This window comes from Helianthus annuus, chromosome 3 (genome assembly GCF_002127325.2).
Source record: "Helianthus annuus cultivar XRQ/B chromosome 3, HanXRQr2.0-SUNRISE, whole genome shotgun sequence".
NCBI classification, from domain to species: domain Eukaryota; kingdom Viridiplantae; phylum Streptophyta; class Magnoliopsida; order Asterales; family Asteraceae; genus Helianthus; species Helianthus annuus.
This window is the reverse complement of record NC_035435.2, coordinates 53,887,594-53,947,999: the sequence shown is the minus strand read 5'-3', so window position 1 is coordinate 53,947,999 and position 60,406 is coordinate 53,887,594. Positions and strand designations below refer to the sequence as shown.

The 60,406-nt window shown below is 37.6% G+C and overlaps 1 protein-coding gene across 1 annotated transcript; it reads left to right on the top strand.

Annotated features, from left to right (window-relative positions):
- Positions 1-1,209: 1,209 nt before the first annotated feature.
- Positions 1,210-48,556, top strand: LOC118490406. Its single transcript, XM_035988031.1, has 3 exons — positions 1,210-1,802; positions 1,928-2,331; positions 48,534-48,556. Exons 1-3 carry the CDS (start codon positions 1,210-1,212, stop codon positions 48,554-48,556), a joined length of 1,020 nt encoding a protein of 339 aa, XP_035843924.1.
- The last annotated feature ends 11,850 nt before the right edge of the window (positions 48,557-60,406 follow it).

Sequence of the window (60,406 nt, the reverse complement as noted above, 5' to 3'; positions counted from 1 at the left end):
GATGGTTCCACAAGATGAGCCAACGGTTCTATTAGTTGAGAAATTGTAGTTTTAAGAGTTCTAGTAGTCGACAATGGCGACAACAATCACAATGGCATTTAAACTATGAAATTGGTAAGAAATGCGGGTGATAACAAGCCTCGGATGTTGGGCATAAGGCACCATAGGGTTATTAGATAGATGGTTGCAAAAATGTGTAAGGATAGAATGGGTCGAATAATTACATAGTGATATTTGATCTTTCGGTCCATAAAATTTAAATTCTTGGGTATCAAATTTATAATAGTTACGTAGATATTGAATTTACAGACGTATAGGAAAAAGAATCACCTAAAACGGGCTTACGAGTCAAAAGATATGATAGTTTTAAGTTTGTAACTGAGATTAGTGATGTTGAACTGATATACAACAACCAGCAACAACCTTCTGTCGAAATTAGGTCGTTGCGCTGCGCGACGGATGAGAACAAAACTCGTCGCACTACGCGACGGGTGGTGGCGCTACGCGACCACCTTGGGTTGTCCTCGTCGCGCTCCGCGACCATCCAGGGTGCTTAGATTTTGTTGTTTTTGCATATTTTTGAGTTTGGAACTTAACCGGACTTATATTTAAGGTGTCAAAACTAATCTTTTGTGTGGTTTTGACCATAGGTGACGATGGACCTAATCCGGATGGTGATCAAGCATCTTTTCAAGAACCGAACACTACATTCTGAAGCTTCCGCAATGTTTTAAATAATTAATAGACTTTGTGTATGGGTTGTAAACAATTTCTAAACTACTTTTGGAACGTTTTTAACTTAGTCATTAGTTGACTAAGGTGGATACTATTTATGAACTTCTTTAATGAAAGTTATGTTATTTAAGTAATATTTTATTTGAAATGTTATGATTTACTATTAAAATCAAGTAAAATTAGACGGGTGTTACAAGTTGGTAATCAGAGCTTAAGGTTGTCAACAAAGTGTTCGGTTCAAGCTTGATCGAGCGTCCGGTAAGAATTAACTTATCATGTTAACAAGTTATGTCTTATGTAATGAATGATAAACGAGTTGATATGCATGGGAAGAGCGTGTTAACACACTCAAACCCGGAAAGTGCATTAAATGTGAACGGTTAAAGCAAGTTAGGAACTTGGCTAAACTGAAACAAACGAAGCAATGTCATGAGTGAAATGTTTAACGTTTGATGTAAACATTTCAGTTTCAAGATGTCGAAAGGGAGCAATAATGATCCGGTGCCGACGAGTACCGAACAAATGAAAGAAATAATTGCCGAAGAAGTAGGAAAGGCAATTGAAGGAAGTCTATCCGGGTTTATAGACAAGATTCAAAGCACGGTGTTGTCGCTTGTTGAAGAGCGAGTTAAAAGGTTGGAGGATACTGTCAACCTTATGAAAGACAAAACTGGAGAACGTAAAGGGTGCTCATGTAAGGAATTCATGGCGTGTAAACCACCAATCTATAACGGGAAAGTCGACCCGATAATTTGCCAAAGATGGTTGAGTGACGTCGAAGGAGTGTTTGAACGAACCCACTGTGACGTAGGTGACTTTGTTGCTTACGGAACCGGCCAATTGAGAAATCAAGCCAAGGATTGGTGGGACAATAAGAAGAAGGAGATCGGAGCCGAAGCGGCAAGGGTTATGACTTGGGATGAGTTTAAGGTGCCGTTCCTTAAACACCATAGCCCCAAGGCAGTTATCAATAGGATCAAGGAGGAATTTATCCAGTTAAGACAAAGGGGAGAATCGATTGATAAGATCACGAACATTTTCATGGATAAGCTGAGGTTTTGTGACGAGTTAGTCACCACGGAAGAGCAGAAGATATACTATTATTACAACATGTTAAGTGCTGAATATAGGGAGTTTATGACTCCTTCAAAATACGAGACCCTTACCGAGATCATAACGTTGCTCGGGAAAGGGAAATCGAGTTGAAGAAGCAAGTCAAAAGAGGTGAACGAAGGGCACATGATGTGAATCCAAGCCCGACAAAGAAAGCCCGAACTGGAGAATCGGGAAAGAAGGTGGATACTAACGGTGGGTCGCCAAGTTGTAAAGTGTGCGGGAAGGGACACAAAGGGGAGTGTCGGTTCAGCGACAAGCCATGCCCCATATGCAATAAGACGGGGCACACGGCCTCGCTATGCCCGGGAAAAGTCTTTGTTTGCTACAAATGTTATCAACCCGGCCACAAAAAGTCCGAATGTCCGGACTTAGTTGGAAAGAGAGATGTTAAAGAATCCCCAGCAGAAGCTCCCAAAGCGAAGGCTAGGTCCTTCCAACTCACCGCGGCTGAAGCAAAGACAGAACCCGATGTGGTTTCAGGTATATTCACAATTAACTCAATTCCAGCACGTGTATTGTTTGATACGGGTGCGAATAAATCCTTCATTTCGCATGGATTTATTCGACATCCTTCATTTGTATTGACGAAATTACCTGTGACCTTAGAAGTTGAAATAGGGGACAACAAAAGTTTTGTAGTTTGTGATGTTTGTCGAGACTGCAAATTAAGCATCGACAAAGAGGAATACTTGATAGACTTAATCCCGATGTCAATGGGAGAATTTCAAGTAGTCGTTGGGATGGATTGGCTAGCCCAGCACCATGCAAAAGTCGTGTGTTTTCGTAAAGAGATAAAACTAATATCTCCGAGCGGGAAACACGTCACCATTTATGGCGAAAAAGGAGGTAACCCCATAGTGTGTTCAATGTTGAAAGCTCACAAGCTTATGAAGCGAGGATGCAAGGCCTTCATGATATACGCAAATGAGCCCGAGAAAGAATTGCCAAGAATTGGAGACGTACCCGTAGTGCGTGACTTTGAAGACGAATTTCCGGATGATTTACCGGGAATGCCGCCCGAGCGGGAGGTGGTGTCACGGCCCCCGACCCGGTTTGACCCGTTTCAGGAGCCGCGGGACAGGAATCCTGTGGTATTTAATTTAGGCGACAGCAGAAGTCTTTTTAAAAACAGGATCTTTCAATAATTTAAACTGCTCGTTTTATAATTTAGAGATAAGTTCCCGAAATTTACAATAATGTGATTTCACAGAGAAATCTTTATTTTCAAAACTTGTTCATTTATTTATTTACATTGAGCCACTTTTCTAAGCTGGGAGTGCTCCACGGCACTTTTCTTTGCTCATACCAGATCACCTGAAACATGTTTGAAAAAGGTTTTGTCAGCGGGGAAATACTGAGTGAATCATTCAGTTTACTGAAAACGACACATTTGTTATAATCTAAAGTATTAAGGGGAATTACAATGTTTCTGATATCAAACCAACTACCCACAGTATTTGTCACTCGACCATCCATTGGCTAGCCCATTTGTCCAATGGTGTCTGTGACTGTGGTCAGATCACCCCTTGGCCACCCGTTTGTCCAAGTGTGACGGGAAATAAGTAATGTATACAAAACCCCACATACCGGCTGTAACTTGGTGATTACATAGACTTAATCACTGTAACTATAACTTTAAAAATATCTTGGAGTTTTGTAAAACAGTTTGATAAAAAGAAAATGTCTCACAAACTGTGAGAAAAGAATTTATAAAAGAGGAATGACTCACATTGCAGATTTACGAGCAGAGTATAAGCTTTACTGATTAACCTTCAAACTTAATTTAAATAACAATGCACACACAAACGGGATTAGTAACTAATTCAGCAGTTACGTCAATTCACGAGATTAAACCCTCACAACCATTATCAAGTGCGATACTTAACAATTCAATGAATTCACAACGAATGACAGAGCATAGTCCGAATTCGAACAGCACTCAAACATTCAAGTTGAAATCACAATGAATAATAAAGTACAAGCTCAATTTGAGCAGCACTCGGACAATCGTTGGATAGTTATAATCGATCGGACGTTGAATCGTAATAGCGATCGAGTTATTACCCTGATTGCGGCAGCACTTCGTGATCGTGTGTGTGTTTATTGTGGTATTATGGCCTTAACTCGACGTACAGACAGCAACTTTACGTCGTTTTAACTTCTACAGGTGAGTGCCAAGGTCGGCTATTTATAGCCAGAATTTGGCCTTGCTTACGGACCGTAAGCCTGATCCCTTACGGTCCGTAAGGGATACCTAAATGTCCTAGACTTGCCATGCACGGGAGTAGCTTGGGTGAATCAAAACAATTGGCCAATCAGAAGTTTGCAACGTTTTATTTTAGATAATTATCAACTAGGGTTTGCCCCCCTCGAGTTTTAGGGGCCCTGATCCTGATTCCGATCATTCTGAAAATTTTAGGGCTAGTGCAGAATTAATTGGGTGTCTCAATTAGGGTTTTCTTATTGACTAATTATTGTCCTAATTATTGATTTTAGTGGCAGTTGTTACATCCTCCCCACCTTAAGAAAAATCTCGTCCTCGAGATTTACTAAAATAGATGAGGGTACTTTCGCTTCATTTCTGATTCCAGTTCCCAAGTGTACTCGAGTCCTCTCCTGGATTCCCATTTGACTTTTACTAACACTAGTCGTTTGTGTTTGAGAAACTTAATCTTCCGATCTTCTATTGGTAGGGGTTTCTCTACAAATTTCAGCTTTTCATTTACCTCTACATCTTGAAGAGGTACTACCAGGGATTCGTCTGATAAACATTTCTTGAGATTGGATACATGAAACACATCATGTACTCCAGCTAATTCTTCTGGTAGTTGTAAACGATAAGCTACTGGTCCTATTCGTTGGATTACTGGGAATGGTCCAACATATCTGGGACTCAGTTTTCCTTTCTTACCAAATCGTACCACTCCTTTCCAAGGAGATACTTTTAATAGTACTTTGTCTCCAACTTGAAATTCTAATGGCTTACGGCGATTGTCTGCATAGCTCTTCTGACGATCTCTAGCAGTCTTCAGTCTTTCCTTGATTTGTGATATCTTGTCAGTAGTTTCTTGCACAATCTCTGGACCTGATAATTGACTTTCTCCTATTTCTGCCCAACAAACGGGAGTTCTGCACTTGCGTCCATACAGTGCTTCGAATGGAGCAGCTTCGATGCTCGAATGATAACTATTGTTATAGGAGAATTCAATTAATGGTAAATGGCTATCCCAATTGTAGGACCGGTTTTGCGACCGTTCGATTGCGTAACGAACGTTTCACGTGCGGAATCCGTGAATGAACGTGACCGAACACACGATAACGTACTACTAACGTGATTTCATTGAGAGATGTGACAATTCGGTACAAGATATCATGTTTACACTACTTTCTCTCTCTACTTTCTCTCTCTAGAAAGTCTCCTCTCCAAGTCTTCTAAAAACTCCTCCAAAAGTCTACCAAAGTCTCTAAAAAACTATGACATAACTCCTATTTATATGGTCAAGGTAACTAAATGAAAGTTCACACTAATTACAAGATTGCCACCTTGCCATTTCTAACTAAATATGACAATACGCGCATGATTCCTTCCGGCTTTTCACTACAACTCGGATTGACGAAGGCGATAGACATTAAGTGCATCAACAATCTCCCCCTTGGATATTGCCGTAGTCAATCTGTAGTGAAACTCGTAGCGACTAGACTTTCTCTTCTCTTTAAGACTCGAACGAAGATGTAGACGACAGACAACTGCACTAACAAACTCCCCCTTGAATGTTGACGGAATCTTTAGTGAGAGTCTTCAAATACTCTTGCTCGAACAGAATCCCAGAGGATCTGTATTTTCTTCAGAATCTTCAGGCTCCCCCTTTCGTCAAGCTTCCGTGCTTTTGGGATCGACACCTGGCTTTCCAGATACAAGCTCCTTTAGTGTTGAGCTCGTCTTCAGACTCCCCCTTAGACTTGGCTGTCAGGATCGTAGTCTGGCTTTTTGTAGCAACAAAAATTTGAAACCTGCACATCTCAAACATTCTATTACAAACCAAAAAGTTGTGATTCAACTTAATGAATCAACTAAACGTTTGAGAATTATTTTCATTTAAAACTTATCACAAATTTTACACATTCCAATTTCTGATTCAAATTAATGAATCATCTTAAACATTTCAAATCAATTAACCAACCTGTCTGTTCATCATGTTTAGCCTTTGAGATTTTGAATGTCAGCTTTTCAACATCAGTTGTCGAAAATCTTTTTGGATTTTTGAAAATAAGAAACATAAATGCAAATACAGAAATTAAATGCAGAAATGAAATATGTACAAACATATTTTTGTGAGTTTGTGTAAGAGGATCATATCAGTTTTTGAGACACATCACAAGCATCGTTAAGCTTTTAGACATTTTAAGTTCTAAACGATTCACGTTGATTGACGATATCGTTGTCCACTTAAGCTCAATCTAAAAACTTTCGAAATGCTTACCGATACGTTAAGGTATATTAATTATGCACTAAGTTCTTATGGACCCCACGATCTCAGCATATCCCCTCATCATGCAATACACTAACTCAAGTAATGCCTTTAAACTTTCATCAACTGTGATTTGTGCGAAAACAAAGCAGAATGTTTAAACATTAACAATCAGGTCGATACTTCCGTATACGCAGAGGAGGTCCAAAGCTTAAACGAAACACCAAAGAAAATAAAGCAGAACGTTTAGGCAACAACATCCAGGTCGATACTCACGTATACGCAGAGGATGTCCGATGCTTAAACAAAATAAAGAAATCAAACAAGTTTAGATTTTTGCAAAATGAAATGCACAATCACAGCGATTTTTCAGCAAAGTAGTGAAAGTTCACAAACTTAACCAGTTTTATGTCTTTCGACAATCAGCGTTTACTGAGCAGGCACACAGTCAAGAAGGACAAAACTAACTACTATACTTTCAACCATGTTTCCCACTAGAACTAGACTTTTTCATTTATATTTGTATCGTTATCGCAAATCTACTAGTCTAGCTGAGCCTATCGTCACATCTTTAGTGAGATCGTTTATCACATTTGACATTTCATTTCCTTAGCATGCTGTGATAGTCCACTGATTTACTATCATTTCCTCTTTTATCAACAAAACTCATTTTTAAATTTTTCGATGTTTTTGACTTTTTCAAATTTTCTAATTTTTTTAAAATTTTTCTCCCCCTAAAATCAAAATATGTTTCAATTTTGATTTTCTGAGAAAATTTGAAACAAACTGTACAAAGTTGACAACTTGATGAGAATCACTTCAATTCTCCATCCACTTGGCGTAAACAATCAGAACTCCCCCTCACAACAAACTATTTTCCCATTATGATTTCAAAACACTTAAGTTTGTTTTAATCAAAATGGTTTTTCCGGAAAATTAGTTTTGTGTGACATTTCATAAACTCGGGGTTTCATCACATTGTTTTACATATTACTATTCGTAGGAAAGATGAATCAAGTACAACTTAATGTCCCTGATTTATCTTTTGAAGACGAAAAATCACCAGAGTGAAATTTCTCAAGAAATGTGCCGATTCATGTTCCACGCTTACCAACCTGGGAACTCCGGCAAGTCAGGATTTTAAGCAACGAATGTAGGCACCCAAGCCTGACCAGCCTTGGGTGTATTTGAGTTATTTTCACTCGGGGTTTGAACATTCCTTTTTGTTTCATAAAATTCTTTAACCCCTTTAACCTTTCCCTCAACCATCTTTCCAAAAATATTTTTCACTTTTCCATTAAAAGCCTTTTCGACATCAAATTCTTTCTTTTCAGAATAGAATTTATTCGAAATTTTCACTTTACCATCTTTTTGTTTAAAATTTTCAGTTCGCAATGGTGGAAAGTTTGTGTCATCCATTGGCGGAACTGAATTTTCACTTTTGAGCTCAACTTGTGGCTCCTCTGATTTTGACGAATCAGAATCATCGCCTGAAGGTGGCTTGTCTGACTTCGGCACGTCAGATTCATCGCCGACCTTTTCCTTCTTCTTTTCCTTTTTCGTCCTCAGATTTGCATCTGACGAATTCGGTTTACTTGACTTTGCAGTTGAGTGAATCGATTCATCAGCACTCTTATTCGATTTGTCGGGTGAACCCGAGGACAAAATCTTCTCGAGATACTCTCGTGCTTTCTTCCTCTTCTTCCTCAGTTTGTCTTTCTGCCCTTGAGAAAGCTTCACTTTCGTTTCTTGAACTTTAGGTTCTTGGACCTTCTGTTCTTTGACATTCTGTTCTGAAACTTTCAGTTTCTTGGGCTTGACAGTGACTGGTTTCTTTGCCAACTTCTGAGAATTAGCCCTCAATCTTTCACTTGATTTCCTAGGGCAATCCCTGGCAATGTGTCCTTGGATTTGACAATTATAGCATCTTCTTGTCTCAAATCTCTGTCTCTGGCAGTTAACAGCAATGTGTCCTTGATATCCACATTTGTAGCACATTCTGTTATCGTACCAATCACCATTTTCATACCAAACGCTTAGATCAAAGCATTGTCTAGCGTGGTGATACTCCTTCCTCCTCTTGATTGTTGGATTTGGCTTTTGAGCACTGTGGTCTGACCTGCACCACTTATTACCAACAATTTTTGAGTTTTCGTTTTTCAATTTTTGTACTTTTTGATTGCGATTGGATGATCGATCTGATGAGCTTTTATTATCTTTTTGAACAATTTTCAAATTTTTACCTTTTTGTTTTTGTTCTACAATCTTCTTAACAGGTTTCTGCTTTGAACATTCACCTATTTCAGTAGATTGCAAAACAGTATTTTTGAATTTTTCTTTTAATTCTAAAAACAATTTTTGTTTTTCAATTTTTGTATTTTCATCATCAGATTTCTCATCGCAATCTTCAACTTTGACATTGTCAAAGTTTGTGACACTGTCACTTATTGGAACAGAGTTGATTGGTTTAGGACAAGGAAAACTCATCACAAAACCCTTCAACTTCTTTTCAAGTTCTTCTATCTTGATCCTGGAATTCTTAGCTTCTTCCTCAAGCTTAGATATTCTCTCAAGATGAGACTTGATTGATTTTTCATTCTCCTTTTTCAAATTTTCAAGAACAGACTTTTCATTTTCCAAAGCTTTTATCTGTTCTTGAAATTTTGATTCATTAGCTTTCAAATTCTTATTCTCAAGTTTTATCCAGAAATCTTCATTTTCTGAGGATTTCTTTTTGCTTTCAAAGTTTTTTTCTTTCTCTTTCAAAACTTTGTTTTCTGATGTCAAACTGTTCAAATTACCCAACAGTTTGTCATTTTCAACTTTTAGTTTCTCACACATTTCCTGAATCATAAGAATCTGTTTATCATCAGCTTGCTTCTCATCTGTCAACTTCTTGATCTCCAATGCCAAACTTTTTGCAATTTCTTCGAGTTTGTCATTATAAGTCTTAAAGTTGTCACATTTGAAACACACTGATGCATTCTTCACAGATTCTCCAACTCTTGAATCCTTTTCTTCCTTTGCCCTTTGATCACTATTTTCGTTTTTCTTCTTTTCATCATTAATCCTCATATGTTCTTCAATTCTTTCAACGAGTGGACAAATCGTCAGTTGAGAAAATTCTCCAGAACTCTTCAGGTTCAAGATGTAATCTCCCCATTCATCTTTCGGTAAAGCACTGACAAACTTTTCAACTCATTCTGCTGGTTCTTTAGTTATACCAACTTCATACATTGAACGAACAAGAAGTCTATATCTCCCGATGATATCCTTAGTGTTTTCTCCTGGATAACCTGAAAATAAATCAAATTCTTTCTTTAATACATTTCTTTTATCAACTGTTTCTCGAGTCATATTAAAGAAATCTATATCCATGATTCGGTTAAGCGAAACTGCACGATGGACACTTGGATCAGACTTTACTGATATGCGGTCCAGATAAGTTCGGATGAGCGGTCCAGGAACTGATCAAAAGGCGATCCAGATAAATGTCTAATAAGCGATCTACACTTTGTTCGATCGAGCGGGCCCGATTGTCACTTCGAGCGGACCAACAATCTATCTTTCGAGCGAACCCAACTATCTTTCGATCAAATAGAACTGATCCTTCGAGTGGATCACACGATCTTTCGAGCGATCCTGATTCTTCCGAATAAGCGGTTTCAACCGACCGGATAAGCAATCCCAAAAGTTGTTTGTATAAGCGATCCAATGATGTTCAAATAAGCGGATCAATACTCTGATGTATGAGCGGTTCCAAGGTTGACCAATAAGCGGTTCACACGGAGGTTAGAAAAGCGATTCACACATCTGAAATACGAGCGGTTCTACACCTTAGACTCATGAGCGGTTCCAGCACTTAACATACGAGCGGTTCATAGCTGAAATTTTGGAGCGGTTCCACATCAATCAATTACGAGCGATTCAAGACATTGATTTCGAGCGGTTCCAGTCCTGAATTTACGAGCGGTTCCAGATGTTCGCAAAGGCGGTTCCAAGCTGAAAGTTTACGCAAATTCGGACAGAAAAATCGCGATTACTCCTAAACAGCTCGGAATTTCGAGCTGAAACTTGGTAGGGTTTTGATTCTATGTATTTCGCACAATATATCCAAAAATCAGACGAAATGGACCGTGTTTACCCGTTCAATTTGATGAAAACCGATGAAAAATGTAAGAAATGAGTAGAAGATGAAGTAATCAACGAAATCGGATCTGATTTGGCTCTGAATCGGCTGAAATCTGTACGAGAACGACGTGTTTGACCAAGCAATCGAGCTCCTAGCTCTGATACCACTTGTAGGACCGGTTTTGCGACCGTTCGATTGCGTAACGAACGTTTCACGTGCGGAATCCGTGAACGAACGTGACCGAACACACGATAACGTACTACTAACGTGATTTCATTGAGAGATGTGACAATTCGGTACAAGATATCATGTTTACACTACTTTCTCTCTCTACTTTCTCTCTCTAGAAAGTCTCCTCTCCAAGTCTTCTAAAAACTCCTCCAAAAGTCTACCAAAGTCTCTAAAAAACTATGACATAACTCCTATTTATATGGTCAAGGTAACTAAATGAAAGTTCACACTAATTACAAGATTGCCACCTTGCCATTTCTAACTAAATATGACAATACGCGCATGATTCCTTCCGGCTTTTCACTACAACTCGGATTGACGAAGGCGATAGACATTAAGTGCATCAACACCAATTACCACCAAAGTCAATTACACATGCTCGGAGCATGTCTTCCAGGGTTTGTATCGTCCTTTCACTTTGTCCGTCCGTTTGAGGATGATATGCAGTACTTAAATTAAGTCGAGTTCCCATTGCTTCTTGGAAACTTGTCCAGAAACGGGAAGTAAAACGACTATCTCTATCCGATACAATGGAGAGTGGGACTCCATGTAAGGATACTACTTCATCTACATACAACTTGGTTAACCTTTCCATGCTAAAGGTTTCCTTCATTGGTAGAAAATGAGCTGATTTGGTTAATCGATCCACAATTACCCAAATAGCATCATTACCTTTTCTGGTTTTGGGTAACTTAGTAACAAAATCCATTGTTATGAGTTCCCATTTCCATACAGGCATTTCTAACTGTTGTAGTAGTCTTGAAGGTTTCTGGTGTTCGGCTTTAACTTGTGAACAGGTTAGACATTTAGATACGTATTCGGCTATATCCTTTTTCATTCCTATCCACCAAAAATTATTTCTTAAATCTTGGTACATCTTATTATTTCCTAGATGTACAGTATACCTAGATTTATGAGATTCTTCTAAAATCTTATTTCTTAATTCTCCTTGCTTAGGTACCCAAATTCGTTTCTTGTGGAATCTCCAAATTCCATCTTTTCCTTGTTCTAATTCCTTTAGGTAACCTTTCATTCCTTCGGCATCGTCCTTGATTGCCGTTCCTTGAACTTCCTTTATTTGTTCCATTAAATCTAATTGTAGATTTAACCTAAGAGCACGGACTCGCTTTTGCTTTTCATGATATTTACGACTTAAGGCGTCTGCGACTACGTTCGCTTTTCCTTCGTGATATTGAATATCACAGTCGTAATCACTTAGGATTTCCATCCACCTTCTTTGCCTCATATTTAACTCTTTTTGCCCAAATATATACCTTAAACTCTTATGGTCCGTATAGATAGTAAACTTACTTCCATACAGATAATGTTTCCAAATCTTAAGAGCGAAAATTATGGCTCCTAACTCTAGGTCATGAGTCGTGTAATTTTCTTCGTGCTTTTTCAATTGCCTAGAGGCATACGCAATTACCTTTTTGCGTTGCATCAATACACATCCATATCCTAATTTTGAAGCATCACAATATACTTCAAAATCCTCAGTTCCTTCGGGTAAAGCTAAAATTGGAGCATTTGTCAATTGGTGCTTTAGAATCCTAAAAGCTTCCTCTTGTCTAGATCCCCATTCAAACTTAACGGCTTTACAGGTTAGCTTAGTTAAAGGTACAACTATCCTAGAGAAATCTTTAATAAATCGTCTATATTATCCAGCTAAGCCTAGAAAACTTCTAACTTCCATAGTCGTTCGTGGAGCTTTCCAATTTGTGATTGCTTCTATTTTAGCAGGATCTACGTGAATTCCTTCGTGATTCACCATATGACCTAAAAATTGCACTTCTTGTAGCCAGAATTCACACTTTGAGAATTTGGCATAAAGCTTTTCCTTTCTTAATAAAGTTAAGAGTGCATGTAAGTGCTCACAATGTTCCTCCTGACTTTTGGAATAAATGAGTATATCGTCAATGAACACGATTACAAATTTATCCAAGTATGGTTTACAGATTCTATTCATCATGTCCATAAATGCGGCTGGAGCATTTGTAAATCCAAAGGGCATGACTGTAAACTCATAATGACCATACCTAGTTCTGAAAGCAGTTTTAGGTATGTCCTCCTCTTGTATTTTCAATTGGTGATATCCAGATCTTAAATCTATCTTAGAGAAATACCTAGCTCCTTGCAATTGATCAAAAAGATCATCAATCCTAGGTAATGGGTATCGGTTCTTAATTGTGACTTTATTCAATTCTCTATAATCAATACACATTCTCATCGATCCATCTTTCTTTTTCACAAACAACACTGGTGCACCCCAAGGGGATGAACTAGGTTGTATGAATCCATTGCTTAGTAATTCATCTAATTGCTTTTTCAAGTCTAGCATTTCGGTAGGTGCTAATCGATAAGGTGTCTTAGCTATTGGTGTAGTACCTGGAATTAAATGAATTCTAAACTCTACTTCTCTATCAGGTGGTAAACCAGGTAATTCTTCAGGAAAAACATCTGGGTATTCTAAAACTATAGGGATGTCCTGGAGTTCCTTAATTTTAGTGTTAATGATTACAGAAATCATATACACCATTTCTTGTTTCCTTGAATAACTAGCCAATTTCATTACTGAAATGAATTTCAGTGGCTTTCGAGGTCTATCTCCTGTAATTAGGATTACTTCTCCTGTGGGGGTACGGATTTCTACGGAATTCTTATCACACAGGATTCGAGCATGGTTGGCTATTAACCAATCCATTCCTAACACTACATCGAATCCGGCTAAATTCATAGGTAACAGGTTTGCAGAAAACTTATGACCTAACAATTCTATCTTTCCTTCTTGCAAAACCATGTCTATGTTGACAGAACTTCCATCTGCCGTTTCAACAGTAAAGATCTGCCTAAGGGTAGTTAGAGGTAAGTTAAGAGCTTGGCAGAATGCAGTATTAATGAAACTTTGGTTTGCACCAGAATCAAATAATACTTTTGCATAGACGTTATGCACTAAGAACGTACCCGCTATCACGTCTGGAATGAGTTCGGCTTCTTGAGTGGTCAGCTGGAATGCTCGTGCATTTTTCTTAGTAGTTCCTTCGGTTGTTTTAGCTCTACTGTCTGCTGGTTTAGCTAACTTAGGACATTCAGACTGGAAATGTCCTGTTTCTCTGCAGTTATAACAAATTCTTGTTTTCCTTCTGCAGTCCTCTTCCCGATGTCCTTTCGCCTTGCAGAAGTTGCAAAATATATTGCACTGTCCATAGTGTTTCTTTTTGCAATTTCTGCAGAAAGGAGGTGATGAGGATTGCCCTGTTCCCCTCTTTTTGAACTTATTGTTACTATTACCCACGCGAAATCCTTGGGTAATCTTCTGAGCCAATTCCTTCTTGCGATCTTCCTCTCTGGTGCGGACTAGTTCATCTGTTAAGGTATTAGCTAATTCCACAGCATCGTCAATCGTGCGTGGTCTCGCAGCTTTAACGAAGTTACGGATTTCTCCGATTAATCCCCAAATATAACGGGAAATAAGTACCGGTTCTGGCGAAGCCAGGGAAGGTACCACTCTCGCATATTCGAAGAATGTCGAAGTATATCCTCGACAGTCTACACCTATCATACGATGACTCAGGAACCTGTTTGCCATTTGTTCCTTTTCGTATTCGGGACAGAATTTTCTTTCGACAAGACTCTTAAATTCTTCCCAATTCATCGCATAGGCCACCCTTCTTCCTTTTGCTTGTAGCACCGTGTTCCACCATTCTAGCGCCCCTTCTTTGAACAAGTTTGATGCATACATCACTTGATCTTCTTCAGCACATTTACTTATTGCAATTACTGCCTCGGTTTTCTCTAACCAACGCAGTGTTGCAGTTGCCCCTTCATTACCTGCAAATTCTGCGGGTTTACAGGCAAGAAATTCTTTGTAAGTGCAACCAGGCGTTGCAGCTTTCATTTTCTTAGGGAGTGGGGCCTGTTGTGGATCATGATCATCATGATTGCTACCTCCATTTATGCTGTTACTGCCGTTATCTTCCGGAGTACGTTTACTAGGAATTAATTGTGGTTCAGCAGGTTTCTGAACAGCAGCCACAATTTCTGGAATAGCATTGGCTATCCCTTGAGCAATAAAGTGCTCAATATCTTGTCTACTTATATATTGATCTTCCTGATTTTGCTCAGACTGATTTACTTCATTAACTGGTTCACTATTAGCGTTTTCCATCTGCTAATTAGTTTTAATAGAAATTATTAGTTTTTAATTATTGATAACAAAATCACAGATAAACACATAGATCAGTATAACATGCAAGCATAGCCAAAATTGTCGATGCCTCGACTTCTGTTTTGTTTTATATATTATACCTGCTTTAATACACACTTTTTATCTTACAGTGTTTTATTGCCCATTTTACAGAATCAGTTTTACTATATTAGTTATAATACAAACAAACTTCTCCAAACCCCTCCTATCTTTTGGTTTGCTGGCAGTTTCAGTAACGACGCTCCCTCTCGTCGTACTTCCAAGAGATCTGCTCCCCCATTTCCCGGATCCTATTCCCGGTGCCTATCAGTTCTTCACCAAACTGACGTAGTTCAGCTAAATTTTCATAGCTCATTGGCGGATTAGGGATAGGTTCTGGATCAAATTGTGGGAGAAAACTATAGGGACTATTAACTATATTTTGGAATTGCCAGTCATTGGTCCACCATTCCTCCATTTGGCCTAATGGTCGGGTGTGAACTAGTGGGTCTGGAATAGCTGGTCCTAGGTTTATTGGAAATTGGGCTGTAGCAGGATAAGAGAAGAGATTATCGTTGATAGGCTCTAGAACATCACAATTATCCAGTAGGCGGTCTATTTCGTCCTGGAATGTGATTTCCTCAGACTGTTTAGAGCTTTCTCCAATCTCTATTCCCTTTGCTTTAGGTCTATCCCTATTTCTGCTGGCTTGGAACTTTCTCTGGTTTCTATTTCTTTTCCCTTGCTCACACTAATTTTCTATTTTAGGGATTCTTCTAGGTTTCCTTCTGCGCACTTTTCGCCACCCTACATATCTTCTCTTCTTTTTAGGTTTTGCTTTTTCCAGCGGTGGAGCTTGGAATTCTTGCGGTTCCTCTATGTCAGCAACGTAACCAGTGAAGTTGTGGGAGACTTCAATTGGCACAGGATAGAGGTTGAGATTCTGAAATGCTTCTGACATCTCATTCATGCTGTACGGCATATATGCAAAATGCACAAAATGCTAAGTTAAAACTTTGGAACAAAGCTTAACAAATAAACATTTTTATTGCACACCAACTTGTACAACATAACAGCAAGCAGAACACACTCAGATCTATTTATTTATTTACTGGGAAGTACTTATTTCTAGATTTAGAGCTTAAAGATTTGCATTTTCTGCTACAGTAGCGAGCAGATACAGATTTGCCCATTTTTCATCTAAGTTATTTTCCCCTGGTGGATTACTGTTAATTTCCTGAATTTCTGGGTTAAACCTCACTCTCTTGGTTTGGGGTTTCTTTTTCTCTTGACCCTTCCTAATAATCAAATTCCTTTTCTCTGGTGTAAGTGAGTTTTCATAATTTGCCTTACGGACAAAGATTCCTTCCTCTGACTTGACGGAAGTTTTGGAGGAAGAGGTTCCCTGTTCTTTAGGTGTACTATCTAATTTGCGATAGATAGCAGAAATCTTTTGTTTACCCATACTGTAATTTTAACAATTAATCAGTTAATAAGCATATATTCACAGAATGTCAAATAAAATTTTCAATAAACTTAAATTAATTAGAACAGTGAACTTAATCAGTAAGCTTAAAACAGTGGCTCTGATACCACCTTTTTCCTGTCACGGCCCCCGACCCGGTTTGACCCGTTTCAGGAGCCGCGGGACAGGAATCCCGTGGTATTTAATTTAGGCGACAGCGGAAGTCTTTTTAAAAACAGGATCTTTCAATAATTTAAACTGCTCGTTTTATAATGTAGGGATAAGTTCCCGAAATTTACAATAATGTGATTTCACAGAGAAATCTTTATTTTCAAAACATGTTCATTTATTTATTTACATTGAGCCACTTTTCTAAGCTGGGAGTGCTCCACGGCACTTTTCTTTGCTCATACCAGATCACCTGAAACATGTTTGAAAAAGGTTTTGTCAGCGGGGAAATACTGAGTGAATCATTCAGTTTACTGAAAACGACACATTTGTTATAATCTACAGTATTAAGGGGAATTACAATGTTTCTGATATCAAACCAACTACCCACAGTATTTGTCACTCGACCATCCATTGCCTAGCCCATTTGTCCAATGGTGTCTGTGACTGTGGTCAGATCACCCCTTGGCCACCCGTTTGTCCAAGTGTGACGGGAAATAAGTAATGTATACAAAACCCCACATACCGGCTGTAACTTGGTGATTACATAGACTTAATCACTGTAACTATAACTTTAAAAATATCTTGGAGTTTTGTAAAACAGTTTGATAAAAAGAAAATGTCTCACAAACTGTGAGAAAAGAGTTTATAAAAGAGGAATGACTCACATTGCAGATTTACGAGCAGAGTATAAGCTTTACTGATTAACCTTCTAACTTAATTTAAATAACAATGCACACACAAACGGGATTAGTAACTAATTCAGCAGTTACGTCAATTCACGAGATTAAACCCTCACAACCATTATCAAGTGCGATACTTAACAATTCAATGAATTCACAACGAATGACAGAGCATAGTCCGAATTCGAACAGCACTCAAACATTCAAGTTGAAATCACAATGAATAATAAAGTACAAGCTCAATTTGAGCAGCACTCGGACAATCGTTGGATAGTTATAATCGATCGGACGTTGAATCGTAATAGCGATCGAGTTATTACCCTGATTGCGGCAGCACTTCGTGATCGTGTGTGTGTTTATTGTGGTATTATGGCCTTAACTCGACGTACAGACAGCAACTTTATGTCGTTTTAACTTCTACAGGTGAGTGCCAAGGTCGGCTATTTATAGCCAGAATTTGGCCTTGCTTACGGACCGTAAGCCTGATCCCTTACGGTCCGTAAGGGATACCTAAATGTCCTAGACTTGCCATGCATGGGAGTAGCTTGGGTGAATCAAAACAATTGGCCAATCAGAAGTTTGCAACGTTTTATTTTAGATAATTATCAACTAGGGTTTGCCCCCCTCGAGTTTTAGGGGCCCTGATCCTGATTCCGATCATTCTGAAAATTTTAGGGCTAGTGCAGAATTAATTGGGTGTCTCAATTAGGGTTTTCTTATTGACTAATTATTGTCCTAATTATTGATTTTAGTGGCAGTTGTTACAGGTGGAGTTCGGAATCGAGTTAATTCCGGGCGCAAAACCCGTAGCTAAGGCACCATACCGACTCGCGCCTTCGGAATTACAAGAATTAATGTCCCAAATTCAAGATCTACTTGACAAGGGATTTATAAGGCCGAGTGTGTCTCCTTGGGGCGCACCGGTACTGTTCGTGAGAAAGAAAGACGGGAGCATGCGGATGTGTATCGATTACCGGGAGTTAAACTAATTCACGGTAAAGAACCGATACCCGCTCCCGAGGATAGATGATTTATTCGACCAATTACAAGGTGCGAACTGGTTTTCAAAAATCGACCTTAGATCTGGGTATCACCAACTAAAGGTCAAAGAAGAAGATGTACCGAAGACAGCTTTCCGCACGAGGTACGAACATTACGAATTCCTCGTGATGTCCTTTGGGCTAACAAATGCACCCGCAGCTTTCATGGACCTCATGAACCAGGTTTGCAAGCCAATGTTGGATAAGTCGGTCATCGTGTTTATCGATGATATTTTGGTGTATTCGAGAAGTGAAGCTGAACACGCACATCACTTGCAAGAAGTGTTAGAGACACTTAGACGAGAAAAGCTGTATGCGAAATTCTCTAAGTGTGCCTTTTGGTTACGAGAGGTACAATTCTTGGGCCACATCATAAGTGCCGACGGAGTATTGGTGGATCCGTCCAAGATCGAGGCGGTGTCAAAATGGAGTCCCCCGAAGAACCCTTCGGAAATTAGAAGCTTTTTGGGACTCGCAGGATACTATAGGAGATTCATTCAAGATTTCTCCAAGATTGCTTCACCACTAACAAAGCTAAACCGGAAGGAAGAAAAGTTCGTTTGGGGTGTCGATCAAGAAAGAGCGTTTCAAACGCTAAAAGAGAAGTTAACACAAGCTCCGGTGCTGACATTGCCAGACGGAGTTGAAGACTTAGTAGTTTATTCCGATGCTTCACTATCGGGGCTCGGATGCGTTTTGATGCTACGCGGCAAAGTTATAGCTTATGCCTCGAGGCAATTGAAGACATACGAGAAGAAATATCCCACGCACGACCTTGAGCTGGCTGCGGTGATATTTGCCTTAAAAATATGGAGGAACTACTTATATGGGGTAAAGTGCACCATATTCACCGATCACAAGAGCTTAAAATACTTCTTCGATCAAAGGGAGTTAAATATGCGACAACGGCGATGGTAGGAAACGGTGAAAGATTTCGACTGCGAAATACATTACCACCCCGGGAAGGCAAATGTGGTAGCGGATGCTCTGAGCAGAAAAGCGGACTATGTCCCAATACGAGTAAGATCGATGTAGCTTGTGGTGACCTCGGGCATACTTGAACGTATCCGAGAGGCGCAATCAGAAGCGGTAAAAGAAGAGAATTGGAAGAAAGAAAGAATAATTGGTCAGTTGAAAGATTTATCGGATGGGAATAACGGGCTGAAGACTCGATCCGGGAGGATATGGGTTCCAAATACTTGTGGGGTAAAGACGCTTCTACTGAATGAAGCTCATAAATCCCGATATTCAATTCATCCGGGTGCGACCAAGATGTATAATGATTTAAAACAAAACTATTGGTGGCCCGGGATGAAAAGAGATATTGTGAAATATGTGGAGAAGTGTCTAACCTGTTTGCAAGTCAAAGCGGAGCACCAGAAACCATATGGTAAGTTACAACCATTGGACATCCCAGTTTGGAAATGGGAACAACTCACCATGGATTTGTTGACCAAATTGCCCAAAACCAACCGTGGGTTCGATGCTATATGGGTAGTCGTAGACAGATTGACGAAAAGTGCTCACTTTATTCCGATACGTGAGACTTACACATCCGAGAAGATGTCGGAGGTGTATACCAATGAAATTATAGCACGTCATGGAGTACCGATATCCATCGTATCGAACCGAGATACTCGATTTACTTCAAATTTTTGGCGCGAGTTCCAAGAACAAATGGGAACCAAGCTGTTTATTAGCACCGCTTACCATCCACAAATGGATGGGCAGAGCGAAAGAACAATTCAAACGTTGGAGGATATGCTACGGGCCTGCATTATCGACTTCGGAGGTAGTTGGGATGTCTATCTACCCTTAGTCGAATTTTCATATAACAATAGCTATCACGCAAGCATTAAGATGGCCCCGTATGAGATGTTATATGGTAGAAAGTGCCGAACTCCGGTGTGTTGGGGAGAAGTGGGCCCACGAGGACTAGCACCCACGGATATAATCCGAAGTACTAATGAGAAAATTGAAGTGGTGCGAGCCCATTTGAAGGCGGCCCAAGATAGACAAAAATCTTATGCCGACAAAAGACGAAGACCGATTGAGTTTCAGTTGGGTGATATGGTGATGCTAAAGGTTTCCCCATGGAAGGGCGTTATCAGATTCAGAAAAAGAGGAAAACTAAGCCCGAGGTTTATTGGGCCATTCAAAATCATCGAGCGGGTCGGCAAAGTAGCTTACCGCCTGGAACTACCGGAAGAGTTGAATGGAATACATGGCACGTTTCACGTGTCGCAATTGCGAAAGTGCCTAGCGGACGAAACGGCTTATATCCATTACGACGATATCGAAGTGGATAATAGCCTGAATTATGCGGTGAGACCGGTGGAAATTTTAGATCGAAAGGTCAAATACTTACGAAATAGACAAATCGATCAAGTCAGAATCAAACGGGAGCATAGGAAAGGTTCAGACACTACGTGGGAGTCTGAAGAGGAAATGCGACGTCTCTACTCTACATTATTTGGTACGTACTTCGGTTTCAGGGACGAAACCCTTTTTAAGGGGGGTGGACTTGTAACACCCCGAAAATATAAAACTTTATATTAGAATTATAAAGTATAAATAAACGAAGAAATTACTAACTAGGAATTTTAACCTAGTTAGTTACAAGTCTAGAAATAACTTATAGTAGGGTTAAAAATGCAACTAACTTAATGTTAATCAAAGTGAGGGGCTTAAGTTGTACAAATTGAAACTTAATGTTAATTAAGTCACTGAAATAAACCAAACACCCCCAAAAGAGGGTGCATGATCGTACAAGAACCACAGGGGGCGATCCCCACTCTCTCAAAAACCCTAACCTCACAAAATTGATCAATTGAAGGCTAATCCTTGTTCCAAATCAAAATCTGGATATAGATTCGTGATCCTCATCACAAGGGGGTTACAAGGTATGTAAAAATTTCATGAAAACCCTCAACTTGAATTTCTCATGTAATTGGGAAAAATCTGGATTGTTATTTGCATGTATGTTATTTGGTTAGATTAGGGATAATATAGTGTCTAGAAGTGAAACCTAGACAAATACATGTGAAATCATGCTCAAATTCAGAAAATTCATGAACACCTTGAAGGTGGGTTGTGGGTTTTACAAGATAATGATGAACATTAGGGTTTGAGTTAATAGCCAAAATGGTCCCTGAGGTTTGCTCACTTTTGCCACTTTAGTCCAAAATCCAAAATTTTTAAATCTGGGTCCCTGAGGTTTGCATTTTATTGCCATTTTAGTCCAAATTTCAAAAAGTCCCTTTTTGACTGTTGCAACCAGCCTATTTTATCCTTTTGTGCAGAGGTATTTTGGTCATTTTTATGAGTTATTATAACAAACTGAGATCAAGAACCCAGAATACCCCTGCGCAAAAGGACAAAATAGGCTGGTTGCAACAGTAAAAAAAGGGGGGTTTTGAAATTTGGACTAAAATGGCAACAAAATGCAAACCTCAAGGACCCAGATTTAAAAATTTTGGGTTTTGGACTAAAGTGGCAAAAGTGAGCAAACCTCAGGGACCATTTTGGCTATTAACTCTTAGAGTTTAGAATGATTATCCTAGTGTAATTTGATTATAGAAAGTGATTTCAGAAAAGTATGATGTTTAAATGCTATATGGGGACTTTATTGATGTTAAGTTAGCTAATTAGCAAGCGATGAATTTGAATACAAAAGATATAAAAGATTCTGCCTCTATAGTGTTTGTTGAAATGCCTCAAAGAGGGCTTGAAACTGAATTTTTAAGTTAAAAACGCATAGTTATGATGTATGACAAAATGTGCGTTATATATATGTGAAACCAAGAGTTCTAAACATAAGGTGATTGAACTCTATAGGAAAGGAGGCCGGGGCATCTAGCGGGCAAACCGGTGTGGACGCACGTTTGAAAGGTCTACTTTGAAGGTACGTAACTTGATTAGTTACATTAAACGAGTTATTGATAAGCTTTGTAAAATCTTATCGTTGAATCGAAATTTGCGTTGAATTTATGTTGGTCATGATAGTAATATGAATTAATAGACTTAGTGTAGTCAACGAACCAAATTGGTAGTCATCATAAGTGGATGGTTCCACAAGATGAGCCAACGGTTCTATTAGTTGAGAAATTGTAGTTTTAAGCGTTCTAGTAGTCGACAATGGCGACAACAATCACAATGGCATTTAAACCATGAAATTGGTAAGAAATGCGGGTGATAACAAGCCTCGGATGTTGGGCATAAGGCGCCATAGGGTTATTAGATAGATGGTTGCAAAAATGTGTAAGGATAGAATGGGTCAAATAATTACATAGTGATATTTGATCTTTCGGTCCGTAAAAGTTAAATTCTTGGGTATCAAATTTATAATAGTTATGTAGATATTGAATTTACAGACGCCTAGGAAAAAGAATCACCTAAAACAGGCTTACGAGTCAAAAGATATGATAGTTTTAAGTTTGTAAACTGAGATTAGTGATGCTGAACTGATATACAGCAACCAGCAACAACCTTCTGTCAAAATTAGGTCGTCGCGCTGCGCGACGGATGAGAACAAAACTCGTCGCGCTACGCGACGGGTGGTGGCGCTACGCGACCACCTTGGGTGGTCCTCGTCGTGCTAAGCGACCATCCATGGTGCTTGGATTTTGTTGTTTTTGCATATTTTTGAGTTTGGAACTTAACCGAACTTATATTTAAGGTGTCAAAACTAATCTTTTGTGTGGTTTTGACCATAGGTGACGATGGACCTAATCCAGATGGCGATCAAGCATCACCGAACACTACATTCTGAAGCTTCCGCAATGTTTTAAATAATTAATAGACTTTGTGTATGGGTTGTAAACAATTTCTAAACTACTTTTGGAACGTTTTTAACTTAGTCGTTAGTTGACTAAGGTGCATACTATTTATGAACTTCTTTAATGAAAGTTATGTTATTTAAGTAATATTTTATTTGAAATGGTATGATTTACTATTAAAATCAAGTAAAATTAGACGGGTGTTACAAATATTTTGTAAGTTACGTTCTTGCGTTCGGTTTCACAATATTATGTGTGTAACTTATATATTTATTCCTTGTGATTTTTGGTAATATTTTAGGATTGTAAATTTCTTGGTATTTGTTAAGTTATATTATTTTAAATCCTAAAATAATATAACTAATACATAAAGTATACAAATAATCACACACAATGTGTCTTTAATGTAAATATATATTCTAAATACATATTTATCCATTTTTATTTATAAAACCAACCTCCAATATTTGTATTTTTTTGTAACAAAATCTATGGCAAGGTTTATATTGAAAACTCATGATCAAAATACACTTGTAAATATTGGTTTGAAAATATTTTTCTAAGTGTTTATATTTTTAGAAAATTTTGCCATAGTTTCCCCTAAAAATGGAGGTGTCCATGCTATTAAAGCATATCATTTTCTTTTTAAAAATCATCACAAACAATCAATAATCAATCTTAGACAACTTACACTTACCAAGTGCCAAAACAATTCTATTTACATACTAATCATGAACTTGAACTTTCATAAAAACTTGTATTAACTTACTAGGGCTTTTAGTAGGTTTAGTTACCCTTTAAAATGTATTTACTTCTTTAAAAATCTCATTTTGAAAGATTTAGGTGTTTACAACTTACTAGATGATTTTTACAAAAATCATTCTTTTGAATTTTTCTTGTAAACAATGTATTCTTATACTTGTTTCACCACTAGAAACATGGTTAGTTTCTTTAAAAACAATATTTATGTAAATCTTGTGATTTAACTTAGTTTCTTGAGAAACTAGTTTTGAAATCATCCAAGTTTATGACTAGTAAACATGTTGCATACTACATCATACACAAAATCATTTTCATTTTTCAAGTTCATGAAAACATATAGCATGATGATCTTGATCTTTCACAAGATCATCACCTTAACTTACTAGATCATGTGTTTAATCACAATCTAGTAGGTTTCTTATGATGTCTAACATCACTAACACAAATCATCAATCATCAAGAAGCAAATCAACACAAATCAACATGTATTCGTATGTTAATAAGCTTATGTTAAAGATTCATGATTATCTTCTTTAGTGTTCTTCAAGATTAACAATGTTCATCATCTATTAACCATCAAAATATGAAGTAACAAGAGATCATAAGGGCCTTACTACTAGCTCTATGGCTAGGGATGAACACAAGATGTTGAAGATGACAAATGGGTTGGATAATAGTGTCACGCTCTTATTTTCCACGTGTCACCGGTGGGCCCGGTGGGGGTTCCGTGACGTAGTTGATATCGTCATAGTCAAACATACAATATATAAATGCACATCGGAAGCAAAGAAAGATTTATTTCAACTTAATAATATTGTAATATCCAAGTATCACAAAATAGTCGAAATAGATCTACAGGCGGATCCAAACAAAAAGGAAACTTTATTTCAACAGACTTCATGCATCCTAAGCTTGCGAGACTTCTACGGATGCTAAGGAGTGGCCAGCCTATTACGCGTAGTACCTGCACTTAGCCTTTTTGGAAAATACGTCAGTTTACACTGGTAAATACAATTTAACTGACACATTTTGAAAATGTTTAAAATTGATTTAAATGCCCGTGGCACAAAACTTTTTATAACTTGGGATAATTATTTGCTTAATAATCTTGTAAAAGAGTTACATGTCTGTTATGCGTTCAGTTGCCCGGGTCATGCATGGTTAAAGATTAATAGACACACCACTTAATATAATTCCGCCGCGAGACTTCTCTCGACCGAAGAGTATACTTATTGAAATGCACTACGGGTGTACGCCTACACCCGTGTGCTAAGGTCGTGGCCATTCTTTGAATGATGCCAAGGATATCCGGGACATGGTCATTAAACCCCCAAAGGCGTTAAACAAACAAAACAGCATTTTCAAACGGGTTAATTTCACAACACTTAACCACCGACTGGTTAAGGTCAATTCCCCGACCAAGCGGTATTTTATATACCGTACCCCAAGCCCGTATAGGGAAAATAAGTTAAATGTATTTACCTGAGTAAAGTATAAATCAAATACAGCAAGTGCACGTAGCTTTTACTGGGCTCCTAGATCTGGAAATTAAGGTTGTAATAACCTATTAGAATCCTAACGGGTCTTAAGCTTAGACCGGTTAGATTTATATAAAGATTACGGTTTTAAACGCACGATAAGGCAAAGACCGTTTTAGAATGTGGTTTTGACCCAACAAGCTTGCATGCTTGTTTAATATGGGTAACATAATCACATTCTGTATTTTGAGACCAAAATGATATGGTTTGACCCGTTCTGGCTAAAATGAGTAAACCAGTTACATAAGCCGATCCGAACGCGTAAAGTGCATAACGAGTAACCATAAGAGTCAAATACAAGTTTCTGAAGTTAATATGCCTAAAATATGTTGTGATATCAGAATGATACCTTCCATTATGCCCCGAATGGTTTTAAACCCAAACTATGCCTCACAAGGGCATTTTGGTCATTTTAAAGGGTGTAAAAGAGTTTAAATAATAACCTGAGTTACAGGTCTGATTAATTTAGTAAATATGCTTAATTTACTAAGTCATAACAGTAGGGTATCAAGTATATGTGAAATTTATCACTTCTAACCATTCTATGCTCCGAAGGGCATTTTGGTAATTTCACCTAGGCCTAAAAGGTCAAAACTGGAAATCTGAGTTTAAATTATTTTCCTACTGTTCAAAATATAAAAATTTACTGATTAAATCAATAGGTTTCAACCCCTTATGCTTGTCACGTCCCCCGACCCCATCTGGCCGGAATCGGTGACGTGAGCAGTCCAGTGGTACCGGTGATTATTTTGAAAAACATTGCAGCGGAAATTTCATCAGGACCGTGAGTTAGGAAAAATATCAGAGTTTAGAAACACCGGATTTTATTTAAATAGATGGAATAAATTCCATGTTTTACAAAGGTAGCTTTTTAATAAAAACAATATTTCTTAATTTGATTTAATTAATAAAATAAGCCACTTCTTGAAGTCTTTTAGTGCCGGATCCAATCCTTACTCCAATCTACTGTAATTACCTGAAACGCGTTTTAAAAAGGTTTTGTCAGCGGGAAATACTGAGTGAATCATTCAGTTTACTAAAATGACTCATTTATTATAATTTACAGTATTAAGAGTTTTTACATATGTTTCAGATATCAACCAACTACCCACAGTATTTGTCACTCGACCGTATCTGTGACTGTGGTCATATCACCATTGGCTGCCCCAATGAATGATGTATATCACTTAATTTTAGGTTCGCCCACCTAATGTGATTAAAACAGTAGTAATGTGCACAATACCCCACATACTGGCTGTAATTTGGTGATTACATAAACTTAATCACTGTAATTATAATTCTGAAAATAATTTGGAGTATTGTAAAACAATTGATAAAAAGAGAATGACTCACTTTATAAGCATGCAAGATTGAGTTAACAAACTTCTTGATTCTACTTCTTCCGATAATTAAGCATGCACTTTATTATTCTGGATCTTCTGATGTTTTAATAGTTTGTTTGATTGCGAGTGTGTAGTGGGGAGTATTTTCAGTAGTTAAACATATAGTTTAACAGAATGGAATACGTATTTGTGTATAACCCAAATCAAACCTTAACGGTAGTCACGAGATTCGAACCTTAACGAAATTCACAAAGTATAGTCTTGTTTAGACAGCATTTTGGCATCCGTTTTAACGAACTCACAAAATACAATACTTTGGCATCCGTTAGTTGGTTCATGAATCGATCGGACAGAACATCGCATCGGTGATTATTGGTTAGAACACCAACGTATAGAGAGAAGAAGAAAGAAATGAGCAAAGAAAAATGAATCCTAAGCTTCCTATTTATAGGTAGAAAATAGGAAATTTCTAGGAAGTTTCCCTTGTATTTCTAGGAAGTTTCCCTTGTATTTCTAGAAAGTTTCCTATAGCTTTTCTAGGAAGTTACTTATATCTTCTAGGAAGCTTCCTATCCACAGATATCTATCCTCTTACACCTTCCTAGCACCTTCCTTCGGTATTATCTATTATATATTTATATATATTTCTATTTAGGTGATTAGTAGATCTTACATAGCTTAATTAATCTTGCTTAACTCAATTAATCGTACTTAACTTAATTAATCTAGTTTAACTTAATTAATCTGGATTAACTTAATTAATCTTGATTAACTAATTAATTAATCATACTTAATTTAATTAACAGATTAATTAATCTACTCAGCTAACTTAATTGCTTAGTTTATTTAACTATTAAGTATTCTAGCAGTTTCCTGATTACGAATTCTAATTTCTAGACACAATGGAACTCGTATTAGTGTATTAACTCAATTCAACTTTAACGATAATAACGAAATAAAACCCTCACAACGATTTACAAGTGCAATACTTAACAATTCAGCGGATTCACAACGAATGACAGAGTATAGCCCGAGTTCGGACAGCACTCAAACATTCAAGTCGAAATCACGATGAATAACAAAGTATAACTCAATTTGAGTAGCACTCAGATAATCGTTGGATAGTTATTATCGATCGGATAAAGTATCGTACCAGTGATTAGAGTTATTACCCTAATAACGGGCAGAGTTTAGCCTATTGATTTAGCCTTGTAACCTAGTGCACACGAACTAGGTAGGTAACTTAATACAGCATTTACGATAACTCACGAGATCAAATTCTCACAACGAACGACAAAGTGCTATACTTAAACATCCATCGAATTAACGACGAACGACAAAGTATAACGCTAATGTGGGCGGCACTTAAGCATCCATTGGATATATTGATCGGTCGGAAAATGAATCGTAATAGCGATCGAGTTAATACCCGGTATTGTAGCAGCACCCCGCTACACTAATTTGTGATTTGTGTGTGTTTAATTGTACTACTACTGCTCTAATTCGACGTACACAGTGAGAATTGACGTCGTTTCAATCACAGAAAGCAAGTGCCAATGTCTACTATTTATACACGAAATTTGGCAGGCTTACGGACCGTAAGCCATATCCCTTACGGTCCGTAAGGGACGCAATCTAATTTATAGGCTGCCTAGGTTCGGGACTAGCTTTGCTGAGTTGACACTTTTCTCAAACGAATTTTAGACAGCGAGAATTGTTGATAATCGTCACTAGGGTTTACCCCCCTTGAGTTTTAGGGGCCCTGATCCTGATTCCGATTGTTCTGAAAATTTTAGGGATTGTGTAGAATCACTTGGGTGTCTTAATTAGGGTTTCCATAATAGATAATTATCATCCTAATTTATTGATTTTAGTGAGAGTTGTTACATCCTCCCCACCTTAATAAAAATCTCGTCCTCGAGATTTGGACTATGATATTTTCTTGGGATTATGTTTCTTCTTTTAATTTAAGAGAAATAATGTATCGTGGAATGGAATCAAAAGATATTTTGAGGGGTAAGCATTTTGAAAATTTCAAGGAGGCGAATCTGGATATTTCAAAAGATGGGACATTCCGATGAAATGATATAGTTTCCAAGGTGATTATGTTTAAGCCAAAAGATATATGATCGATAGATTTTTAAAATGAATGTGAAGAACTTTTTGGAATTAATATATTTTTTTTTGTCAGAAGAAAACTTACTTGATTGGTACTTAAGGAAGATTGACAGGTTCAAAATGAAATGAAAATATGAAAATGATTCGTCAAATATTGAATTATGATATGAGAAATTCAATGTGCTGTAATGGGTGATTTGTAAGAATACATGAAAAGACAATAAAGTTAGTGTATTTTCGTCTTAATACATAATTGTATTCAGATGATTTTAATCAAAATGTTTGATTAAAGATAGATGATATTTTGATTTACTAAATACCTTTTCCTTTTATGTTATCATAAAGTAGAATAATAAATAGATATAGATAGGTTTAAAATATCAAATCCGTGGTAAATTTTGACAAAATAATGATATATGTTTTATAAATAGGTTTACCCAAGATTCTAGAACTTACGATTATCATTTTTAAGTGTGTTTAACTATAAAATTTTATAATAGGGCATTTTAATAAATGTTTATTTTAATATCAAGCATACTTAAATATTGGCTTGCGTAAATAACATTTGATATTTTAATATATATATATATATATATTATAAAAGAATATTTCTATAAGTATTTAATGGTTTTATGAAAAATATGTCTTCTCTTTACAGTACAAAGTATATATATTTCTATATATATAATAAAAATATTTTTTATATATAATTGAAATTTACTGAATAAGTATGATGACTTTTATAAATAGTTATTATCATGGTTGGATATTGGTTAGTGCTGCCTTGTTTAAGCATAGGTGGCCAGTCCATGCCTAACTAAGGCTAGTCTACCCAATACCTGTCCTTGACAATAATAATATTAACACCATTATTATTAATATTTTATTACAAATATTATTTAAAAATAATAATAATCTTTAAACGAGATTAGCGAAATCTTCAAATTTTGTGAAAAATGTCACCACAAGGTGATCGTAAAATGATTTGATGAATTCAAAGACTAAACAAGCATGTTATGGTTCAAGAGAATTGAAATGCTTGTTGGGACTATTTTGAATATGATGGCTTCAATCCATCATATGGGACTTTGAATTGAATATGTAATGCGAGCAAGTTCAAACAATTGAACTTGGTGTAAACAAAACGAGTTCATGTATCAATAAGAAATTTTGGATATGGTTACAACAAAAACCATGTATGCTAAAGGAAATTGAATTTTTCCAGAAACTTATTGACTCGATATCAAAGAGTCAACATTTTGCAATAAACGTGTTTTATAAATGCAAAAATCAAGTATACTGACATGATATTTGAACTTTTGATAAAAATAACAAATTGGGATGATGCCCTCCTATGATTTTCATAATTCAAATGAACCACATGCGCAACAAACAGTGCATGTGTAGCGTGTGGATTTATCAAGAAATGAAATGGATCAATATTTGCTACTATGAAAGAAATCTTTATGGTATGATAACCAGAAGTAGAAACACGAAAGAATTGCACCGATAGAAATATAAGAACTTTATCTGGAACTTCGTGTGATAACCTTTGTTAAGTGACATTACCAAAGAATGTCGAATGAAATGAAATAGGGAATTTGCAAAGGTATATGACTTCTTTTGTAGTGCCAATAATTATGACTATAATTAGACTGTGCACCGATGGTTGTGAAATATTGTTCCAACGTACCTCAGCGATATTTTGATCGTTTGTAACATCAGGTGGCAAAGTGCCGCTTTTTGATTTAGGAGTTCTTTTACTGATGGAATTAGTATTGGTGTCATCGTGCCTAATTTATATTTTCCAAAGGTCTTGCGTTGGAAGTCGTGTGTGATAAACTTAGATGTCTGTAGACATATAATTTAAGTTTCATGTGTTTTCTTGTGTATTAGCACAACTTTACATGCTTCTTACTTGCGTTAATAGTTTATGGTAAGCATTGGAATTTCATATATTTTTGATGGTGTCCCAACTTAATGGGTTTCCAGTATTATTTTGTTGTTTGATATCGAAATTAAAGATATATGCGAGAGATTCCTGATAAAGAAATCTATATACATATGCTTGTGCTTTATTCTTAATTGACTTTTGGAATTCCTTATAGATATACATATCTATATTATATATTTCACATGTTGTAATATACATACATTTCATAAGGTTAAATGTATATAATAGATTCATATTTCCAAAGTAAGTCAGATATCAGCTCATGATATTATTTAGGGAAATCTTGTTACTTGTTTGACATACTATGTACCCTGTCTTATCCGGTTCGCGCCGGAGAGGTAATCTCAGTATATCCGGACAAGCTGGAGAGTCTGCTACTCTATACCCAGTTTTGCCGGAGAAAATTTTCTATTTCCCATAAATAGTATCTTTTCAAGATTTTTAAAAGTGCCTCTTTTATTAGGGCTTTTATCCAGAATCAAGGAAATTTGTATTTCCCTAACATATCTTATTCTCGACCAAATAATATCAATAAGCAAGAAGCAATTACGTGCTATTGCCTGCTAATCGTCATTTTTATGGAATACCAATATCCATTACATTGTACTTATATAAGTAATTTACCTTAAAGTTTATTTAAGGCAAAATTCTTAAGTTCAAGTCTAAATATTATCCGGAGTGCTATCAGATAATATTAAGTTTCTAATTCTCCGTTTAAATTTAGGTATTATTATAACACCTAATTGTGTAAACAAATGGCTTAGCTTATACGAAGGCATCTTTTTCTTATGTTCAAGTCTAACTGCTATCGGTTGTGCTACCATATAACAGTAATCTCCTAACACTTTTTATTTAAGCTTAAGTATTATTATCACAACACATAGGCTTAAAGTAGTGGCTTAGCTCTGATACCACCTTCTATCACGTCCCCCGACCCCATCTGGCCGGAATCGGTGACGTGAGCAATCCAGTGGTACCGGTGATTATTTTGAAAAACATTGCAGCGGAAATTTCATCAGGACCGTGAGTTAGGAAAAATATCAGAGTTTAGAAACACCGGATTTTATTTAAATAGATGGAATAAATTCCATGTTTTACGAAGGTAGCTTTTTAATAAAAACAATATTTCTTAATTTGATTTAATTAATAAAATAAGCCACTTCTTGAAGTCTTTTAGTGCCGGATCCAATCCTTACTCCAATCTACTGTAATTACCTGAAACGCGTTTTAAAAAGGTTTTGTCAGCGGGAAATACTGAGTGAATCATTCAGTTTACTAAAATGACTCATTTATTATAATTTACAGTATTAAGAGTTTTTACATATGTTTCAGATATCAACCAACTACCCACAGTATTTGTCACTCGACCGTATCTGTGACTGTGGTCATATCACCATTGGCTGCCCCAATGAATGACGTATATCACTTAATTTTAGGTTCGCCCACCTAATGTGATTAAAACAGTAGTAATGTGCACAATACCCCACATACTGGCTGTAATTTGGTGATTACATAAACTTAATCACTGTAATTATAATTCTGAAAATAATTTGGAGTATTGTAAAACAGTTGATAAAAAGAGAATGACTCACTTTATAAGCATGCAAGATTGAGTTAACAAACTTCTTGATTTAAGCATAGGTGGATATTGGTTAGTGCTGTCTTATTTAAGCATAGGTGGCCAGTCCATGCCTAACTAAGGCTAGTCTACCCAATACCTGTCCTTGACAATAATAATATTAACACCATTATTATTAATATTTTATTACAAATATTAGTTAAAAATAATAATAATCTTTAAACGAGATTAGCGAAATCTTCAAATTTTGTGAAAAATGTCACCACAAGGTGATCGTAAAATGATTTGATGAATTCAAAGACTAAACAAGCATGTTATGGTTCAAGAGAATTGAAGTGCTTGTTGGGACTATTTTGAATATGATGGCTTCAATCCATCATATGGGACTTTGAATTGAATACGTAATGCGAGCAAGTTCAAACAATTGAACTTGGTGTAAACAAAACGAGTTCATGTATCAATAAGAAATTTTGGATATGGTTACAACAAAAACCATGTATGCTAAAGGAAATTGAGTTTTTCAAGAAACTTATTGACTCGATATCAAAGAGTCAACGTTTTGCAATAAACGTGTTTTATAAATGCAAAAATCAAGTATACTGACATGATATTTGAACTTTTGATAAAAATAACAAATTGGAATGATGCCCTCCTATGATTTTCATAATTCAAATGAACCATATGCGCAACAAACAGTGCATGTGTAGCGTGTGGATTTATCAAGAAATGAAATGGATCAATATTTGCTACTATGAAAGAAATCTTTATGGTATGATAACCAGAAGTAGAAACACGAAAGAATTGCACCGAAAGAAATATAAGAACTTTATCTGGAACTTCGTGTGATAACCTTTGTTAAGTGACATTACCAACGAATGTCGAATGAAATGAAATAGGGAATTTGCAAAGGTATATGACTTCTTTTGTAGTGCCAATAATTATGACTATAATTAGACTGTGCACCGATGGTTGTGAAATATTGTTCCAACGTACCTCAGCGATATTTTGATCGTTTGTAAGATCAGGTGGCAAAGTGCCGCTTTTTGATTTAGGAGTTCTTTTACTGATGGAATTAGTATTGGTGTCATCGTGCCTAATTTATATTTTCCAAAGGTCTTGCATTGGAAGTCGTGTGTGATAAACTTAGATGTCTGTAGACATATAATTTAAGTTTCATGTGTTTTCTTGTGTATTAGCACAACTTTATATGCTTCTTACTTGCGTTAATAGTTTATGGTAAGCATTGGAATTTCATATATTTTTGATGGTGTCCCAACTTAATGGGTTTCCAGTATTATTTTGTTGCATGAGTTACGAGGTAGATGATCAAACGAAAGAATGTTTGATATCGAAATTAAAGATATATGCGAGAGATTCCTGATAAAGAAATCTATATACATATGCTTGTGCTTTATTCTTAATTGACTTTTGGAATTCCTTATAGATATACATATCTATATTATATATTTCACATGTTGTAATATACATACATTTCATAAGGTTAAATGTATATAATAGATTCATATTTCCAAAGTAAGTCAGATATCAGCTCATGATATTATTTAGGGAAATCTTGTTACTTGTTTGACATACTATGTACCCTGTCTTATCCGGTTCGCGCCGGAGAGGTAATCTCAGTATATCCGGACAAACTGGAGAGTCTGCTACTCTATACCCAGTTTTGCCGGAGAAAATTTTCTATTTCCCATAAATAGTATCTTTTCAAGATTTTTAAAAGTGCCTCTTTTATTAGGGCTTTTATCCAGAATCAAGGAAATTTGTATTTCCCTAACATATCTTATTCTCGACCAAATAATATCAATAAGCAAGAAGCAATTACGTGCTATTGCCTGCTAATTGTCATTTTTATGGAATACCAATATCAATTACATTGTACTTATATAAGTAATTTACCTTAAAGTTTATTTAAGGCAAAATTCTTAAGTTCAAGTCTAAATATCATCCGGAGTGCTATCAGATAATATTAAGTTTCTAATTCTCCGTTTAAATTTAGGTATTATTATAACACCTAATTGTGTAAACAAATGGCTTAGCTTATACTAAGGCATCTTTTTCTTATGTTCAAGTCTAACTGCTATCGGCTGTGCTACCATATAACAATAATCTCCTAACTCTTTTTATTTAAGCTTAAGTATTATTATCACAACACTTATAGGCTTAAAGTAGTGGCTTAGCTCTGATACCACCTTCTATCACGTCCCCCGACCCCATCTGGCCGGAATCGGTGACGTGAGCAGTCCAGTGGTACCGGTGATTATTTTGAAAAACATTGCAGCGGAAATTTCATCAGAACCGTGAGTTAGGAAAAATATCAGAGTTTAGAAACACCGGATTTTATTTAAATAGATGGAATAAATTCCATGTTTTACAAAGGTAGCTTTTTAATAAAAACAATATTTCTTAATTTGATTTAATTAATAAAATAAGCCACTTCTTGAAGTCTTTTAGTGCCGGATCCAATCCTTACTCCAATCTACTGTTGTCACACCCCGGCCACGTAAAACATCAAATCGTGGCGGAAACGTCGGGGAGTGTTGTAACAGAATTATTGTTCCACAACCAAGGTAATTTAAATAATATTTTATTCATCACTCAAGGGTGGAATACATTGTTTCAAACGAGAACCCACAAGTTACATTGTCTTAAAATAAAAAGAAACAAAGTACATAACAAGTTTTAGCTAGTCTAGATCCATTTTATCGTCACTAAGGCCCAAGTCCACCCTAGTGTATCGCGATCATCCTATGCATTTGCTCCTGAAACACATGTGAAAATAGGTACGTCAGCATAAAAATGCCTGTGAGATACATAGGTTTTGTGAAAATAGGATCCATGACTTAGGTTTTTAGAAAAATGTTTAATGAAATGTAGTCATGAACCTTGTTGACTGTACTGTTTGTAAATCATTTAAAAAAAACGATGGTAGATATGTATTTTTGAAAGAATAATGTATGGTTAAATGAATAACCAAGTAAAATAAGTTGTATAAAACAAGTTGTTTGTAAAACAATGTATTGTGAAAAATATGTTATGTAGCTAAACTGAAATGATCTAAACAACGCTGCGATGCGTAATATCTTACAAACACTTATATATAGGTAGTACCAGCGGCGTATCCACCATGTTTGTATCATATTACACACGCCTCGTTACTTAAATCACTTACCCAAACAAACCACCAATGTAAACATGTTTATGTTTAACCAAATGTCAAAATGTTTATGCGAAAAACCATGTCTAACGTCAAGTGTAAATCGTGTAATGTGTGTAACAATGTCAAAATGTCTATGTCAATGTCAATCATGTCATGTGTAAACAAAATGTCATGTATGGTAAGTGAAATATGTATCAACTAAACCATAGGTGAAAAATGCACAAAACAAAGTATTGAAGTAAAACTCAGTTTAAATCAACGTTATGTTTTGTGGAGATGCATGCTATACTGAATATAAACATTTATGCGGTATTGTGAAAATGCATACATTCAAGCCTTGTGACTGTAGTGATAAACCTTTAAACAAATTAAAGGTCTATCGGTTTTTATGTTTAAATCGAATTCGGTCATTCCTTTCATCCAAACATACCCAGGATGTCAGGAACGGGAGTTGTCAATTCCTATGGTACCACTACCTACTAACGAGCGGCGTGATCAAAGTTAATGAATGTATATGGTCCCACTTAAACAAACCAAATGTCATACCCAAAATATAAACATGTGAAAACAATGCACTAAGTATGTAATCAAATGTACACACATAGCGTGAAATATCATGTAAAACAAATGTACTAAGTATGATGAACATACATAGCATGAAAATGTCATGTAAAACGATGTACTAAGTATGCACACAATGGACATACATAACAAAAACATAATGAAATCATGTACTAATAATGTACTAATGAACATAGCAAGTACATAACGCGAAAACATGAAAAGCATGAAAGTAACAAGTAGGCACATGTGTTTCACCCCAAAATGTTTGGAAAACAGTAAAAGAGGGGTACTATGTACTCACTTGAGATTGCTTAGAAGTCGTAGGATAACCACCAAGCAATGCTAGAAGGTCACGGAATCAAACGGCACCTATATAGGTATCTACATTAATAAACAGACCTATCGGAGGATCGGGTAGTACGAGGTTTCGTAAACCAAATAAGTGTGGGAACTTATGTAATATGGTCTAACAAAGCCTACGTACTAAAACGAAACTTATCCTAAGTGCTTTTGACCCGTTACGACCCGTCTAGGTAGCTTACGCCACTTTAACGCGTCGTTTGCGTAAAACGCGTTCGGAATGCCTAACTAGCCCTATGACAAGTAGGATATGCCTTAACATGTTTAATATAGTTGCTAAATCAGTTTAGATACCAAAGATTGTGTTACATAGGCTTAAAATGAATTTTGGCGTAAAAAGGGTATTTTTGGTAATTTACCTAGGGCACATACATTACCTATCATACTACTAGTTAAACGATGTGACCATAAGGTATAACCTCGGAAGGTTATTCCCTATACAACTATGGTCACCTAAAGTGTTTGGTCGAATCCTAATGATTGACCAAGTGGGTCGGGTTCGTAAGCATAAGCGATTGATTAGATCGCTTATCTTACGACCCTTAGACAAGCACAAAACTAGAAGCGACGAGCTAAACATGCTAGAACATGTTTAGTGAAGTTAGAAAACAGGTTTGGTATTAAAACAAACGGTTTTAATACCCTAGAGTAGTTTGGTTACAAAATACGCGAGGAAACGCATTTTGGCCGAAACTACGACTCGTCACTGAGCCTAGATAACGTGGTAATCAGTAGGTATAGTCACTAGGGACTATAACCATCGTGATTACGCTCACGTTATGAAGTTCAAACGAACTTCGCGTTGACCATAAACTGGTCAATGCAGAAAGTCAAACACAGTTTGACTTAAACGCTAAAATGAACGAAAAACGCGAAAGAAAACTTACAGAAGGTCCCCGCAAGATTGATCTTTCCAAGTATTCTCAGGTATGAAGTGGTTACACTTCAACTTAGAGAAATCTCAGAAAAATCAAGTGGGTTTGAGTGAATGGGGTGGGGGGTATTTATAGATTTCGTAGAACCGTTAGGATCGTTTCTTGAAATCCGAGCTTCGATCTCCACCCTCCATGTGTGCCCATTGTCTTAGAAAACCATGGGACATCCAAAACCAGCCCACAAGATGCAAGAAACCATGGGTAAAGGTGTGTAACAGCTGGAAATGGCTGGAAAGCACATTCTGCTGATCTGGGGAGGCTTTACGGACCGTAAGCAGGTCCATACGGTCCGTAAGGACCCTGCAGACCAGCAATGTTTCAGTTTTGGCAGTTTTGGTCCCTGTGCGCGTATGGTCGTGTTTTGGCACTTCTAACACCCGTCAAACCCATTTCTAAGCTCTACAAGGATGCTAAAGTATAGGGAATATAAAACATGCTCAAAAATATGCCGGATGTCGGTTCGTTTGGCCGTACGATTGCGTTGTTCGGTTAATTACGACGGAAGTCGTAACGGACGCAAAAACGATCCAAATTGCGCGACGAATGGATTTTTGACAAGCCAAACACTAAAACAAAATATTTTAATGCTTACATAAATTTTTGGATGTCCGGAAGTATTCAGAATGTAAGTTATGCGCGAAAATGCAAACTTATGCACTTTTTGACGCTTTTAGTCCCTGGATGAGCATAAAGTTTATTTTAGCACACCGAACCCCTCAAAACCTATTTCTAAGCTATGTAAAGGATATTTAAGGTGTGTTTAACTTATGATCATGTTCCGGAATGTTCGTTACAGTTCAAATCGGCATACTTTTCGCAGTTTGTCAATTTTAGTCCCTGTAAGCGAATTAACTGGATTTTGCCATACCAAAGCCTTCAAAACTTATTTCTAAGTTATGTAAAGGTTATTTAAGGTATGTTAAGCATAAATTGGTGTTCCGGAGTATTTGTCGCTTTTAACTGACTACGTTTTCGCACCAGTTTGCGTATAATTCTCCAGAAAGCGATATAGAGTTTGAAATCGAATAAAAGTCAAAACATGAAAAACATCAAACATAAACAAACAAACATAGGGATCAAATAGCTTTATTTCATTGATAATTGAACTGTTTACAATGATTACAAGCACAGATGTCACAGTCTCCCCTACTTGTGGGAATTTCTTCCCGAAATTCGTTTAGAGGAAACTCGTGGGAAAAGATGTGGATACTTCGCCTTCATTTGATCTTCACATTCCCAAGTAAACTCAGGTCCACGTTTAGATTCCCAGCGAACTTTAACCAACGGAATGCGCTTGCGTTTAAGCCATTTGACTTCACGATCCATAATTTCCACAGGTTTCTCAACAAAATGTAGTGTTTTATCAACACGGATTTCGTCAAGTGGTATGTGGAGGTTCTCATCAGCTAAACACTTTTTGAGATTGGATACGTGGAAAGTTGGATGAACATTTCCAAGTTCGGGAGGTAATGCAAGTCTGTAGGCTACCTTACCGATTCTTTCGACGATCTTGAATGGTCCAACATATCTAGGTGCAAGTTTTCCTTTCTTTCCAAATCTGATCACACCTTTCCAAGGTGAGACCTTAAGTAATACATGATCACCGACTTGGAATTCTAAGGGCTTGCGTCGTTGGTCCGAGTAACTCTTTTGACGACTTCGAGCTGCCTGTAAGTTATCACGAACTTTCTTAACCTTGTCAGTTGTCTTTAGAATGAGGTCAGGTCCAGTAAGCTGAGCCTCACCTATTTCATTCCAGCAGACTGGTGAACGACATTTTCGACCATAGAGAGCCTCGAAAGGAGCCATGTTGATGCTGGAGTGATAACTATTGTTGTAGGAGAATTCAATCAATGGAAGATGTGAATCCCAACTACCACCAAAATCGATCACACAAGCTCTAAGCATATCCTCCAGAGTCTGGATTGTTCTTTCAGTTTGGCCATCTGTTTGTGGATGATATGCTGTGCTCAGATTGAGTTGGGTCCCCATAGCAGATTGCATGGTTCTCCAAAAACGAGAAGAGAAACGAGCATCTCTGTCAGAAATAATGTTCAGGGGAACACCATGTCGAGATACGATTTCATCCACATAGATTTTAGCCAGATCTTCAGCAGAAAGATTCTCACGGATCGGCAGGAAATGCGCTTACTTTGTAAGATGATCAACAACTACCCAGATGGCATCATGACCTTTCTTAGTGCGCGGGAGTTTGGTAATGAGATCCATAGCAATGTTTTCCCATTTCCAAACTGGGATCTCAGGTTGCTCCAAAAGACCATAAGGATGCTGGTGTTCAGCTTTGACCTTCAGACAAGTAAGGCACTTTGAAACGTACAAGGAAATGTCTTTCTTCATACCAGGCCACCAATACTGAGTACGAAGATCCTTATACATTTTTTCTGAGCCGGGATGAACAGAATAACGAGACTTATGGGCTTCATTCATAAGCAAAGTGCGAAGATCATCTTGGCTTGGGACCCACAAACGGTCCATGAAATAATATGATCCATCTTCCTTCAGCACAAGATCAGGCTTAATGTGATAGGGTAATTCCTTACCCATCAAGTCTTGTGAAACACAAGCCTGTTGAGCCTGAGTAATGCGTGCTTGGATATCAGATCGAGCTTGAACAGCAGATTGAACACGAACACAATGAAGCATAGTACGTTCCTTTCGACTTAATGCGTCAGCCACAACATTCGCTTTACCAGGATGGTAGCAAATTTCGCAATCATAGTCGTTTAGGAGTTCGACCCAACGTCTTTGCCTCATGTTGAGTTCGTTCTGATTGAAGATATGCTGAAGACTTTTGTGGACAGTGAAAACCACGCATTTTGTACCGTACAAGTAGTGTCTCCAGATTTTGAGAGCGAAGACAACTGCACCCAACTCAAGATCATGAGTGGTGTAGTTTCTCTCATGTACCTTCAATTGTCTTGATGCGTAGGCTATGACTTTGTTCCTTTGCATCAGAACACAGCCAAGACCCAATTTTGATGCATCACAGTAAACAACAAAATCATCATTGCCTTCAGGCAAAGTGAGAATAGGTGCGTCACAAAGCTTCTGCTTCAAGGTCTGAAATGCTTCTTCTTGCTTAGAACCCCATTCAAAGGGTTTATTCTTCTGAGTTAGGGCAGTTAGAGGAACTGCAATCTTCGAGAAGTTCTCGATGAAGCGGCGGTAATAACCCGCAAGACCAAGAAAAGAACGAACCTCAGTAGGAGTAGTAGGCGTATCCCAATCCTTAATCGCACTGATCTTGGAGGGATCTACATGTATACCTTGTTCGTTGACAATATGTCCTAAAAATTGAACTTCCTTAAGCCAAAATTCACACTTGGAGAATTTGGCAAAAAGTTGCTCTTTCTTTAGGAGTTCCAGAGTAAGACGAAGATGGCGCTCGTGATCAGCTCGCGTCTTAGAATAAATCAAGATGTCATCAATAAAAACGATGATGAACTTATCCAAATAAGGCTTACAAACCCTATTCATTAAGTCCATGAAAACAGCAGGAGCATTGGTCAAACCAAATGGCATGACTGTGAACTCATAATGCCCATATCGAGTGCGGAATGCTGTCTTGGGAATATCCTCTTCATGCACACGAAGTTGATGATACCCAGAACGAAGGTCAATCTTCGAGAAGCAAGTAGCACCCCAAGGTGAAAAGCTAGGACGAATAAAACCTTTGTCAGAAAGCTCTTGAAGCTGCTTAGACAGTTCTTGCATCTCAGATGGTGCAAGACGATATGGAGCTCTGGCAATAGGATTTGCACCAGGTACAAGATCAATACGGAACTCGACTTGGCGTGCTGGGGGTAGACCAGGTAATTCTTCAGGAAACAGCTCCGGATAATCCCGAACAACAGGGATATCTTGAATAGACTTACCTTGGTCTTTATCTGCCGTAACATGTGCCAGGAAGGCCACATAGTTCTTTCGCAGATACTTCCGAGCTTGAAAACAAGACATAAGCTTGAGGCTACTAGCAGGTTTTTCACCACGAACCTGTAGTATCTCACCTGACGAAAGCGGCACACGAACGATCTTCTCAAAACAAACTACCTCTGCGCGATGCTTGGCTAACCAATCCATACCCACAATGATGTCAAAGCTCCCAAGTTGCATAGGCGTGAGGTCAATAGGAAAAAGATGGTCGTTAAGGTTCAACTGGCAGTTGCGAAGAACAGAATCAAGAACAATGGGTTCGCCATTCGCAACTTCGACTGTCAAAGGCTTACTTAGTTTCGTTCTAGACACGCGAAGCAAGGGCTCAAAAGATAACGACACAAAACTCTTATCGGCCCCTGAATCAAAAAGAACAGATGCAGGTTGATTATTAACTAAGAACGTACCGTTCACCACCTCGTTGTCTGCTTGCGCCTCAACAGCATTCATATTAAAAGCTCGTCCACGAGCCTGAGCCTGAACTGGATTTGCATTAACCAGCCTTGGACACTGGTTTTGATAATGGGTCAGGTCTCCGCAATTAAAGCACGAGCCAGGAGGATAGTGAGGTCGTGCAGCTTGTGCTTGCTGTTGAACAGGTAGTTGAGCTCCCTGTTGGGCTGGATTTCAAGCAGAACGACAAACCTCTGCAAGATGACCCGATTTTCCACAGTTGGTACAGAAACGACACGGGAGTTGCTGTTGATGGTGACTATTGCACCTATTGCACAAAGGTGCATTCCCTTCATACCGCTTCTTTGCGGGAGGCTGCGCTGGCTGATTGGGAGCCGCTTGGTTCTGTTGGGCAGTGATGGCAAAATTTTGGGAAGCCTTTCGCTTCCTGGAGCCCTTTGATGAGCCAGAATCCTTCCCTTTCTTACCTTTCTTGCTATCCCCTTTGTCAGACGCCTGATTCTTGCCCTTGTCACCCTTCCTATGCAATTTACCCTTTCTGATCTGCGATTCTGTCAACGTTGCAGATAGTTCGATTGCCTGACGAACAGTGGTAGGTTTACTACCAGTAACGATGTCTTGCACAGAGTCAGGTAGACCATCGATGTATCTTTCGATCTCCTTGTCAAGTGGGGTGACCATTGTTGGGCATAACAAACTCAACTCTTCATATCTATCAGTATACGCCCGGTGCTCTCCACTAACCTGTTTCAGATCGTCAAACTCCCTTTCCAACTTTCATAGCTCATGACGAGGACAAAACTCACTCATCATGAGAGTCCTCAATTCAGCCCATGTTTGCGCTAAAGCGACTTCGGCACCTCGATCTCTCATAACCCCGTTCCACCATGTTAGCGCCCTCTTCTGAAAAACACTTGAAGCAAACTCAAATTTGCGATTATCAGGACACTGAACATGACGGAAATTATTCTCAATGCTCTCAAACCATTGAAGGAGCCCAGTTGCCCCCTCAGTACCACTGAACTTGAGTGGTTTAGCCGAATTGAAGCTCTTGAAGTTACAAGGAGCGTTCTGATTGATGTTGGCTTGGTTAAACTGAGCAATAAGATTCGGGAACGCAGCAACCATATGCTGTGCGATGATTTCTGCCAGTTCGGCATTGGGTAACTGATTTTCGCGTCGAGGAGGCATGCTAAAAAGAGGAAAACATGAGAGGAAATGAGTGAGATGATTAGATGAAAAGAACGAGACGAAACAAAATCAACAAGGCAAGGATGGTGGTCATTTGTCCGTATCACAAAGCAAACAAACGACACACAGTGACTAATCAAAGTAAATGGGCTCATAAATAATGCTTAGCGAAGACATGCTCGCCTATAAGTGAACACTCACCCCAGGAGTTCCCAGGTAAGAGTGACTGGTCCGATTATGTGGATTTGTACGAACACTCTAGCCTTAGACAGAAAATCCAGGGTACAAGCATTCACCCTTCCAGTTTGCACGTGTTCACACTATTTAGAACCCAAAAATTTGACGAGATTTTGAAAACTTGGAAGGCACAAGGCCAAAAGAATCATTTAAAAACAAATGATAAAGTTTCAAAATCAAATTGAAAAACCAAAAAGGGTTCAAAACCGTATAAGAAATCATTTGAAAACAGAAGATTGTTTTTCAAAAATCGTTTTTAGAAAACTGGGTTCTTGTTTTGGTGATCACCTAAGGAGAGGTGAAATACATGTTTTAAGATCTAAACACAAGATAGCTTGTGTTGGGGTCCTAGAAAGGTTATAGTCTAGGTCAAAGCATTACTAATAACCTAATTCCCTATAACCATTGGCTCTGATACCAACTCTTCTGTCACACCCCGACCACGTAAAACATCAAATCGTGGCGGAAACGTCGGGGAGTGTTGTAACAGAATTGTTGTTCCACAACCAAGGTAATTTAAATAATATTTTATTCATCACCCAAGGGTGGAATACATTGTTTCAAACGAGAACCCACAAGTTACATTGTCTTAAAATAAAAAGAAACAAAGTACATAACAAGTTTTAACTAGTCTAGATCCATTTTATCGTCACTAAGGCCCAAGTCCACCCTAGTGTATCGCGATCATCCTATGCATTTGCTCATGAAACACATGTGAAAATAGGTACGTCAGCATAAAAATGCCTGTGAGATACATAGGTTTTGTGAAAATAGGATCCATGACTTAGGTTTTTAGAAAAATGTTTAATGAAATGTAGTCATGAACCTTGTTGACTGTACTGTTTGTAAATCATTTAAAAAAACGATGGTAGATATGTATTTTTGAAAGAATAATGTATGGTTAAATGAATAACCAAGTAAAATAAGTTGTATAAAACAAGTTGTTTGTAAAACAATGTATTGTGAAAAATATGTTATGTAGCTAAACTGAAATGATCTAAACAACGCTGCGATGCGTAATATCATACAAACACTTATATATAGGAAGTACCAGCGGCGTATCCACCATGTTTGTATCATATTACACACGCCTCGTTACTTAAATCACTTACCCAAACAAACCACCAATGTAAACATGTTTATGTTTAACCAAATGTCAAAATGTTTATGCGAAAAACCATGTCTAACGTCAAGTGTAAATCGTGTAATGTGTGTAACAATGTCAAAATGTCTATGTCAATGTCAATCATGTCATGTGTAAACAAAATGTCATGTATGGTAAGTGAAATATGTATCAACTAAACCATAGGTGAAAAATGCACAAAACAAAGTATTGAAGTAAAACTCAGTTTAAATCAACGTTATGTTTTGTGGAGATGCATGCTATTTTGAATATAAACATTTATGCGGTATTGTGAAAATGCATACATTCAAGCCTTGTGACTGTGGTGATAAACCTTTAAACAAATTAAAGGTCTATCGGTTTTTATGTTTAAATCGAATTCGGTCATTCCTTTCATCCAAACATACCCAGGATGTCAGGAACGGGAGTTGTCAATTCCTATGGTACCACTACCTACTAACGAGCGGCGTGATCAAAGTTAATGAATGTATATGGTCCCACTTAAACAAACCAAATGTCATACCCAAAATATAAACATGTGAAAACAATGCACTAAGTATGTAATCAAATGTACACACATAGCGTGAAATATCATGTAAAACAAATGTACTAAGTATGATGAACATACATAGTGTAACACCCCAACCCGGAAGGGCTGCCGTGTCACAATAACGGTAACATAAACAAAAGTCATAATTCCATTTATTTATTTGATAAGGATACAACCACACGACCATTAAAATTAAGATTAATATACAAGCGGAGACATTCATCTTAATTAACTAACATCTTCAGATTTATTCCTAGGCTTTATTCTTCTCTCTTTTCCCCTCCCAAAATAATCTGTGGACCTGTATATTCAAAAAGTTTACGGAATGAGCCGAATGCTCAGTACGGAATTTTAGGCTCAAATAACAAATAATGCTTCATATGAAATCTTATCCGGATGGAACTTTAGGCGAAAATGATACGATGCAAGAACAAAATTTCATAATCATATCTTACGGATGTACCCATGAGCAAACTTAAAACGTGACAATACACAGGTAGCTACTCCTGCATAATTATAACATGAGATGGCGAATTGGCATACCCGTTATCCACCTCCTTATACTTAAATCCTAGGATCGATCCATACGCCTCCTAATAGCCTTATGTACCACACTTGTACTTAAGAGACGCCGTGAACTGATCTCTCCGTCACGGATGGAGCACATGATGTTGATGCCACAACAACATGCTCGTGGGACACTCCACGAGAAGCGATACTCAGGGTATCAGAGTACAAATGGTCTTATTCACATAACTTATAAAACTTATTTTCATAACAAAACGGAACATATATTGGAACATGCGATAATGAGTATAACAACATAATACTATCGCATGACATGAAAGTTAAATCAAATGATTAGGATAGGAATCGAACGGACTGTCAACTGAATCGATAATCAAAGACGTGAGGAGTTTTTAACAGATATAGTAATTTAGTGGTTTTATAATAATTTGAATATGAAGCAATAAAGAGTGGGGTAAGGATCCGTACCTTAATAATTCCAAAGTGAAGCTACCTAGTGCTAATATTTTAGATTTATATGGGCAGAGTTTAGACTACTGATTAATCTTTTAACCTAATTTAAATAACATGCACACAAACTAGGTTAGTAACTTAATACAGCATTTACGATAACTCACGAGATCAAACCCTCACAACTATTATCAAGTGCAATACTTAACAATTCAATCGGATTCACAACGAATAACAGAGCATAGTCCGAATTCGAACAGCACTCAAATATTCAAGTTGAAATCACGACGAATAATCAAAGTAGAAGCTCAATTTGAGCAGCACTCAGACAATCGTTGGATAGTTATAATCGACCGGACGTTGAATCGTAATAGCGATCGAGTTATTACCCTGATTGCGGCAGCGTTTCGAGGTGTGTGTGTGTTTGGGTAGTGGAAGAAGTATAACTCGACGTCAATTGAGAATTTGAGCGTCGTTTTTGTGCACAGAAGCAAGTCCCAAAGCCTGCTATTTATACTAATTTTTGGGACATGCCTACCTACCTGCTTGACATACCTACCTACCTGCTTGACATGCCTACCTACCTGCTTGATTGACATGCCTACCTACCTGCTTGACATGCCTACCTACCTGCTTGACATGCCTACCTACCTGCTTGATTGACATGCCTACCTACCTGCTTGATTGACATGCCTACCTACCTGCTTGACATGCCTACCTACCTGCTTGACATGCCTACCTACCTGCTTGATTGACATGCCTACCTACCTGCTTGACATGCCTACCTACCTGCTTGATTGACATGCCTACCTACCTGCTTGATTGACATGCCTACCTACCTGCTTGACATGCCTACCTACCTGCTTGACATGCCTACCTACTTGCTTGATTGACATGCTTGGGTGTCTTAATTAGGGTTTTCTAATGGTTTATATTTACTATTATTCTTTTTATTTCTAGAATAATGATTTTTATGGGCATTACACATAGCATGAAAATGTCATGTAAAACGATGTACTAAGTATGCACACAATGGACATACATAGCAAAAACATAATGAAATCATGTACTAATAGTGTACTAATGAACATAGCAAGTACATAATGCGAAAACATGAAAAGCATGAAAGTAACTGTTGGTGCACTACATCTGTTGATTTCGTCTTAGATCGAGTCTTTAATTGTATTGTATAGATTAGGGCGAGTTTACGAGAAAACTGGAGAGTTTAGGCGTTTTATAGTCTTGGACCGCTTATTCGGACATGCCGAATAAGAGGTCCACCTCACAACTTCTTGGACCCCTTATACGGACATTCTTGGACCGCTTATTCGTCACGTCCGTATAAGCGGTCCACAATTCCTATAAATACCACAAGAGAGGTCCACAATTGTAACTTCCGAAATTCCATACCGAGGTGCTGCCGGTGTGAGAATCGATTGTAAAAAGCGTCAAATTAATGAGAAAAGAGAATTAAGGTGATATCTAGCTGTTTCTACGTCAGGTACTTGTTTTCCGCACCTGTATCTGATCAAAACTCCTTTGATTGACTCGTTCGGTTCAGATTCCGATCCTACAAGTGGTATCAGAGCTTCAGGAGGAGGAGTTCTATTGAGATTTGCTGGATTTCATCATTTTTTTCTTCTTCTACACCTTCTTTCTTACGTCAGACCAAGATTTCACGGTCCGTTTTGGCTGATTTTTGGATATGATGTGCGCATATACCTGATCTAAAACCCTACCAAGTTTCAGATCGAAATTCCTAGCAGTTTAGGAGATATCGCGATTTTTCGGTTCGGTTTTTCGTCAAAGAGTCTGAACCGCTTATTTGGACATATGTGAACCGCTCAAAATTTGTGGTTTGGATCGCTTTTTCGTCAAAAGTATATGGATCGCTCATAAGTGTTAGTGTCTGGATCGCTCCAAAATCAGTTGAGCTTATATGAACCGCTTTTTCGAACATATGGGAATCGCTCATAGATATTAGTTGAGGATCGCTCCAAATATAAAAATTTCTGGTCCGCTTATTGGTCAATAATTTGGGATCGCTCATAGGGATTTAAAAAGGAGAGTTCGCTGATTCGTCAATCGTCACCTTTTATCTGCCGCCCATTAGAAATATTACATCGACCCATTATTGTTTGTAAGGTGTTAAAAAATGCCGCCCATTTAACCAATTAAATTCAAACCATTTACTGCCCACTAGAATTTTTGTCTGCCTAAAGTTGCCGCCCCACTACCTCTTTTAAGGGCCAATTATAGCAGCCGCCATTTAGCCCAATCGCATTCACATTTTTTTAAAAAAATTGTCAGCCAATAGTTAGTCAGTTTATGAGTTTCATTTCTTTTATGTACGTCAGGTTGAAAAATTCATATGTATCAGTTGTGTTTGAAGGTGTTACTTGTTCGCATAAGGTGTTTGGAAATCCAAGTTGTGTTTTGTGAACCAGGTCTTGTTGGCTTAAAGGCTTGTTCCAATTCGTCAAGTGTGTTTTGATCGCGTGAAATCGTGTGGAAAAATTTCGAGTTCATTTGAAAGTTTGGAGTTCAAAAGTCTCAAAAGGCTCAATTCATTTGAAAGTTTGTCAGTTTGTACGAAAAAGTGTCAAGTCATCTGTATTTGATCCGAGTCATCGCTGTCCGCTCAGTGTGTCAACCCTCAATACGCACAAAATTGATCATCAGTTCGAGTACCAGTTCGTTTCCATTATTTGATAAATCTTTAAACTGATTGTGTTTTTTGTTTGTATGTTTTCAGGTATTTTCCGAAATATCATCTGACTCTTGAAGCATGGATTCTGATTTTTACAACGCATTCGCTACTCCGAGTACCCCAATCACTGCTGTTCAAACCACAATGCTCGAAAACGAAACCGGAACGATGCAAAAACCTCCCAAGTTAATGAACATCGAAGAATACAAAGGTTGGGAAGGTCGGTTTGAGAATTGGGTGCAAGCGAATTATCTTGACGCTTGGGAATGCGTGGAAACAAAGTATATTCGACCATTGAATAGTGATGAAGAGCCAGTTCCAATCAAAGATCTTAGAGATGATGAGAGGAAGAAGTACAAAAATGAGAAAATGATGCTAAGTCTTCTTCAACAGGCAGTGAAAGAAGATATCATGGTTCTGCTACAGCATAATGGAACGTCTTACTCAATCTGGAAAGCATTACGTTCGAAGTTTTGGGGAAGTGAAGAGATGGTTAAAAGCAAGAAGTCGCTTCTAAAGAAAGAATTTGATCTTTTTCGTGGGTTGAAAAATGAGAGTACGAGAGAGATTATTGAACGTTATTGTAATCTGCTTGCAAATATGAAAAGGTTGAGCATTGAAAAGAGTAATGAAGAGTTGATCGACAAACTTGCTGATGCGTTGCCATATGAGAGTTGGGGCACATATTTGATGATGCTTAGAAACAAAAAAGGTTTTAGCAATCTGATGCTCAGTAAGTTCATCGAAAAGATCGAAGCTCAAGAAATGGAACAGAGGAAAGTGATTAGAATGAAAGACTTCGATGGTGAACAAGACATCGGGTTATATTATAAAGCTGGGGTAAATGAAAAATCGTCGAATTCATCTCCAAAGATTGTTACTGGTATGAGTGCCAAGAGCTTATCTGAAAGCCAATCATCTGGATCATGCAGCAAAACCAGCTTTACTTCATTTCCATCATTCGATCCAAACATCTCTGCAACTAAAAATGGGAGAAAGTTATAGTGCAACATTGTATTGAATCTTGAGAATGATCAAGATTATTCTGAAGAAATTGCCAAAAACCAAATGTCTTTATTAGGAATGGTTTTGGAATCTTACACTTGTTTTGTTGCAGGTCGTATCGGCAATCCAATGCTAACCAAAGAAGACTACGACCAGATAGATGCTGAAGAGATGGAGCTGATGGACATAAAGTGGTGTCTGGCTAGTGTTTTACGGAGAGCTGAGAAGTTCAAACAAATCACGGGGAGAGATGATCTTCGTGATGCGAACGTTTCTACTTTAGGTTTTGATAAATCTAAAGTCACTTGTTTTCGGTGCAGGGAAAAAGGACACTTCAAGAGGGAGTGCACAAACCGAGAAGCAAGTGGAGCTCAAAATCCGTTCAACAACAACAACGATTATTATCGCAAAGCCATCTATCACCAAGTTGGTCAATCATCTCAACAACAGAAACATCAAGCTCAGACTGCACACGGAAGAGATGTGATTGAAGATACCGGAAAAGAAGCTTGTGTAAGCAGTTATGATTGTGGAAAAAGAAAAGATGGTAGTGCTTTGATAATTGATCAAGATGATGAGAGATTACCAGAAGATTTTAGCTGGGGAAAGTTTACTTGGGATGATTATGTTCCTGATCAAACTACAGCTTACACTGCATTTACAACAAAGATTGTAGATGATAGTGATGACGATACAGAGTATTGGGCGAGAAAATACAGAGAAGATATGAAGCTGCTTGCTGAGAGTGATAGCGAAGACGAAAAAGTCAAGAAGGAAAAGAAAAAGAAAAAGATTAAGACACCGGTGAGTAGTGATGATGAAGAAGTGCCGGTGGTAAGAAGGCAAAAGATGACAGAAGTGCCTAAGTTTAAAGTTGAAGAACAAGTTGATGCAAAAGAAGTTCCGGTAAAATGTGAAAACTGGGAGATTGTGAAAAAGCAAAACAACGAGTTGATGCACAACTTAAACCGTCTGAAGGAGTCATATGATGTGCTGAACAAGACAATGAATCAGTACAATCAAACGAGTGAAGAACAAGTTGTTGCTATGAAGACTCTTCAGGGAGCATTTATGACAAAACAAAAAATTGCAAACAATTACATTGAAAAATGTGCTGCTTTAGAACAAAAGCTTGAGCTGCAACGAATTGAAACTGAAAGAGTAAATCGTTTATTGAAAAGTTACTCATGTACTTCCTATGTGATTGACAGGATTTATCCGACTGTTGAGAGCATGAAGGTATGGGAAGAGGATGATGTAACTGAAAAGAATGCAGCTGGAGTTGATGCTGGTGAGAAGATTGCTGATAAGAAGAAGAGTGACAGGAAGAAAGACACTGAAATGAGTTCATCTGGTAAGAAGAAAAGTGTCAGTTATAATAGATGTCCACCTCCACTGGAAAACGGATATTTGCCTAGACATCCTAACGATGAAAGAGTCAAAAAGGCTACAAATTTACAGTGGGAGTCAGAGTCATCGGTCAATCTTCCTGAAAATATTGATGTTGTGTTTACATCATCTGACACTGATCAACAGTCTCAATTGATGAAGAAAGTCGTGGATCATGTGTTAGATAGTGATGACAGTGAAGAGTCAAAGTCGGAGTCCGCGTCAGAATCAAAATCTGAGTCAAAAGCTCCGAGTCAAACAGAAAAACAGGGAAAATTAGTTTATGATAGAAAATTTCTTTTATCAAAATCTAATTTGGATGATGGATTGTTTAAAGTTGCTTATACTTTGAATAATTCGGACAAATTATATTCTGATGAGGAATTTCCTATAAGAGGTGTTAAAACTGAACTGATTAAAAAGGTTTTTATACTCTCGGAAATCAATATTTCTGAAATCAAAGGCTTATGTTTTAATGAAAAACCTAAAAAATACACCTCTAGAGTACAACAGAGATTAAACAAGAAAAAGAATTACAGTTCTGGTTCTGGTTTCCAAAAGAGATCAAACCATAGCGGTAATTTTAAAAAGAAAGGATTAGGTTTTACACCTACAGAAAAACAAAAAAATGAAAAATATGTTCGTGATTTTAAATCCAAAATGTCGTTTGTTTCAGGTACATCAACTGATGAAGAAGAAAAGACAAGTTTCTGGAGGGAAAAGAACAGTGAATTTTGGAAGAAGAAACAAGCTGAACTAAAGAAAGACTCGAGAACTTGTTTCAAGTGCAACAACGTTGGACATATCGCCAAAGATTGTTCTCAGGCGATGCAATCAAAACAGGGAGTTTTTCGCAAAATCTCAGAAAAGGTGTTTGCGTTCGAATCACCACTTGATAGAACAAAATTGTTCAAAGATTCTATTAGGGGGAGTAAGAATTTTTAGAGAAAATCCAAAAACATTAGAAAATTTGAAAAAGTCAAAAACATGATAAAATCAAAAATGAGTTTTTGTTGCATAAAAGAGGAAATGATAGTACATCAGTGGACTATCACAACACGCTAAAGAATTGGAAAGTCAAAATGTGATAAACGATCTTACTGCGGATGTGTCAGTAGATTTTTGCACATTTAGTAAATTGAAACGAGATATAAACCTAAATCAAACTTACTTAATTCGTGGGTAACTATTCTTGGATATATGGGTAACCCCCGAAATCTTGTTTGAAAGGTCCCGTATTCTGAGATACTAGGTCTTTATACTCAGTGATATCTGGGGTATTATCCCGGGACTTCTGCTGTATGGAAGTACTGACCTAGTCCCCGGATAATACTTTCTGCAAATGCTTGAAAAAGCGCCGCCCTCAACATGCTGATGAAACAATAAAATTGATAGTCGCTACTGTTGAAATGCAAAAAGATCCTCTAAAGGGGACCCACCAAAAGTCGAGCCGTCATCTCTCTGCTGAACGGAAGTTCTGACCTGAGCTCTCACGGTTTCGCATTTAATCCCTTTACAGATATCATCTGTGGTATACTCACCTGTAAGACTGAATATTTGGGATCTGGATACGGGAGTATATTCAAGTGGAGTGATACACAATTAATTTTAAGTCTCTAAAACATTAATATCGTATCTCGAATCGATTGAAATTTGTGTTGAAAATTTAAGTGGACAAACATACTGACAATCTAGGTAAATTGTTTAGAACTGAGAATGTTTAAAGCTTAATGGTGTTGGTGATTTGTCTCATTAACTGATATGATCCTCTTGCACGAGCTCACAAAAATATTGTCTGTAAATAGTTTATTTCTGCATTTTTATTTCTCTTTCAGAAAAATACAAAAAGATTTTAGGTGTGTTTTAACATAAATTTTGAAAAAGTCAAAAAGATTTTCGACAACTGATGTTGAATAGCTGATTTTCAAAATTCCGAGTGCTAAACATGATGAGCAATACTTGAGGGGGAGTGTTTGTGTGAAATTAATTGTTTTCATAATCTAACCTTTTCAAGTGGTTCATCACAATCTGTGTTTGTTGTGAATGAGAATCTGGATTGGTGCAAGTTCATATGTTTAAAATATGTATGTGAAAGAAATTTACTCTGAGGTAGAGTTTATGCAGGAAAGCCAGACGTCGATCCTGAAGATGTTGCTGAAGATCAAAGGAATGCCAGCAAATCGAGAGGGGGAGTCTGAAGATAGAGAGAAAGAAAGCCCAGAGACTGATCAAGACTGAAGATGTGAAGACACAGCATTGTTGTGACTCGATAGTCGACTCCATCAACATCTGAGGGGGAGTCTGTTGGTGCACTACATCTGTTGATTTCGTCTTAGATCGAGTCTTTAATTGTATTGTATAGATTAGGGTGAGTTTACGAGAAAACTGGAGAGTTTAGGCGTTTTATAGTCTTGGACCGCTTATTCGGACATGCCGAATAAGAGGTCCACCTCACAACTTCTTGGACCCCTTATACGGACATTCTTGGACTGCTTATTCGTCACGTCCGTATAAGCGGTCCACAATTCCTATAAATACCACAAGAGAGGTCCACAATTGTAACTTCCGAAATTCCATACCGAGGTGCTGCCGGTGTGAGAATCGATTGTAAAAAGCGTCAAATTAATGAGAAAAGAGAATTAAAGTGATATCTAGCTGTTTCTACGTCAGGTACTTGTTTTCCGCACCTGTATCTGATCAAAACTCCTCTGATTGACTCGTTCGGGTCAGATTCCGATCCTACAGTAACAAGTAGGCACATGTGTTTCACCCCAAAATGTTTGGAAAACAGTAAAAGAGGGGTACTATGTGTACTCACTTGAGATTGCTTAGAAGTCGTAGGATAACCACCAAGCAATGCTAGAAGGTCACGGAATCAAACGGCACCTATATAGGTATCTACATTAATAAACAGACCTATCGGAGGATCGGGTAGTACGAGGTTTCATAAACCAAATAAGTGTGGGAACTTATGTAATATGGTCTAACAAAGCCTACATACTAAAACGAAACTTATCCTAAGTGCTTTTGACCCGTTACGACCCGTCTAGGTAGCTTACGCCACTTTAACGCGTCGTTTGCGTAAAACGCGTTCGGAATGCCTAACTAGCCCTATGACAAGTAGGATATGCCTTAACATGTTTAATATAGTTGCTAAATCAGCTTAGATACCAAAGATTGTGTTACATAGGCTTAAAATGAATTTTGGCGTAAAAAGGGTATTTTTGGTAATTTACCTAAGGCACATACATTACCTATCATACTACTAGTTAAACGATGTGACCATAAGGTATAACCTCGGAAGGTTATTCCCTATACAACTATGGTCACCTAAAGTGTTTGGTCGAATCCTAATGATTAACCAAGTGGGTCGGGTTCGTAAGCATAAGAGATTGATTAGATCGCTTACCTTACGACCCTTAGACAAGCACAAAACTAGAAGCGACGAGCTAAACATGCTAGAACATGTTTAGTGAAGTTAGAAAACAGGTTTGGTATTAAAACAAACGGTTTTAATACCCTAGAGTAGTTTGGTTACAAAATACGCGAGGAAACGCATTTTGGCCGAAACTACGACTCGTCACTGAGCCTAGATAACGTGGTAATCAGTAGGTATAGTCACCAGGGACTATAACCATCGTGATTACGCTCACGTTATGAAGTTCAAACGAACTTTGCGTTGACCATAAACTGGTCAATGCAGAAAGTCAAACACAGTTTGACTTAAACGCTAAAATGAACGAAAAACGCGAAAGAAAACTTACAGAAGGTCCCCGCAAGATTGATCTTTCCAAGTATTCTCAGGTATGAAGTGGTTACACTTCAACTTAGAGAAATCTCAGAAAAATCAAGTGGTTTTGAGTGAATGAGGTGGGGGGTATTTATAGATTTCGTAGAACCGTTAGGATCGTTTCTTGAAATCCGAGCTTCGATCTCCACCCTCCATGTGTGCCCATTGTTTTAGAAAACCATGGGACATCCAAAACCAGCCCACAAGATGCAAGAAACCATGGGTAAAGGTGTGTAACAGCTGGAAATGGCTGGAAAGCACATTCTGCTGATCTGGGGAGGCTTTACGGACCGTAAGCAGGTCCATACGGTCCGTAAGGACCCTGCAGACCAGCAATGTTTCAGTTTTGGCAGTTTTGGTCCCTGTACGCGTATGGTCGTGTTTTGGCACTTCTAACACCCGTCAAACCCATTTCTAAGCTCTACAAGGATGCTAAAGTATAGGGAATATAAAACATGCTCAAAAATATGCCGGATGTCGGTTCGTTTGGCCGTACGATTGCGTTGTTCGGTTAATTACGACGGAAGTCGTAACGGACGCAAAAACGATCCAAATTGCATGACGAATGGATTTTTGACAAGCCAAACACTAAAACAAAATATTTTAATGCTTACATAAATTTTTGGATGTCCGGAAGTATTCAGAATGTAAGTTATGCGCGAAAATGCAAACTTATGCACTTTTTGACGCTTTTAGTCCCTGAATGAGCATAAAGTTTATTTTAGCACACCGAACCCCTCAAAGCCTATTTCTAAGCTATGTAAAGGATATTTAAGGTGTGTTTAACTTATGATCATGTTCTGGAATGTTCGTTACAGTTCAAATCGACATACTTTTCGCAGTTTGTCAATTTTAGTCCCTGTAAGCGAATTAACTAGATTTTGCCATACCAAAGCCTTCAAAACTTATTTCTAAGTTATGTAAAGGTTATTTAAGGTATGTTAAGCATAAATTGGTGTTCCGGAGTATTTGTCGCTTTTAACTGACTACGTTTTCGCACCAGTTTGCGTATAATTCTCCAGAAAGCGATATAGAGTTTGAAATCGAATAAAAGTCAAAACATGAAAAACATCAAACATAAACAAACAAACATACGGATCAAATAGCTTTATTTCATTGATAATTGAACTGTTTACAATGATTACAAGCACAGATGTCACAACTGTAATTACCTGAAACGCGTTTTAAAAAGGTTTTGTCAGCGGGAAATACTGAGTGAATCATTCAGTTTACTAAAATGACTCATTTATTATAATTTACAGTATTAAGAGTTTTTACATATGTTTCAGATATCAACCAACTACCCACAGTATTTGTCACTCGACCGTATCTGTGACTGTGGTCATATCACCATTGGCTGCCCCATTGAATGACGTATATCACTTAATTTTAGGTTCGCCCACCTAATGTGATTAAAACAGTAGTAATGTGCACAATACCCCACATACTGGCTGTAATTTGGTGATTACATAAACTTAATCACTGTAATTATAATTCTGAAAATAATTTGGAGTATTGTAAAACAGTTGATAAAAAGAGAATGACTCACTTTATAAGCATGCAAGATTGAGTTAACAAACTTCTTGATTCTACTTCTTCCGATAATTAAGCATGCACTTTATTATTCTGGATCTTCTGATGATTTAATAGTTTGTTTGATTGCGAGTGTGTAGTGGGGAGTATTTTCAGTAGTTAAACATATAGTTTAACAGAATGGAATACGTATTTGTGTATAACCCAAATCAAACCTTAACGGTAGTCACGAGATTCGAACCTTAACGAAATTCACAAAGTATAGTCTTGTTTAGACAGCATTTTGGCATCCGTTTTAACGAATTCACAAAATACAATACTTTGGCATCCGTTAGTTGGTTCATGAATCGATCGGACAGAACATCGCATCGGTGATTATTGGTTAGAACACCAACGTATAGAGAGAAGAAGATAGAAATGAGCAAAGAAAAATGAATCCTAAGCTTCCTATTTATAGGTAGAAAATAGGAAATTTCTAGGAAGTTTCCCTTGTATTTCTAGGAAGTTTCCTATAGCTTTTCTAGGAAGTTACTTATATCTTCTAGGAAGCTTCCTATCCATAGATATCTATCCTCTTACACCTTCCTAACACCTTCCTTCGGTATTATCTATTATATATTTATATGTATTTCTATTTAGGTGATTAGTAGATCTTACTTAGCTTAATTAATCTTGCTTAACTCAATTAATCGTACTTAACTTAATTAATCTAGTTTAACTTAATTAATCTGGATTAACTTAATTAATCTTGATTAACTAATTAATTAATCATACTTAATTTAATTAACAGATTAATTAATCTACTCAGCTAACTTAATTGCTTAGTTTATTTAACTATTAAGTATTCTAGAACATTAAGTTATGCTCAGCCTTAAAAGGGCAAAACCGGCATAAACCGAATTAATCTTAGAACATTAAGTTATGCTCAGCCTAAAAATAAATAAAAATCTCCAAAATTCCCAAAATATTATTTTATTACAGTAGGTATAAGGTTTTGTATAAAAATTTGGGTTTAGATAGGCTATATGCAATTTACGCCATTTAATTACTAAAGAAGCTTTAATTTACGCTAATGAGCATAACTCTTATTCTACACCTCAAACTGATCTCAAATTTTAGGTTCAAGTCTATAAATCAGTAGCTAAGGTGTCTACCCTTTTACATTTTCAAAAATCACATTTTAAGGTCAAATGGGCATAATGGTCAACATATAAGCGATTAACGGAAACATGCATGTGAATAGGATATCTAATGAACCAAGTTGTATAATCTCAGAGAGTTATACTAACATGCAAATAGGTCCAAAAGAAGCTCTAAGGCAATCCTAAACTTGGCTTAAACGGGTCAGAACTGATAGTCAAAGCAATAGTCAAACTTTGCGACTTTCGGTTCCAAACCGAGCCTAAACTGAAAATTGTCGAGTTGAACATGTTGGAACATGTTCTTACATTAATTACCAAGTTATTTTAATGATCAAACAGGTTGCATGTATCCTACATTGCTAATTATGCATTATTTCGCAAATAACCTTTCTGTTGACTTTTTATAGTAAGTTTTGACTCGACAATTAACATAGTTAGAGTGGGAATCTGGAAATACCCTTTTAAGGGTTTATTACCTACATAATTACCTACTTAAAGGTATTTTTAATTCGTGATTTGACTGAGCACATTTTAAATAATCACGAAGTCAAACCTTAATTACGACGGTTTGACCTTTAGTTAATTAACTAAGCTAAAACGAATTAGGAAGGGTTAAGGACACTTACAAGAGTCCTAATTATGCTTAGGGATCACTAAGGATGCTTGTGGCTGACCAGAGGGCTTTAGAGAGTGAACTTGTGAACTTTGCAAATGAATGCACAAATTGGTCACAACTTGGAAGCTCTTATATATGGGTTTTAATTCAAGGAGATCATGCCAAAGAGGTCTACCAATGCTTCCAGATCAAGACAAGTGCCCCCTATGCATGAAAACCTGTTGGTGCAGCCCCTGGTATGTAAAAACAAGGTTTTATGGCGGTGCAACGGGCTGGACAGACACCTGCAGGTGTTTTCTGTCGCTGGCACTCTGACGCGGCCCGCGTAAACCCATAAGGGAGTCTTACGCGGGTCGCCTGGCCAGTCAGAACCAGCCAAACAAGTTTCATTCTTTGCACTTTTGGTCCCTGGTCCTTTGTAACGTGGTTTTAAGCTCTTAAATTGCATTTCTAGCGTTCTAACTTGATTTTTAAGCGCCTTGGGACTTTTACTAACTTGGTTAAGTCTTTGACTAACCTTGTAACCACTCATAAGGCCTTAGAATTCAACGTTGACGCTTTTAACCCCTCGTACACGAATTTGATCATAACTTTCTCATACGATAACGAAACTTTATGAAATTTTAACCACATATTCTAGTGAGTATATTTTATCGTTACAAAGCTTCGGGTCTGCCAAAAGGTCACTCAGAGGTATACTTTGCACATGGTGACACATTTAGCCCCTGTAGTTTGTAATTCCTCACTTTCTTTCACATTTAGCTTCGTATGATCCATGATTTATTCGTTTGAAGGTATGAACATTATGTAGGGCTATGTTTGAATATATTTATCCATTGTTGACACTTTGGACCCTTATATTCACATAGTTTCCCCGTTTGTCAACTTTAGTCCCTTTAAAGTATTCTTTCTCACGTTCAAAGCCTATGACACGTGTTTATACATTATTGGACATGAATTTTCAAGGTGTTACATCCTCACCCCCTTAAAAGAAATCTCGTCCTCGAGATTTTAAGGAAACAAATGAGGGTATTTCTCTTGCATTGTGGACTCTAACTCCCACGTATATTCAGGACCTCTACGGGCATCCCATTTCACCTTGACGATAGGCACAAGCTTTCTTCGAAGCTTCTTTACCTGTCGATCCTCAATCGACACAGGTTTTTCCACAAATTTTAAGCTCTCGTCTATATGCACACCTGTGTTTGGTATGACTAGCGATTCATCAGCTAGACATTTCTTCAGATTGCAGACGTGAAGTACATTATGAATACCATCGAGCTCTTCAGGTAATTTTAACTTATAAGCCATTGATCCTACACATTCGATGATCTCGAATGGTCCTATATACCTTGGGCTTAACTTTCCTTTCTTACCGAATCGCATCACCCCTTTCAAGGTGATACTTTGAGCAAAACTTTATCGCCAACCTCAAACTGGAGAGGTTTTCGCGTTTTATCCACATAGCTATTCTGCCTATCTCGAGCAGCTTTTAGACGATCGCGAATCTGGACAATCTTGTCCGTTGTCTCAAAGACTATGCCAGGACCTGATAATTGAGTATCCCCTACTTCTGCCCAACAGATGGGCATTCTGCACTTCCTACCATATAGTGCCTCAAAAGGTGCAGCCTGAATGCTGGTATGGTAGCTATTGTTGTAGGAGAACTCGACCAATGGTAGATGCCTGTCCCAACTACCACCTAGATCAATTACACATGCACGCAGCATGTCTTCCATTGTTTGAATAGTACGCTCACTTTGCCCATCCGTCTGAGGATGGTAAGCTGTACTGAAATTCAATTGAGTGCCCAGAGACTGTTGGAAACTCTTCCAGAAATGAGACGTGTACCTGTTATCCCGATCTGAGATAATAGATACTGGTACGCCATGTAAGGATACAATCTTATCCACGTATAGTTGGGCTAACATGTGAGAGCTGAAGGTCTCTTTAATGGGTAGGAAATGTGCTGACTTGGTCAGTCTGTCAACTATGACCCATATGGTATCATTTCCCTTCTGCGTCTTAGGCAACTTGGTGATGAAATCCATCGTCACCATTTCCCATTTCCAAGTGGGAATTTCAGGCTGTTGTAGCAAACCTGACGGCTTCTGATGTTCAGCTTTAACTTGAGCACATGTCAGACATTTAGCTACATAAGCAGCTATAGACTTTTTCAAGCCTATCCACCAATAATTTGCCTTTAAATCCTGGTACATCTTATCAGCTCCAGGATGAACGGAATACTTGGAACTGTGGGCTTCCTTGAGGATAACATCCCGAAGTCCTCCATATACAGGAACCCATATTCGTCCATTCAATCTCAATATTCCGTCCTTATCGTAGGACAACTGTTCTTCAGTCACTCCTAATTTTTCCTCAGGATAGTTAGCTTCCAACACAGCTTCCTTTTGTGCAGCTAACAACCTTTCATTCAAACTGT

What these genes read in the sequence shown, in the direction of transcription:
- LOC118490406 (XM_035988031.1), top strand. Translation starts at nt 1,210, where the DNA reads ATGTCGAAAGGGAGCAATAATGATCCGGTGCCGACGAGTACCGAACAA. An exon ending in AAGCTGAGGTTTTGTGACGA is followed by an intron (nt 1,803 to 1,927) that starts GTTAGTCACCAC and finishes TGCTCGGGAAAG; the next exon opens with GGAAATCGAGTTGAAGAAGC. An exon ending in AGAACCCGATGTGGTTTCAG is followed by an intron (nt 2,332 to 48,533) that starts GTATATTCACAA and finishes GTATGTTTTCAG; the next exon opens with GTATTTTCCGAAATATCATC.